The sequence below is a fragment of the Vitis riparia genome, chromosome 2, assembly GCF_004353265.1.
Source record: "Vitis riparia cultivar Riparia Gloire de Montpellier isolate 1030 chromosome 2, EGFV_Vit.rip_1.0, whole genome shotgun sequence".
Classification (NCBI taxonomy): Eukaryota; Viridiplantae; Streptophyta; class Magnoliopsida; order Vitales; family Vitaceae; genus Vitis; species Vitis riparia.
This window is the reverse complement of record NC_048432.1, coordinates 4,833,979-4,894,926: the sequence shown is the minus strand read 5'-3', so window position 1 is coordinate 4,894,926 and position 60,948 is coordinate 4,833,979. Positions and strand designations below refer to the sequence as shown.

General features: G+C 33.7%; 3 protein-coding genes across 3 annotated transcripts; all 3 read right to left on the bottom strand.

Moving 5' to 3' along the window:
- Positions 1–10,678: 10,678 nt before the first annotated feature.
- On the bottom strand, positions 10,679–13,958 carry LOC117929200 (isoflavone reductase homolog). The gene is made up of 6 exons (XM_034849477.1): positions 13,353–13,958; positions 13,156–13,251; positions 12,032–12,489; positions 11,325–11,565; positions 11,027–11,230; positions 10,679–10,941 (listed from the first exon to the last, which is right to left on the bottom strand). The coding sequence occupies exons 3-6, from the start codon at positions 12,359–12,361 to the stop codon at positions 10,706–10,708; spliced, it is 1,011 nt and encodes a 336-aa protein (XP_034705368.1). The 5' UTR covers positions 12,362–12,489; positions 13,156–13,251; positions 13,353–13,958; the 3' UTR covers positions 10,679–10,705.
- Positions 13,959–17,627: 3,669 nt separating this feature from the next.
- LOC117928322 (myb family transcription factor PHL11) lies at positions 17,628–21,177 on the bottom strand. Its single transcript, XM_034848226.1, has 6 exons — positions 20,673–21,177; positions 19,063–19,139; positions 18,908–18,959; positions 18,637–18,697; positions 18,446–18,515; positions 17,628–18,351 (listed from the first exon to the last, which is right to left on the bottom strand). Exons 1-6 carry the CDS (start codon positions 20,791–20,793, stop codon positions 17,947–17,949), a joined length of 786 nt encoding a protein of 261 aa, XP_034704117.1. The 5' UTR covers positions 20,794–21,177; the 3' UTR covers positions 17,628–17,946.
- A 1,703-nt stretch (positions 21,178–22,880) lies between these two features.
- Positions 22,881–47,967, bottom strand: LOC117906996 (P-loop guanosine triphosphatase YjiA-like). Its single transcript, XM_034820302.1, has 10 exons — positions 47,654–47,967; positions 46,534–46,599; positions 45,144–45,324; positions 34,430–34,626; positions 30,934–30,984; positions 28,355–28,446; positions 28,025–28,089; positions 25,531–25,622; positions 23,660–23,764; positions 22,881–23,529 (listed from the first exon to the last, which is right to left on the bottom strand). Exons 1-10 carry the CDS (start codon positions 47,912–47,914, stop codon positions 23,392–23,394), a joined length of 1,248 nt encoding a protein of 415 aa, XP_034676193.1. The 5' UTR covers positions 47,915–47,967; the 3' UTR covers positions 22,881–23,391.
- Positions 47,968–60,948: the final 12,981 nt, after the last annotated feature.

The window sequence follows — 60,948 nt, the reverse complement described above, 5'->3', positions numbered from 1 at the left end:
TACAATGCAAAGGTTCGGGTTCTGCGTAGTGATAATGGTGGAGAATATCAAAGTTCTGATCTTCAAAAGTATTTGGAAGGACATGGCATCATTCATCAGACTACTTGTTCCAATACACCCCAGCAAAATGGAGTCGCTGAACGAAAAAATCAGCACTTATTAGAGGTTGTTCGTGCTTCCTTGATAGCAGCAAAAACACTGATATCTTATTAGGGAGAAGCAATCACATCTACCGCATACTTGATCAATCGGGTACCTTCTAGCTCAATTAACTTCCAAACACCTCTTCAAGCTCTTACTAATGTTGTAGTTGCCCTAACCGTCCCAAATCTACCTCCTCGTGTTTTTGGTTGCGTGGCATTTATGCATCTACACAAACACCAACGCACCAAGTTAACTTCCCATGCATTGCAATGTGTGTTTGTTGGATATGCATTGCACAAAAAGGGATATCGATGTTACCATCCTCCAACTCAACGAATGTATATTACAATGGATGTGGTGTTTCATGAAGATTCGATGTATTTTTCATCTGAGTCTGAACTTCAAGGGGAGTACCATAAGGAAATTCAAACTCTCGATTATGATTATCATATCTCTGAGGAGGATGAATCTAGACAATCTGAACTAGTGAACCAAGAAGCGGGTGAGTTGAATATGAGTGGTCAACAATTTGGGTCTAAAGATGTCTTCACTGAAATACCAAACCAATCCTCGTCTGTTGAGGGTGTTCTTAATTTGGAACCTGATCCATTCATGAAACGGTTACCACACCGTCATAATAGAGGTATTCCTAAACCCACATATGAACCTGAATTGTCTACCAAAGTCAAATATCCCATGAGCAACTATGTATCTAACCATCATTTGTCTGAATCAAATAAGTCATTTGTAAATCAATTATCTACTGTAGCTATTCCTAACAGTGTGCAGGAAGCCTTAGCTGATCCAAGGTGGAAAGCAGCCATGAATGAAGAGACGAAATCATTGCAGAAGAATGAAACATGGGAACTCGTAGAATGTCCACCAGGAAATAAGCCAGTTGGGTGTCGTTGGATCTATACTGTGAAGTACAAGGCAGATGGTAGTATTGAACAATTTAAAGCAAGACTGGTAGCAAAATGGTACACTCAAACTTATGGAATTGACTACACAGAGACATTTACACCTGTAGCTAAGATCAACACAGTTCGAGTATTACTGTCTTTAGCTGCAAACCTAGATTGGCCATTACAACAGTTCGATGTGAAAAATGTCTTTCTGCATGGCGAGTTATCTGAAGAAGTATATATGGATCTTCCACCAGGATGCATGGTGTTAGAAAAGCAATGTTAGAAGGTGTGCAAATTGAAGAAGTCATTGTATGGGTTGAAGCAATCCCCGAGAGCATGGTTTGGAAGGTTCACAAAGTAAATGAGAGCTTTTGGCTATCGTCAAAGTAATTCAGATCACATTTTGTTCCTAAAAAAGCAACATGGTAAGATTACGGCACTCATCATATATGTGGATGACATGGTAGTTACAGGAAATGATCCTAAAGAAAGAAAAGCTCTGCAAAATTATCTATCTAGAGAATTCGAAATGAAATATCTAGGTCCTTTGAAATACTTTCTTGGGATTGAAGTTTCTCGATCAAGTGAAGGAATTTTTTTGTCTCAAAGAAAGTATGTCTTAGATCTTTTACAGGAGACTGGAATGTTGGGATGTCAACCTGTTAATACACCAATAGAAGAAGGTATGAAATTGTGTGTTGAGCCTAATCAAGTATCAACCGATAAGGGAAAATACCAGAGACTTGTGGGGAGATTAATGTACTTAGCTCATACAAGACCAGATCTTGCTTATGCATTGAGTGTAGGGAGTCAATACATGCATAATCCTGGAGAGCAACATGTGAATGCAGTCATGTGCATTTTGAGGTATTTGAAGAATGCTCATGGGAAGGGAATTTTGTTCGCTAAAAATGTTGATCATCAGAGTATAAAAGTATATATTGATGCTGATTGGGCTGGTGCAGTGGATGATAGGCGATCTACATCTAGTTACTTTACCTTTGTAGGTGGTAATCTTGTGACATGGAAAAGTAAGAAGCAGAATGTCGTCGCTCGTTCAAGTGCAGAAGCGGAATTTAGAGGTATGGATCTAGGACTTTGTGAGGCATTATGGTTAAGACTCCTCTTACAGGATTTAGGTTACCTATCTAGGCAACCAATCCGATTGTTTTGTGACAATAAAGCCGCATGTGACATTGCTCATAATCCAGTACAACATGATCATACAAAGCATGTCGAGGTGGATAGATTCTTCATTAAGGAAAAGTTGGATGATAAGATTGTGGAATTGCCTAAGATTCGATCAGAAGATCAATTGGCTGATATCCTCACCAAAGCTGTCTTAAGTCAAGTGTTCTCAAAATTTTTAGACAAGTTGGGCATGTGTGACATCTATGCACCAACTTGAGGGGGAGTGTTGAGATATTAGGAATGTTTTCCTTATATCATTCTTTCCTTATATCATTTAGTGTTGAGATATTAGGAAAGTTGAAATATTATGAATATTGAGATATTAGGAAAGTTGAGATATTAGGATATTAGTTGTTATTTCCTTATATCATTCTTTCCTTGTATCACTCTTTCCCATTCTTAGAATGGTGATTACCCTCTATATATATTATGTACATGAACGAATGAAAAAATGAATAAAAAAAACTACCATTTATCAATTTGAAGAGAGTTTGCATCTGAGTTTCTCCTAAGAAAATTTCGTAGCCCTAAATCTGCATTTTAGTTTCTCAAGAACCAAATCTGAGATTTTCCCTAACCCCAAATCTCAAAAACTTGTCATTTTAGAAGGTTATTTGAAATCTAAATCGGCCAAAACCTTCACGTCCAACAAACCGAACTAATACCCATCTTCCCATTTTCTCAGACTTATCTATTTGTCTCTTAACATCCTGAGTAGCCGAACTTGTTTGTCTCTTAACGTCTTGAGTAGTCGAACCTAATGCCCATCTTCCCAACACCTTAAAGTAAACTGAACAAGAGGCATCATCAAAGTTGGAATTTTGTTAAGGTTTTTGGAAACAAAACTGGAGTTTCCCTCTTGTGCGTGTTTTCCAATTAATCAATCACAGGTGAGTTTTCATTTATGGGTTTGTTTGGATGGTGCAAACATCTTAGGGGCTCAAGTGTTTTATTTTTGGGTTTCTTTTATTTTGGTTCATTTTTGATAGAATGAAATATATGATAAATTGGTATTTTGGTTAAAGATATGTTTGTACTTAGAGAAAAAAGTATTGGTTTTTTTTTTTTTTTTTTTTGGCTTTCCAGGAATTGTGTTGTCATCATATTTTTGGGGGAATTGGTTCATCTATATCATTGTCTCTGTTGCATATTATGTTTATGATCTTAGAGCTTACTATCATTGGTTGTATATCTTGTTTCCAAACTTCTTTTGTAGTTGTCTGAATCGTCCTTCTAAAGATGATAAATTTAGCATTTTTTCAATTATACTGATTAATTTGCTTATTTTCAACTCAAATTTCACAAAAAAGTAATAAAGTTTTGTGGTTTTAATTGGGCAGTATGCTTTATAATTGGGACTTCGATTGAACTGTGAAAAATGAATTGAAATAGATTTGGTTCGAAATGATTCCACTTCGGAAGACAAACAAATTTGTATTCCACATTATGGGAAACATTTTAAATATCTTTAAAGGTTCTTCCATATAATATGAAAAATGCTAGCATTTTTTAAAATTTTATTCCATTATTGCTGTCAGGTTTGGACTAAAAATTGACTAAGTAAAAAATGTGATTTTATAAACTTGTCAATTTTTTGTCTGATTCAAAAATAAAAGTTTGAAATGCCTAAAATTTTATACAAAATTAACTGAAATTCACATGAAATTGTACTTTGGTTTGATCTAAGACTTGTGGATTTAAAGTTCATGCTCCCAATTTCTCTTACTTAGTGGTCTGTAGTTGAGTGTGGTTTTACTTGGTTTCTACTTCAATTTTAGTTTAGCTTTTACTAGGTGGCCCGATTGCACTTTCTAATAGCTCAACTAAAACTAATCATAGGGGATTCCACTTTAGGTTATTTGATTTTGGGTTGGTTTTGATTCCCTTTTTCATATACACAACGAACAAAATTTCGAAGATGGGAAACAAAATGCTGGAAATGGAGAATTGATTTCAGAAACTAGAGAAACAAAAATTGAAGGTGTTGAAACAAATGAGGTAGAGCAGGCAGGATTTGAGGAAAGCACGGATGAAAATAAATTAGACTCAAATGACGATAAGAAAAAATCAGCACAAATTGAGTTAATATAGAATTGGAAAGTATGAATTTTGCTATGTAAGCATTTATATGCCATATGTAGTGAACGGATATGTTTCATCTTATTTTCCCCTGTATTTGATGAATGGTATGGAAGGCTCTGCCTATGCCATTTGTTTGAAGATAGTAGGACATGTTTGATGAATTATTGTCCACATATGCAAACGAACAGTAAGAGTAGTAACTTTTTTTCATTCTATTCGAAAGTAAGATATGCTTACTTGAGTAAGATCCCATTGCTTCTCTTCTAAGTACTTTGATTTATATAGGAATGAGGTCTCTATGTTATGCAGAACATGTCATCCACATGAATGCACAAGATAAATTAGAAGTATGGAAATTTCTTTTGCTTGTGTTCAGCCTAACAAAATAACAATCAGCTCTTACGAGAACAATATTGATAATTGGAGTCTAGTCATGGTAGTAGTTGAATGTGGTATTGGATATTTTCCAACAGTTTGCAATGTGAAGACCACCAAAGGGGCTAAACCTAATACAAACTCTATCAATATCATAGTAGAAAGACCACACACTTGTGTTTCCCTGCATTGTATTCTATCAACGAGTTTGAAAATTTATATATGCCTATTTGATTCGGACTCTTATCAATGTTCCCCATTAGTGGCTTGTATAGTTGTTTTGTCGATAAGTTCAAATAGAGTTAATATATGCTCTATAATTGTGACACCTGATTGTGCACCATTATGAATATCATATATCCAAATACGTTTTGATAACATTAACATCATTACTTGTTTTGACATATAATTTAAAGCACCAAGAAGATGAAAGTAGACAAGTTACATAAAGGTTTGTGATCAGAAAAATCCTCAACACCCAAATAACAAATAGAGGCATTAGTAACATTCTAATCCAGGACACCATCACTAGATCCACATTTCATCCATTGCCGTAGAAGAGCCAGTAAAGCAAGGCCTGGTGTATACCTATTAAAACTGCAATTAACATTGGTTTAGGAAAGTTCCAAATATAAGAAGGATACAAATATGAAGAAAGGAAACCCAACAAATGTGGAGTTCAAATAAAATTTACATACTTGGAAAAAGGTTCAAAGTCTTGTATACCACAACTATTTGTTGTCATATAAAACTTATGCCATCATTATAGTACCAAATAATTATATACACATCTATACAGTACTAGAGAGATGTGGATGAAAATCTGCATACAAGGACTACAGGGCATCAACATTGGTTAGTCTTGAATGTTGGCCATATATAGTGCATTGAAGGCAAGTACATGATGAAAGGAAAATGTGAAATAAGTCTAACAAGTTACATAGATCAAGAGTTCATTTCGTTGTTCTCATGTTCGTTGGGCTAAGAAAAAAAAAATGTTGCCCTAATTTCTCATAACATGGAAAACAAAAAGTAATGTGCACAATCATGGAAAGCCTTATCATTGACACATGTATGACAACAATTGAATACCGATACTGACCAAAATCACAATGAAATGTCATAGTACATAGGGTACATTAAGGTAGTACCTAAAGGATATTAAGATAGTACCTAGGGTACGTTAAGGTAGTACCTAAGGTACATTAAAGTAGTACCTTCACACTATTATGATTAAATAAGGTACAAAGTGACTAAGCAATTCAAACAAAGTAATGTCATGATCTAATCTATAATGCAATGAAAGAAATGTGTCTTTAATAAAAAAAGTGCAACATTTCTCTAACGTGCATTAAGGGCAATAACCAAATGGACCTTACTACCTAAGAAGTAGTAAGATAGCACCTACGATGCATTAAGGTTGTACCTAAAGTGCATGACGATAGTAAGTGAAGTGCATTAGGGTAATACCTAAGGAGAACATTCTAAAAAATATTATTTTGTAATAATGTCATGGACAATTCAGAACATTGTGCACTGAGGGCAAAAGTTGGACATATATCGATTCATCTTCAAATTAGGATGGAATTAAATGTCAAGCATTAGTCCTGTGGTTGAGGAAGGTGCTACCTAGGATTGATAAACAACCCAAGGTTCACGAACTCACTACCTAAGCTCCATTAAGATAATAACTAAGGTTCACAATGGTAGTCCCTAAGTTTCAGTAAGGTAGTACTGCTAAGGTTCATTAAGGTAGTCCCTAAGTTGTAGTAAGGAAGTACTCCTAAGGTTCACTAAGGTAGTACTTTATGCACATTAAGATAGTACCTTATGCACATTAAGGTAGTACCTTAGCCATATTAAGGTAGTACCTTAGCCACATTAAGGTAGTCAATTAGGTGCAATAAGGTATTACCTAAGGTGAACGGGAGGCCTAACCTATTATAACATAACAATGCCATGCTCAATTAAAGAAACTGTCATTTTCAGCCAAATGACTTAATTCTGTATCAAACTAGGATGAAATTGAATGACAAAGATACATCCTATGATTGACCATGGTAGTACCTGGGATTCACAAAGTAACCATAGAGTGTTTACGAAGCTAGTATCCAAGTTGTGCTCAGGTGCATTGTTAAGGTTCCTAAATGTGGAGACAATGTGGTACATTTAGGTAGTACCTAAGGGATATTAAGGTAGTACCTAAGGGACATTAAAGTTGTACCTAGGGTATGTTAAGGTAGTACCTAATGTACATTCAGGTAGTACCTTCACACTATTATGATTACATAAGGTACCAGTTGACTAACCAATTATAATAATGCCATGCTCCAATCTAGCATGCAGTTTTTATGAAATGTGTCTTTAGTATAAACCAAAGTACAATTTCATGTGAAGTGGAAGCCAAGTAAAGGCAGACTGAACTACAGGCCACTAAGCAAGAGCAATTAGGAGCATGGTCTTTAAATCCATATCTCTCATATCAAACACAAGTACAATTTCATGTGAAATTCAGTTAATTTTGTATAAATTTTTAGGCATTTCAAACTTTTATTTTTCAATCAAACACAAAATTGGCAATGTTATAAGATCACGTGTTGTACTTAGTAAATTTTTAAGAAAAACCTTACAGCAATAATTAAATAAAATTATAAATAAGTCAATTCATTTTCATATTATATGGAAGAACATTGAAAGATATTTAAATTTTTTTTCCCAATATGGGATACAAATTTGTTTGTCTTCTAAAGTGGAATCCTTTCTAACCAAACATTTTTCAATTCATTTTTCATAGTTCAATTCATAATAAAAGAAAATATAAGTTCTATTAAATACCACAACTTACTTGACTACTTACAAACGAAAAACTACATGTCATTCTATGAAATACCTGAATTTTACATTTTGAGGTCTGTTAAGTAGTCACAATCCACACACCTGCACTGAGGTAGTACCTACGATTCACTATGGTAGTACCTAAGTTTGATTAAGGTAGTACCGAAGCATGCTTAAGGTAGTACCTAAAGTCCAGTAACAATAATAGCAAAGGTCAACATACTGACCATACGCCTAACAAACCTTTAGTGGTTTAGTAATGGACTAATAATATAGATTCAAATTTTAGGTATAACCTTTGACCAGCTAAACTTTGTTGAACAAAAAGAAGTTTACCAAATAATTGATACTCCAAACTTCCAAAATTCTTAAAATACGAGGAAATTATAGAATGAACACTTTCCTGTGCATGTCTCATTTGAGCAAAAATAACTAAATGGAAGTTATTTCAAACATGACGTAGTCTAGAGTGCCAAAATTCTCTACACCACAATAAAGTTGCATAGCAAGTTTCAACTTATTTTTCCCAAATCCAGTGCCACTAAGGAAAAAGCAACCAATTTATAGAATGAACAACTTTTTAATTATCATGTTATTATGAAAGTAAATAGTCATCAATCTAGCTGTCAAAGGTAGGATTTGTACAATCAATCACTCTCACATTCCAAATCAAATTTACTATAGGAAAGAACCTATTATAGATTTAATGGTCCTTCAAATAATAGATTGGAAAAGTTAGAAAAACAATTCAAAGTAAAGATTCAAATTGTTTGTTCAAAACACAACTTCATTAAAAGGATGTAATTTGTAGCCATAACATTCTAAAAAGTTAGGTTATATACATTCAATAAACGTTACTTCAGACAAAATTACCTTGATGGAAATAACAGAAACATTAAAATTAGAAGATTACTTTTGGGACCCATTTCAATATTTACCATTCCCTATTGCCATAATGAACAAGTTAGTTCTCATAAACATCTATAAACCTCAGCGATTGACAAAAGTAACAGCAAGATACAACAAACCATTAAGCACAAAGCTAAACTTCAAATTCCAGTAAAACAACATGCATAAAAACAAGCTTATATGGATACAAGCAAATAAACCAAACTCAAATGATTCTCAACAAAACCGTTCAACTTCTAGTTCACAACACAACTCCTCACAATACTAACAACTAGAAGCAAAACCAAATTTATATCATTTTAACTGCATGCTTAACCCTTCCTCTATACCCAAGATGTACAACATTATTCAAAGTTATGTTTGTTTTATGAGAAAAGATAAAGGACCTCATAAAACTGTTTTAATTTAAAAAATCTGTTCACCTCAAAACATTTATAAAGCTACCATTACATAAACCTAAAAACACAAATCCAGAAAGTAGTTAAACAACATTTATTCAGAAAGTAGTTATAAACCTACCATTACATAAACCAAAAAAGGCAAATCTACTCAAACTACCTTTTCATTGCTACTCAAATCTACTCTCATATATACCATTAAAATTGAAAGAAAATTTCCATCGACTCACAGTAATACAGATGAACCAATTTCCCCAAAAATATCATGACAACACAATTCCTGGAAAGCAAAAAAATAAATAAATAAATAATTTTTTTTTTCAAAATACAAACATATCTTTAACCCAAAAAAAATTATCATATATTTCATTCTACCAAAAATGAAGCAAAATACAAGAAACCCCAAAATAAAACACTTGAAACACTAAGATGTTTGCACCATCCAAACAAACCTATAAATGAAAACTCACCTATGATTGATTAATCGGAAAACACTCACAAAAGGGATAACTCCAGTTCCGTTTCGAGAAACCTTAACAAAATTCCAACTTTGATGATGCAATAAGAAGATATGTCTCCTGTTCAGTTTACTTCAAGGTATTGGGAAGATGGGCATCAACTTTGGCTACTCAGGACGTTAAGAGACAAACAAGTTCGATTAATCAAGATGTTAAGAGACAAACAGAGAAGTCTGAAAATCCGGGAAGATGGATATCAGTTCGGTTTGTTGGACGTGAAGGTTTTGGCCGATTCAGATTTCAAATGACCTTCTAAAATGACAAGTTTTTGAGATTCCAACTTAGAAAAAAATCTCAGATTTGGTTGCTGACAAACTAAAATGCAGATTTAGGGCTACGAGAGTTTTTGAGAAGAAAGTTAGATGTCGATTCTACTTTCGACTCAAAGTTTTTTTTTTTTTTTTTTTGGCTAAAATGAGAGAGAGAGAAGGGGACAACCAAATGTTCAGATTTGGGATAGGCAAATTAGGGATGGAGAATTATGAGATTTGGGAATTTTTTCCAAATCAAACAAAGAATTGGTTTTTTTTTTTTTTTTTCCAGTTCTTTGTCAGGTCAGGTGGTTTTTTATGCAATTGACAAGTTTCACAAATTTTTTTTTTTTATTTAAGTATGACGTGGAGGCTATTTGGCTGCTGATGCAGAAGACATCGGGGGTAATTTGGGCAGATAAAATTGACTCAGCATAGAGTGCACAATTCTCATATTATTTTGCCCATTAATGATTGCTTTCCATATTTCATAAACTTAGGGTTTGAATATCATATATTTTATAAATAAGGGCCTAAAACACAAGTTTCCCTTATATGTAACCCATAAAACCCTTCCATGTTGACCAAGATTCTCTCAACTAGCATTGGAAGACTATTTTAAGCCGAGGGCGGCCGTCTACCTAACACATTTACAATCAGATCACGTGAGATCTCCCTTTGTGCAACATCGCCCTCACCAGCTATTCGAAGGGTGCATCAGCTGAATTTGAATTCAATGAAGCATCTCTCGTCAAATTCAATGAAATGGGAATTAATTTCATTTACATTTCATATTAATCCCATTATTTTCATTCCTTCTCTTCATTCGGCCAATCCCTCCTCCATGTAATAGGAATGTTACTTTTTTAAAAATATATCTATAGTATATAAATTTTTATTTTTGCTGTATTTTGTATTTCATTTGATTTTAGTTTATTATAAAATAAGGTTTTTATTTATTATTTTTTAAGTTTTTTTTATTATTTAGATTTATAAGAAGTAGGTAACTTAATTTATTTCATTGCTTAGAAAAATATGAGGTTATTCTTCACTCATGAAATTACTCATAGGGGTGACAATATAGTCATAAACTTTTATGACTGAAAAGAAATCTTAAATTTTATTACATCATCATATGATAAGCTTGGTAGACATGTACACTTCTTACACACATAAAGCTTCAGGTATTCATCCATTCGCTTGTAATTGACCTCCGGATAGAGCGTTGCAGCTTCTTCTCCCTCTTCTCCAATCTCAAAGTTCGTCAAACAACCCTCGTAGTAAATGTGACAGAAATGTGCTACCCCAACTTGTAATGCAAAGTCCTTACCTACACCATATAAAGAATATGAATAAATGCACGCAGATGAATGAATGTAAAGTAAAGTTGGATGACAATATTTCTCATTTATTACCTTCCATAGAAGCTAGAAAGTCTTCTTTGGAGATGCTGAACTTGTCCAGTTTCTTCCCCGTGAGCTTTTCCCATATCTCAACTAATTGCCTCTGGGAGAGAATGTTTTCTGGCGGCCTAATGTAAACTGTCTTGTTCAATGTACGAGGATCATCTATTGTTTTGATTGTGTATGTTGCAATATCATATTCATCCACAAAAACCGCTGCGTAATAGCCCGTAAAACATGCACACATATACTCCATCATAATGCAAAGAGTTAATTTGTATCACAAAATTTTATAATTAATTGTAAGTACCTTTGACATTGCCATCTCCATATAGACAAACCTTTTCCTTTGGAGGGGTGAGAACACCCAACTGACCTAGGCTCGGAACAAAGTAACCTGCAAAGCAGTTGGAAGACACGTAAGTGTGGGGGATGTTGGCTTCTTCTATGGCCTTCCTCACAATCATCTTCTCATCAAATGTTACTCTTCCTGGTTCAAGTGCATCTGCCATCCTTGATGGGTCCATTCCAAACTCTGAAGGCAAGAATCGCTGCCAAAATTTTATACACAATTATTATCAATCTTAGATTTTGATGTTGATAGAATAAATACAGGCAGGCCCATCAAAAGGGTGAGGAAATTACTAGGAGTGGTTGCCTTCAGAAAAAATTAATTTGCAAAAAATTAAGCCGTAAAAAACATTAAAAGTACCCAAAAAAAAAAACTAATTTATTTATGAGGGATATGATCTTCGGGAAGCAATGAAAGAAAAGAAAAACACAGATTCAAATTCGTATATGATTTTCAAAGGAATATTTTTAATACTTTTGCAGTGCTTCCATTAACCTGTATTTAATTGAAATCAAATAAACTATTTCATCTTAACCATTACTATGCTTTCTAATCTGATCAAAAAGGATTATTATACCTTTGTACTACAGATATGGTTGATGCGCTCATCAAATACTATATGCAAAAAGGAACTACATGACTTAAAACAATATGTATATATATACCTTAATGTTTCCAGCTTCTTTGATGGCCTCAACAAGTTTGAGCTGAAACAAAATGTTGTGAGACCTGGAATGAGACCCAGATATGGTGCAGATCACCACATTTACTTTCTTCACTGCTTCCACCAGACTCTTATGATCTGCAAAGGAGCCCTCCACAAGCGTGGCCCCTTTGGCCTTGAAGGACAGCAGCATCTGCAGTTTCTCGATGTCCAGACCGATTTCGGGGCTTTGAAGGACGAAGGTGGGATGGCCTTGGGCTAAGCTTGCCTTCACCATCCTCCTTCCAATGTAGCCTGTTCCACCCACTACAAGAACCTTGCTCTTTTCCATCTTCTCTTCTCTACTCTTATTCTGCCTTCCACTCTCACAACTCACAACCAATGGTTTTTCCTTTTTACTTGGGTTAGAACATAGACCCCACCATCAATCAAGGCCAAGATTTATTTATTTGACCGTATCTATCATATGGATTAAGAATAAGATTAAAATAAAGCTGACAGAAAGAGTCATAAAAGTGAAGTGATAAGCTAGAGATTTCAGAATAACAAACTATATTTATTAAAAATAATAATAATAATTTGCCATGCCATAGAAACTGCCATCTCCTCCCCCATTCTGTGATCTGATGAGAAAAGTGAAAACAGGAGAGAGATTTGATTGTGAGAAAGAAATCACATTGACATCTGAGCCTAGAGGGGTGTCCCTTCTGTGGAGGTGACAATTATTACTTGTTATTGAACTGCTGCCTTGCATGGTAGCTAGCAAAGAGCATAGCACCCACAAGTGTATTTCTAAACAGTGTATAGTTACCTGACTGCCCCTAAAAAAAATTGAATATGATTTTAAAATATGAAGAAAACATCAAAATCTGATATATATATATATATATATATATATATATATATATATATAAATTGATGATTCTCTGAATATGTATTAAAAAAAAGGTAAAAGCTGGCCGTGGCAAAGTGTGACTATAGGTGGTGCAACCAAAGACCATCTATAGCATTTCCCCTGCTATAGGTGCAAAGAAATGAATATAATTATCTAAGGATTGTATAATCCATGCAATTTCTTTCTCATACCAATTACTCATAGATGGTCACATTTTCCAGAGTACTTACAACTTGGTCCATTTGCAAGTTAGATTCCTCGAGAGTTTGGTTTGAAGCAACCGATATTGTTTGTTTCCACTTATTGAAATAATCCCATATGCAAGCCTGCTGATATTTTAAACCGAAAAAAGAATTAAAACTAAAAGAATATAAAGATAAGGAAACTAAAAGAAAACCCATACTCAAAGCCAAATCACACAACACACCTTTTCCTGCTCTATCACTGTATGTCTACACACCCTCTCATAAAGCTCTGCCTGAATTGCCATGAATTGTGCCTCTGTTTGGCACATCTATCCTCCCTTTTAAACTAACACCCATTATTTTGAAATAAAATCAAAACTTATTTTGAAAAATCAGAAAAAAAAAAAAATTCTTATTTGTCTACGAAGCAAACGCTTATATGTATACATATATTTCAAACTTCACTGTGCCCCTACAAAAAATAAAACATGATAATCTCCACAACGGAATCACACATGCAACAGTCAACAAAGGAAATAGAGCCCAAAAAATATAGAACAGAGGATGAAGATAAATCCCTATGGCAGCAGGCAAAGCACGGATCACCACATGGAATACCAATTCCCAAACCCTAAAAGATAATGGCTACCTAAAGAAAGATTGAATTCTCTCAGAGATGTCTGTTCCTCTTTCAAATCCTTTGTATTTTGGCTCACCTTTCTTACCAAATAAAACTGGTTCTACATGGAATCAAATGAAGTCAATAGCATTCCATAAGAATGAGCATCCAAGAATTCTATTCTAGTAGAATGAACCACATTGAATTGAAAGTTGGATCTACATAATCAGAATTTCAATTTTTCATCCACGGATGAACGAATACCATTAAGCTTTATATACACAAACAAAAGCTACATTGAAAAATGATTCAGATCTAACAACAACAAAGAAAAGAAGTAGTACCTAGAAATTTTAGTGACTCGCACCTCCAGAACCCATGAAAAAATGCTCACAACAACTCGATCAAATCCCACAAAACCTTAAGGCTTAGTTTCAGACTTGAAACATAGACAATAAGCGAGAAAATCGGAGTCGAAATCAGAAAAATGAGGAAAGCCGAATCGGACTTGAAATCGACAAAGAAAGGTTTTGCAGAGGAGATCACAGTGGGTTTGGCTCTCAACGTGGTGGAGAACAAGTGTACGCCAGCCCTTTATACGGAACATGTTGCAGCCGTCAAGCGTCTAAATGACCATTCAATGCAGGTAGCCGTTATATGCATATAAAAATTATCATTATTTGAAGTGTGGATTTTTTCAAGCAAATTTTCTACCACCTACCAATATATTTAGATGCGGTTAAAATATGTTATGTTTGGTTATAGATTTTATTCACCCCTACTAACACTATGTCACCCTATCCTATGTTTCTTGTAGTTTAATCATTTAAACAAATTGGTTACAAAAAATAATCAAATAAATATTTTTAAAGAGATTTTTATTTTAAAAAAAAATTAAAATCACATCCATAGTCTTAATTTTTCTAATTCTACGACAATTTTGCTTTTTTGAATCATTCATGGATGTTTTGTACAATTTTTTTCTTTTTCTATTATTTTAAAATATTATAAAACACCATTTATCCCCATACGTAAATAATTTGTACAAAGACTCTTTATCCCATCCATGGATAAGACAATTTATATAAAATAATAAAAAAAAAAAAACCAGACACATTTACCAAAGAGTCAATGACAAAGGCTATCTACCTATTTGAGAGAGAAAATGGAGCAACAAAGTTATTCTGTGACGACAAATTTGACAAGACATATTGCAATGTTGTGAGATTGAAGTATCGTAAATCAGATGAGCAAATAGCTTCTATTTTACTAAAGTTTTACCTTCGGAGGTGTTTATGCATTCAAGGAACCTTTCACGAGCAGAAGAAAATCACATTGGAGGGGAGATTATTACGTAATGTGTTATTGCTATGTTATTTTGTAAGAGTCTAGTTCACTTCCTACATCTAAGAAAACGTTTTTGAATCCCAATATAATCTTGCCAAAGGAAGCTTAAGTGCTCTTGCACCAATGTTTGAGCCTCATTTATGCAAAAAAATAAAAATATTATTTTTTAAATTTGTGTGGAAATTATTTGTGTATGAAGGGTGTAACGTTCCAATGAAGCAAGTAGAGAAAACAAAGAAATATAGTAAGAAGATGAAGTTCTTAGTGAAGTACTATGTTTTTTCTTTTAATATCATTTTTCTATTCAATTCAAACTTTATCCCCCTATTTGGATTGTGTTTAGGAATGACAATTTCACAGGTCAATCGGGTCACTCGCCCCCCTATTGAGACAAGTATGGGATAAATTAATCGGGTATAGGATAGTTTTGTGAAACCTGAATCGGGTTCGGGGTAGGTATGGGTTTGTAGTTACCCGTCCCACCCCGCCCGAAAATTATAATTACCAACATACATAGAGACTTTGGGTTTGAATCTGATTCTGATCTAATCCGATTTAGTGGGTAAGAAGAGAAATGGGGTTTGGGGAAGATGAAGAGTCAGTTGCTCAACCTACGTCCTCTATGCCGGCTCTTTCCTTTACTACAACCACTACCAGCACCAAGGCTTCGCCATTGTCGCCGACGCCATCCTCAGAATCGGAGCAGGCTCTAGGTGAGGCAGGGAGCTATCATGACGTCGTACCCCCCGCCGAGGAGGAAGGGTTCATACATATCGCTGTTCTGGAGCATCTTCAATATGGGGGGCGTCATCGGCAGGCTCATCCCCTTCGTTCTAAACTACAATTGGAGCTAGGCTGCGTCCGTGAACGACGATACTTACATTAGGTTCATGTGCTTCATGTCCACCGGCACCGTCCTCACGCTGGCGATCCTACACCCAAGCCGCATGGTTCGGGATAATGGTAGACACTATACCAACATAAAGTACTCCGATGTGTTGACTACCAAACCCTGCCCCGCCCCGAGAGGTATAGGGATGGGATCCCATTAACCCGCCCCGCCTTGGGTATGAGACGGGGATGGGAAATAGATTTATATAATTGGGATGGGAATGGGGTAGGGGTGGCCCCGCCCAAACCCGCCCTGTTGCCAATCCTAATTGTGTTGTGCTTGCGGAGACGTCAATACATGTAAACATATTAAAGGAAGAAGACAAAAATAAAACAAAGCACACAAAAGTTATATGAGGTTTTCACGTAGTTTAACCAATCATATCTACTTCCACAAATGAGAAGGAACATTTTATTATATGATAGAGAATATTATTAAGGACAAAAAATAAATACAACTATTGGGAACCTCTATATCTTCACCTTGAATCATAAACTCTTTTATTCCACTAGATATTTCTTATTTTCACATTTACACCCTAGTAAACCCTCTTGCTCGACTAGGTGTCTCTCGCTCTTCCTCATATCTCTATCTCTATCTCATCTCTTTCTCTCTCATAATTTTTTCTCCTCATGACTTAGAATATTTATAGAGATATCCTCACTAGCTTCTTTATTCTATAAGAAATCTAATTACAATCACATATAAAATTAGAAAATATTCCTTTTACAAAAAAGGAATAAATGTGAGACGCTTTCTAACTATTGAAACAACAACCAACAAATACATTTGGGTCGGTTTTTCTTGATGAGTATCATTGTTGTTTCTGCTTTTGTTATGTTGTTATTTTACCTTATTAGTTACTTTATTTATCTATTATAAATGGACGCACCACAATTAAACAAAACAAACTAATCCCAAGTCAAATATAAGCTCAAATATTAAATTCACAAGCAAACAAAACCAGTAAATAACTCTGATTTATCACAACAAAAGTAAAGAAGCCCAACAAAGGCCCATACCCTAAACATCCCTAAAGCAAACCCATACAAAAATCTAGGCCAAATACTCCCCAAGACTACAAGCGGCCCTAATCTCTCTATCTATGCTCACAATTCCCATATCCTCTTCCATTGCATGCTTTCAGACATGGGGTGGGGGAGAACAAGAGTGAGGTAAAATTTGCAAAAGTTTTGGATGGTGGTGACTGGTGAGAGTCAGCATTGATATGGAGGCGCTGCAACCTGATTGGCTTCTCCATCTATGGTAGCAGCAGAGGGGAAGGGCTTGCAGCATCAAGGGTGTAGCTGACTTTGGTGGTCATTTGGCTGCTGGTAATTGGTGATTAGGGAGGTGGTTAGCAGCAAAAAAAAGGCTATGAACCATCGGGGGAGAGGTGAGAAATGTTGATTGGCTGCAGCAAGCTCCGGCAGAGGCAGTTTTGAGGCTGCAGCAGAGCTTTGATTCATGGTGGACGGATATAGCAGCGGAGAACCCTTCACATGATAACCTCGAACACTTGGAAATCTGAGTTGAGCATGAGAGCCCAACTTGAGAGCATGGAAGAATGATAACTACAAAGATATCAAAGATACCACCAACAGAAGGTAGTCTGGTTAAACTAAGTTTCATAGAAACTGGTAACAAGTCATGAAGAAATGAGAAAATGAGATGATCAGGAAAGGATCAAGTATTGGCTTTGCATAAAGATCAAGCATGAACGTTGAGTATGATGACGCTATTGTTAAGGAAGAATTACAAAGAAAATTCTCCTCTTAGATTGTTAAAATTTCTATACCTTCTAATCTTACATTGACCTGAAACAGTGCAGCATCCAAGCAAGCTCTCTCTTATTACCTTGGGAAGGTAAAATGGCGAACCCGAAACAACAACATTCAAGATTACATTGGGAATAATAACTCCATGCAAACATGCATGTAAATCATCAAAGTAAAAGTGAGAGGTTTTATTTTCAATTTCACCTTCTGTATGCAATCATCTTGGCTTCAAAATCAGCTCCATTTGCACCAGCAAATTCATAGTTACCCTTGGTATTCAAATCAAAATGTCTAAAACCTTCTCCCTCCCTGAACTTGACATCCTTCTTTACTAATTCCTCTGCCTCTCGGTAAGCTGTGAAAACCGAACCATTGGTCCTATTACTTGGTATGCTCTTCTCTATTATGTTTACCTTCATGTCTTCTTCATTTGTGTTCTCCGTAAGACTTGACAGAGCCGTATTAAAGTTGGTTAATTGGGCTCTCATGGCTTCTAGACTACCTGGGCAGTTCATATTTATTGAGAGGCTTTGTTGTGCTTTGTCCATCACTGCCTGCAAGTATTTTCCTTGAGCCTCTATTCTCATTTGTAACTTCTTCTGTACCTATGATAATAAAAGAAACCGCAGAGTTTGCAGATCGATTAGCATACTTGACAATTGGGGAATTATTGGCAGCCTAAGTTGGAGATGTATATACCTCAATCTGCTCTAGTAATTGTTTTTGTACTTCAACTTGACACCTTAGTGCCTCTGCAATTAGGATCCCTCTGTTTCCATTACCAATCATCAGCAAAGAAATACTACAAACACACTGAGAACAAACAGTAGGAGAAACTCAAACTCGAGACCTCTAGTTAACCATATCTCAAACACCATGGTGAGACATACCCTTGTTCGTTGTTTCTGCTTGATGATTTAGCACTTGTTCCTGAGGCATGAGTCCTGTAATCTACAAATGAAACTCCATGATGAAGGGGATAAACAGAGTTTTGGAGGCCGGAAATACGAAAGTAGCATATTATTCAGCTAGAACTAAAATATAAAAATGATTGAAAGGGAATGCCAATGAGCATAGTTCTTTCATAAGGCTATCATTTATGCCAAAACTTCTTGAAATCATTGCTTTCTGGTAATTTTTGCATCAAGGTTAAGGACTCACCACTGTTCTCTGTGATGCTTTGCTTCCGGGATTGCTGTCCAAGTCTATACTTCTGCAGATCAGTAAGCTTAACAGTAAGATTAGTTGTTGAGGAGTAAAAGGAGAAAAAGAATAAGAATGATAGGGTATAGCACTCAAATCAGAAAGAGTTAGACCTGTAAATGGCTCTTCAAATGGTACAGTGTCAAGCCCTTCAAGCCCATCAGCCTCAACACCGACTTGGGTGTTGCTTCTGGAGATGTAGAACCCCAAAGATTGAGTTGATTGCAAGAGAACAACCATATTACTTATGAAGAACAGATATTGTCACATAATGCCTAGGGAAAGAGTCACCCTTTTCATTACTTTAAAAATTCTGATACCTCAATTCTAAATAATAAATAAATCTAAGAGAAGTTTACAAAAATAATAGTAATTGAAAAAAAATTATTAGTTATAATAAAAAATAATAATTAATTTTATAACTTAAATATGTCAACTAAATAATAATTTTCTTGAAATTTTGTATTCATATAGGCCTAAATGGGTTTTTAAGGCATCCTTTGGAAATATTTTTTATTTTTTTAAATAAAAACTTCTATATAAAAAAGCATATTTTTTTTATGGAAAAAGTATAGATCCCTTTAAAAATTACTTTGAGAAATTTTAAAATAGTAAAATTATTTTAATACCTCACTTTGTAAAATCATTACATTTTCAATGTAAGTTTTTATCGGTTTTGTATTTTATATAAATTTATTATTGTTTTTTATTTTTAAAAATAAAAAATAGAAAATACATCTAAGTACTCCAAACATGATTTTAATTTTTTTTTTTTTCAAATTTAAAATTTTTAAAAATAAAAATTGAAAAATAAGTGAAAAACCAAATACACCCTAACAACTTATACTTATATATGAATGGATTTATATTAAAACCCAACTATATCGAGTCTATTATGAAGGATTAAGAGAGTATTTAATAAATTAATTTAATAGGATAATATAAATTAATAAATTAATTTAAATAATTAAAAAAATTAAATATATTTGATAAAATTAACTTAATATCATAATTTAAAAATCAAAATAATTTTAAATATTAAATCAAAATAAATAATTTATTCTAAGTTACAAATTTCTTTCTATCTATTTGTTTATATCTAGTAAAAGTTTCTTTTATATCGATGACCATACATTTAAAAAGAAATTCACAATAAATATTTTATATATCAATAATATTTTCAATATAAATATTTAATACATAAATATATTATTTAAAATTAATAAAAATTAAAAAGGATAAATATATTAATTTGAAAATTATTGATAAAATTTAATTAAATTTTATCAAACAATCTTAACAATAAAAATAAAAATCAAATAATAAATTTTAAATAAATTAACTTAATAAAACTCTTTAAGTGTAAACCTTCCTTTAATTCCAACTGAAATATATTCAAAGAAAAAGTTGAATGTAAAATAATAATTAAATTCAACTTGCATACAAAGTGATAGATTTCTAAAATAAAAAGAAACTAAAAGTAGATGTGGGATTATGTACCAAGTTTTTCAAAAGGAAAAAGTATTTAAACTCTTAGGATCATGTGTCACTTTTTCTCAAAAACTAATTTACATAAATTAATTACAAAAATTAACTTTTTTATTATGAAAAAATTAAAAATTAAAGTAATTTATCTTGTAATCATTTTTTTAATAAATAAACAAAAATTCCTGGAAGATGAAAGAATTTAGTTTAGAAACTAAAGAGTAGAAGAAGGAATTACTGTGTGGACCGCCGAGCTTGGTAACAGCGTCGACAAAGCGGTCGTGGAGATCGGGCGTCCAGCGCAAGCGCGGCCTCGGGTCTCGCGTCATTACCACTCCGTTCTCGTATCCTCTCTCCATCGCAGCATCTATCACTCACTCTTCCTTCTTCCTCCTTCCTCCTTCCTCCTTCCTCCTTCCTCCTTCTTCCAATTCCAACACTGTGATTTTAGAGGCGGACAGAAGAGCAGCAGCTTGGTTTGGCTTCCACAACAGAAAACAAATGGAGGACACACCAAAATATTTTATACACAAGGCCTTCCCCACACACTTGTAGAGGAAAGATCGGCGACGAATCTGAGGAAACATGTCATATGAAAGAAATAAATATATATGTGGAGAGAGAAATGGCTACTCCTCTTCACGTGTATCTCCTCTTTAGATCCCCGCCGTTCGATTCATTGTGTTCTGTTCTTTATTTCTTCATCATCAGACCGCGTTGGATCAAAATATGAGAGGACTTTATAAGACGATCTTTTTCTTTTCTTGGTATATAAAATAATGTAGGCAAGGAAGAAGTGACCGGTGATTTATAAAGGTGGAAAATAGGATAATAATACGTGGGAGGGGAGGTGGATGCCAGAAGGAAAATATTCGAAAATGAGAATATTCTCAAGGTCACGTGCCACGTCTAGGAGGATGACGATAGCAATGCCAAGACAGTATTGGCGGTGGGGAGTGGGCGGGCAGGCTGGGTGGACACGTTTCGAAATGTCCGCAAGAGACGGCCCGTGCAGGTGACCGAAGAATATTCCGTCTTGATGAACCCGTGAAACGTGGGCCTGCCTCTCTTCACCCTCTCTCCTTCCCCCTCTCGTTTTTATTTTTATTTAATTCTAAATAAAACAATGTTAAGTATTACACTATTTATTTTTATAGTATTTTATTTTTATAAAATATTAAAATATAAAAAAAAATTAATATATTTTTTTTTTATATTTAGAAAAAATCAAATATTTTAATTTTTTCTATTCAATAAAAAATTTATAATAAATCATAAAAAAATATAAATAAATGACCTGAAACCTGAAAGCAAATTGCTTTCAATAAAAAGTTAGATCTAACCAAGACTCCATGCATGCAAATCATCCCCAATGTATTAAATAATTGAATGATCTAACCAAAATCTAGTTTTGCAACATTTTGTCAAACTTGATTGTTAGATCTTGTTCCAACTATGAAAAGAACCAAGTTGAGGGTGCCTAATTATTTGGTCTTGTGGTTATGCTTGAAATAATATATCTGTGTATAGACATGGGCATGGGCATCTGTTGTTGGGAGTGGGCTATGTGCATCTCTTGTTGTTCCCAAACCTAGGAACCTTCGATGTAGTACCCCAGAATGTGGGTACGAGAATAAAGGTGATTTCATAGTCAAGGATAATTGACAACTTCCATGTGTTAGTTCAAGGGTCTAAAACAATTAAGCAAATTCACCTAGCCCAAAACCGAACAAACAAAAAGCAAGAACTACTTATGGAATGCTTGACTAAGGCATCACAAAGCACTACTCTTAAAGTAGACTTGCCCTCGTCACGTGTTAATCTCGGTGTAATAGGAATCAACATTCTACCTTCAGGATTCAACAACCTAGAAACCTTCCCTTAGGCCAAGGAGCAATACAAAAAACAATATATTTTGATTGATGGAAAAAAAAAATTGGATTATTTTTTTAGTACATATAATATATAATAAATGATGAGATATATTATTCACTCTCTCTTTTATATTTCTTTTATATAAGATATATTTTAATGGTTATTTTTTTCATTAATTTTAAAATTTTTTATATTACTTATTTTGTAAAATAAAAAATTTTAATTAAAATATTAAGCTTGTAGTTAACAAAATTATAAAATATATTATAAAATTATATAAATTTTAAGTATTTTAATCAAACATGACTATTATTAATAAATAAATATTTACCAAATTTTAAATTATTAAGCAATTTCTAAATATTAATAAAGGCATGACAAGTTTCATATTTTTTAATAAATATTGAAATGCAAAATAACATCAAACATTGACAATAATGTATTTTTCACTTATTTTATAAATTAAATATAAGCATGACATAATATATCTTAATACATATGATACCTGGGTCATATACATTAAATATAATATCTAATGATATCATATCCCGTTAAAAATGATATCCTAAAATCCTAAAATATACATATCTTATTTAATGGAATATAATATCATAAGTTATACATATCTTTTTATATCCTATTCCATCGTTCAAAATGTAACCTAACTAATTAGAATTGCTTCCAAACCAAAGCAATACAGGCTAGAATCGCTTCACAAAAATCACCAACAAATGGACCTTTCCTTGAGTTCTTCTCCAACAAAATTAATAGCCTCAAGTCACAAATATATGAGACAGTACAACAATGATAATCAGGTTTACAAAAGATATGCAATTTTCTGCCTAATCTCAGAAATTTCTTATTCCACTATGGAAGTTGAGAGATAAAGACCAACTACCAATAGCTAAAACCCTGGAAATTTCTACCTAATGCTTTGGTGATGCAAACCCCATCATTCTGACAAAAATCTTGGGGGGTTGGTGATCCTTGGAGGCCTATGTTGCTGTTGTGTTTCCCTTCAGTCATCCCCCATTCATCTGCTGTTTAAGCTTTTGGACAATCTGACATGACCGGCTTCTCAGTCACACTAGACAACCTCTGAAACCTTTTCTTAGAGCAGTTTCATCCAAGTTCCTTCCTATAAATACAAGTTTGCTCACCCTTTTCTCATCAGGTTCCCATGTTTTGCCTGGGCAGCCATCTAATGTAGAATGCACCCCCTGAAAGATATGGCACGGGGAAAAAGAAAACAAGGAAAAGCAAAATCACAAGAAAAGGGATTAAAATCTCATCTTTAAGTGTGAGTAATGACTCAGATCGTGAAAATTCAGGTTAAGAAATGATAAGAACCTGAAAAACATAACGTTCATCAGAACCATTCACACACAGGACCCCCTTCATCCTGTACAAGTCTTCCCCTTTTTCTTCAATAAGCCTTTCCAGCCAATCATCTACCTGGTTCACATGCCACCAAAGAGAAAATATATACTTTTTCTTAGGATTCTCCTATGGTTGATTTGTGAACGAAACATAGTGTGCATGTATGCATCTTTTTGAGTCTGACATAGGAAAAGAAGTGCTGTTTGTATTATTGGCATTATTGCTTAGCTATTTGATTACTCTATATGTGCATTTTTAGCTACTGAGCAACGCGCTCAAAGAAGCAAAACCCCAGGCCTTTAAACAAACTCAACTAACTTTCCTAAAGGGACTTTGGGGTTGAAAGTTTAGAACACCACCAAATCACCACTCACCTATTAGACATTGTCTATTTGGAATTTGCACAGCATTGATCAGTGTTGGAACCAACCAGAGCTCCAAACTACAAGATGTGATCCCAACCTAAGCGTGCCAATCAGGTCAAAACTAGCCTATTCAATGATTTTACGATGATTTGACAGTTGTGAACATATGGATATAAATTATAATAACAAACTTCAATCAAGTGACTGGATATACAAGGATCCAAACTACTTGATCTGATTATTACCAAAAGAAAAAGAGAGAAAAAAAAAAACCTCCACTATAATACAAAACTGATTGATTAAATATAATGATTGCAAGCATATTAATAGAAATTTATAAAGTGAACTACAATCTAACAATAGATGATAGGTGTGGTTGTCAAAAACATATCAGCAATGTAACATCCTACAGGCTTCCTCTGCTATGGCACTACATTTAAGTCCTAAACATCAAAAACCAGAGGCCTCCATTTTGTCTAAAAGCTTCAAAGCTCCACTAAATTCCGAGAGTATCAGATTTTCAGCAATTGTTGAATTTTCTTCTGTAAATCCCTCTAGTAATCTTCATCACAAAAATCTATAATCTCAATTTTCCAGTTGATACCTACAACATAAACCTTAAATACTGATAGTGGCTGGAATTAGGAATCTTAGAGCTGACATAGAGGCCAAATGCTTTGTTAACTTGCAGATATCAGGGCTCTTAGAGCTTATACAACTCAACTTAGGAAAGTTAATTCGAAAATTAAATCCAATTCCGTACAGCTATTCTCCAAACAGCTCCCCTGCATGCCACATACAAGAAGGCCACCTGGTCTCTTCCTCACATCACAATTATCCCTCTCCATGGGATGTGATTTTGATATCAAGCTCAGCTATCTGGTTTATCCTTGAATACCTCCACTTTATCTATGATGTTTCCAGATCAATTCCCTATCTTTAAGATTCTATTCATGTAATCAATCCCAACAGACACAAAAAGCAGAAGAATATGTCAAGACGAACCATGCAAAAGTAAACTATGCCCTCTTCTGATGAACCTATGTCCTACCATTTGCCATCCTAAAAGCATAGAAATTAGAATTAGTCTCCTTCCTCCACCCACTTCACCCTACCTTTTTCCCTTTGATTTACACCTTTTCAAATCTTTAAGGGCTTAGTCAACATCACTTGATCCAATCCTGCAAGGGCCTATATTCTCAATATTCCTAAACCTGGAGACTTCAATGCTCTCATTTGCCTTTCACCTACAGCACACTTCCTCTTTAATAAACATGTGCCTTTCCAATGGTCCATCCAGGAAGGCATGGGGAAGCAGGATATAGCGCACACAATCCCAAGTCATTGGGAAATGAGGTAAATGCTTCTCTCAGCACCTTGATGATATTTTAGAAAACTTTTTGTTGAAATTGCCTAATTCATCAAATGACCTTCAAATAGAAGACATCCACAAAACATCATGGAAAAATTTATTACCTCATCAAGGTCAAGGGTTCCTTCAGAAACTATACTGACACTGGAGACAGCAGAATCATGCACATGATCGTGATGATGTCCTTTATGGTGTCCTGTCACAATCAAAATGAAACACCAAAAAAATGAGTTTGAAATCACTCTAGAATCAATTTTGTGTTAGAAATACTGGTGAAATCCCATCAAAATGATCAGCTATTTTCCAAATAAACTAAAATGATAGTCCATTACATAACATTTTAATAGAACAGGCGCTAGCAAAGGAAAAAGAACTTTTTAGATGTGCCATTTGAATGCTAAAGCACTCTTTCTACCAAAAGCAAAACCATTTCCTGCAGATGACTTATCTTAGCACAACTTTATACTGTTCCATTGAGAGCTAATTGTGAAATTCTAATGGCACATCAGATAGAACATCAGGAAACAACCTCCTACTGAGTTATGTTCACCATCATAAAACAAGTAGATATTGAGATCCAATAATAAGAATGTTGAAATACATAAATAAGGGTTAAATTAGTCCAAATCAATTATCATTCAACTCAAAATCAAAGCATTAAGCAGGTAGGAAATATACAATAAAAAAACATCTGACAACAAATATACATTAAAATAGAGCTGCTTCAAATAATCCAAATCATGTGTCATTCAACTCTTTTTAGCATATACGAACTAAAAGAACTTATTGGTCTTAACGGTGGATTCCAAGCATAGAGCAAATAAGAAGTGTACAACAAAACATCTGATAAAGACATATATTAAAATAGAAATGTCTTCTAATCTGATATTGTAGTGGAGCTTGAGAGAGAGAGAGAGAGAAAGAGAGAGAGAGAGAGAGAGAGGATAGAGAAGAGAGAGATTGATATGAAAAAGGGAAAAGGTTCCCCATCTATGAATTTTATCACTTCAGATAATACATAGCTGCATGACATTCTGATGACACTTAAACTAAAATCAGAATCTTACAATGTGTTTTATAGGGAATAAGAACCTAATGGTAAAAAACATTGCTACTAGTTTTTCAACAAACAACAAAACTGCGTCCAAAGAATCCTGTTTTAGTCTAAACCAAAAATGGAATGGTTTATTATCAGAAGCAGTTGTTGCTAAAGTAGGGCTAAACACTAGTAAAGGTCTTAATCACTCTTTAGCAGTAGATTATCTACTTTTACTGGAAGGCTTTTCCCCACTATTGCTAAAAGTCCCAACATTTGCCAAATGCAACTTTAGTTTAGATAACTCTACTCAGTAGGAAGATTGAAAGCAAATTAGGTTAACTTTAATTACAAATACCATTCCTGTGGTCTAAAAAATTACGTACCCCTCTCCCAAGTTTTGGTGTTGATCATATGACCTTCCTCTCCATAGAATAGTCATTAAAGTTATGGATGACAATTGATGACATCAGCATGTAAAAAGTTTATAAGGTACCTAAACTACCCTTCTCCAAAAAAATCTCGATTCACTTCTCTTCTTTGCTCCCAAATAAACCCCAATCCTAAACCCACAGTCTCCCCTAACCCCAACATCTTTTTTCCTAACCCCAAAATCCACCCTCTCCACCTCCAAATCTTCTACTTCATGATTTTCTTTTTTTCAGTCATTTCTTGGTTGCTATGCACAGCCATGAGTCTCTTTCCCCCCTCTCTTTATTTTTTATTTATTTTATTTATTTATATATTATTATTATTATTATTTTAGGGAGACCATAACAATGTGCAGCAGCAGTGCAGCCTTCTTGTTTTTCTCAAAAAGCTTGGTAGGGGGCTAGCAGTGCCAATTACTGCAAAGATTTTTTATTTTTTTTCTTCAGAAAGGAAAGGGAAAAAGTGAATGGAGGAAGAAGACAAGGGCCTTTCTATATATGGTGCTTGGTGATTTAGGGTTTTTTATTATTATTATTATTATTATTTTTGGAAAACCATAACAATGTGCAGCAGCAGTGTAGCCTTCTTTTTTTCTCAAAAAGCTTGGTAAGGGGCCTTTTTTATTCTTTTTCTTCAGAAAGGAAAGGGAAAAAGTGAATGGAGGAAGAAGACAAGGGCCTATCTATATATGAAGCTTGGTGATTTAGGGTTTAAGGGAGAAGGCGGCTCAAAAGGAAGCCTTTTGACCTTCAAGGTAATGGCATTCCTATCTTTTTGCATTTCAGCTTGTATCTTCAGGAACAATAACTGACAGCACAGCCTAGAGTCACTTTACCTCGAAGGGTTAGTGTTCCTGATAGACACTTCGATGTAGGTGTCCTGAATTAAATTTTTAAGTCTCCTAATCAAAACTTGAAAAAGTACTTCCCAATTTGTTTAAACTATTAAGAATCCTCTGAAACATGGGATGACAGTCATACAAACATATGCTCAAATGCAACTAATTGAAACATAATTTCCCCAGAGTCATACTTTTGTTTCCCTATCTTTTTCCTGGCAACAAACTTCTATTGTTGATGGCAAACAGATCATGATAAGGCATGAATCAGAGAAAGAAGAAAAGACACTACCTTTCCCGGTTTCATGTTGATGGGTTGCACAATGGGAGCTATCTACCTGAACCTCGGAATCAATTCTGCAAAACCAATGCATATGCAATGCAAATATGAGCTTTCATTACAATGCCGAAATATAGATATGCATCACAATTTTGTCTCTTCTATCCAGAAAAAATAGGAAAGGTAAAGATTGGAAGGAAAAAAAAATATTAATTAAAAATAAAGATGACAAAGAATTTGACATGGAAAAGATTTTTTGGCTCTAACAGAATTCCTTTGTCTTTTAAGGACAAAAACTGATACATTACAGAAGATACACAGCTGAATAAATAGCACAATGACCTCTCAAGATCATATCCTCCCACTCCCAAAACAAAGTCCATGTCAACACATCCAAATTTAGCTAACTTTATCTGAGCCATCCCATTGATATGCTGTAAAAATAAACAAATAAATAAAAATAAACATAAAAATAAAAACCAAATTTCAAAACAAAAAATTTCATAAAAAAATATATAAAAAATGCAAAAATCACATGTTAAAAACCAAAACACATGCAAGTAACATATGTTATTAATGAATCAACTCAACATTTTGATAGATAATAAGAGATGTAAATATATTGCATGAGAAAATAGTACACCAAAGTAAACAAGACATATACAACAGGCACCAAATGGCTAAGCCTCATAAAATCAATTAAAGACATCAATCCTTCTTTTATGTACATGCAAACCCAAGCTAGAAGTTACTTATGAACGAATATTTCAACTGTTGATCAGACTGCTTCTCATTTTCAAAAACTCTTCAATTTTGTTCCTACCAAATTGTCTAAAAAATGCAAAGAGGATCGACACTCCATGCCTTTTTCTCTTTCCTTCCTACAAAGAACTCGTGCTAGCTTAAAAGAGTTGCTTTTACCATGGAATGGACCACCCAAACTAAGCCAAGGAAATAGAATAGCAACTGCCATAGAACCTTTGATTTGGTACAATGAAGAGAATATGATCAATAGATTCCCCTTTGATTTTACAGAAAAAAAAAAAAAAAACACTATTCTCCAATGGCCATTCTCTTCTTTGAAGCTGGTATATTGTCAATACTTTAACCCAACTAGCTTCCCAAGAAAAAAAAGCTCAATTTAGATGGCACCCATGAATTCCAAATAATGTCCTTTGGAAAAGAAATTCACTGCCAAGTTCCAAAACAAAATAGAGGGATTTGACTTAAAAAAAACTCCATTCTTTGAATCCTTCCAAACACCTATCATCTTCTACTCTCCTTACCAACTATATTTGTATCTTGAGGAAAAAAGAACCAACAATACATAGCTCCCAATTGTTTAAGTGTCTAGAGAACCACAAATTCCAAAGACCCCTTTCACCTATCAATTTTCCAACTAAAGAACCCAACCCAATTTCACAAGAAGTTTAAATCATAGATGCTAACACTAACTCATTAACCTGATCTTGCAATAATAGATTTACTGCAAAATTGATTTTTTTGGACTATTACCCCATTTGCGATGCTAAACTAAATCCTTTCATTTGGTATGAAAGTTAGATATATATTGTGGATTCATAATAGTTTAAGCTTTTAGAAAAATTAATAATTTAACATGATATCAAAGCTACAGTTAACTAAATGTCTTGAGTTCAAGTCTCTCCTACCGTTTGTTGCCCTATATATTTATCTGTAATCCATGATCCTTGTTTTGTCTCTCCACATGCAGGTATGGAGCCACATGTTAAGGAAGGTGTTAGCCTAATATACATTGGAGCCTCATATCCTAATAGCTTAAAGCTTTTAGGAAAGTTGGTCAAGTATAATGATAATATTAATTATGATTATGTCCCTCATTAATAAGTAAGGAAAAGACTTCTCTCAAGAAATAACAAATACTAATTATGTGCGTTATATTTTAAGACAACCAGGATATTTTTGGATGCATTCTTCTTCCTAGTTCAAATCTTAAATTTTAGAATGGCTATTTAAATAAATACATGCAATTATTTTAAAACCTGATAGGGGTGAGCCACACAACCACTTGGAAAGCCAATTGATCTGGCTTCCCACACAGAAAAACCCAAGCTATTTCTAAAGGATATATACATGCATGTATATGTATGTGTGCGTGTGTGTATATGAATATACACACACCAATCGTTTAGGGTACCCATTTCTTGTTTGCAGGTATGTTGTTAATCAAGTTATAGATTAAAGTCCAATAATTGCATGCCAATACTTAGCCACATGGTCTTGGTTTTGAACATACGATTTCCAACATGATGTCCCTGGTTAAGATGTATTGCTCGACAGTGGAGAAAGTAATAGATGTTTCACCAAAAAAATGCTGGAGGGAGGGAAAGAAAAACAAAGCATGTGCAGAGAATTTTGGGTTATTTCTTTGCAATGGCTCATGAAGTATGGTAGCATTGCAGTGTCCTAGAATATTCACAAACTAAGGTTTTCAAACCTGTAATTCAACACTGGTTTTCCAGTAAACAAAGCAAAGCTTTAACTCAACAGATCCAGGATTGCATTTAGTTCTCTAATTTATTTTCTTCTCATCAATTCATATACAATTATGCCTTGTTGAGATTGTAAATTGATTATGAAATATCATTTCACCTTTAAAAATGCTCATGGTTTTTAGAAAAGAGTAACAACTTTAAAAAGTAATTGTGAATTTTGGTAAAATTATTTGAGCATCACATTTTTAGTTATTGTCAATTACAACTAAAGTGCTTCCTTTTGTGGTTTAATGAATGGTCCTTAAACCGCTGATTACAAGTTCAACTTTTCATAGCACAGAACAAAAAATAATGAATAAAAAAAAATTAAACAGAAATCATAATACCCATTAGACAACTTAGTTTCACTTTAAAAGGGAAAAATCTCTTCTTGTACAACACTCTTACCTTAATTCTCTGGGTCAATCTCTCCAAGTCAGCCTCAGTCACCAAATCAATCTGTCAAGATGAATCAAACAGTGATAAATATTAAATATAGGAATATAGAATCTCCTTAAAATCCCAAAGCAAACAACTGGAGCATACATAAGTTCGACAATTCACATGATAGAAAATGAACTGAAAATAATGCCAAGGCACTATAAATGCAGCAGCGATTGGTTCTAAGACATGTCCTCTGTCAAGGTCTAAAATGAATGTGTTTGGGCCCAAAGGAAGCCTCTATTCTAGATGCTTGAGTAATGGTTTGTTAGTTTATCATAATGGTCTCACTTTTCACTCAGAAATGGGAGAAGGGTTAAATTCTGAAAAGACTAGTGGTGCGAGGATCAAACTTTGGAAGAAGCCTTTCCAAATTTATTTTTCTTTGCTTCTAACAAAGAGAGATGGATGGCAAAGGCATGGGAGGTGAATGGGGAAGGGGGTGGTCGGAGCCCCCGTTTTTCAAGGCAGTTTAATGATTAGGAGTTGGATGAAGTGGAGAGTTTCTTTCAGAAATTGCAATAATTGGTAATTAAAGGAGAACTGGACGAAAAACTAAGGTGGAATGAATCCAAGTGCAGCAAGTTTTCAAACAGATCTCTCTATTCTTCCTTACCTAGGGGATATAGAGAGCATTATCCATCTAATATTGTGTGGAGTTCTTAGGCACCAATGAAGGCCGGTTTTTTGGCTTAGGAAGGATCATGGAGTAGAATCCTTACTCTTGACCAACTCAAAAGGAGGGGTTGGACTCTCCCAAGTAGATGTTACTTGTGCAAAGGTGCGGAGGAAACAACAGACCGCTTGCTTCTATATTGTTCCAAAACAAGAATGGTTTGACGCTTGGTTTTTTCTCTCTTTGGAGTGGAGTGGGTTACACATTCTTCAGTCAAAACCAAAGGGCTTTGGAGTGGAGTGGGTCACACTTTCTCTTTTTGGGTTGGCATGGCTCTTTCGTGGGGAAAAAAAGGAAAAAAGCATGGAGGGCCACTAATTTTATGTTTGTCGTGGACTCTTTGGAACAAGAGAAACAAAAGGGCTTTTCATGATGTTAAGCACTCCAACCAAGCAATTAAATTTGCCTTTTCATATACTTTTGGGAATTAGGCTAAGGTGTATATAGAGGATCACATAATGTCTATGTTAGATTTTGTAGATTGGTCGAGTTTAAAGTAAGGAGAGGTCTTCTTGTTTCTTTCCTTTGTCCCGTTGGGCCTTTTTTGTATATTTCATATGTATTGTGCTATGTCTCATTTTAGGAGCTTTTACTACATGTTTCCCTGTTTGCCTATCAAAAAAAGTTTATTGTAACTTCATTGAATTTATGTCTACCATGTGTAGCTTAGCAACTCTAAAGATTAGGATAGTTTGGCATCCAAATTAGTAGTAATATGGTTCTAGGTTTGTTTCGTATCTGGGTTTGGTAGAGTCCTAGTTGCAATTTAGAAAGTTTTCTTTGCTGGGGATTTTAATTACTCAGAAATATTTATTCCCATCAAACTATATTATAATAGTTCCTAGTTTTGAGCTATTAGAAATCTTTTATCAGGTTGCAAGCTAGCCTATCATGTGCTCAGAAACTTTCTATTTTAGAGAATTTGAGTCCTATTCAGTTTCTATTGCAGGGGGTCATGTTCTTGGAAGGTCTTCACTTGCCTCAATGTTATCAAGAGTCCATAAATGCATCCCTTCAGACCAAAAAAGACATTAGAGTTGATTAATCAAAGTTTTAAGGTTCAAGTTGATAACTCATGATGTCCTAGGTTCTTTCTTCTCTGTCTTCTTCTCATCCTACTTCTCTCCAATTCTTTTTGTTCCATTTTCTTTTTTTCTCTTTTTCTTATAATAAACAAGGAGATAGAGAAATTGTGTTAAAAAAGGATGATGTATCCTTCCAGCCAGAAACACCTCCATGATACTGGAAAATAAAACTAGAAACTTCCCTAGACCTTAGGGCCCTAGACAACACTATTTAAGGTTTAAGCTCAATCTTGCATCAGTTTGGTATCAATGCAAGGCTCTGACTTTCAATAAACCTCTTTATTTTCTTTCAGGAATCCTACCAATGCAGTCACAAAGAAAGAGCATTGATGCACTTTCTTAAAGTTTATGAAGCTAGTGAATTAGATGTTAGATGGTTTAAAAGTAAGGAAGTCCGTGATGGCCACAAGTGGCAACCACCTGTAAAAGTTTACAGGAGGCATAAAGGATTGGACTCTAAGGCCAAAAGTATGATCTGGCATACATTGGATGATTTTTTTTTTTTTTGATAAATCTGGCATACATTGGATGATAACAGCCTCAGTTGGGATTTTATATAATTCAACATGGATTTCAGCCCAAGTTTTTTTTTGAGTACAGTCAAAGGGCCACAAGTGTTCTTATCTCCAAAATCATTAATATTTTTTTAAATTTACAAGAGTCTTTTAATTTTTGTTTATTAGTTCAAGTTGTTGATTTCCCAGTTTTATTTTATTTTATTTTATTTTTTATAAATAGTTTTATTATTCCTGTGATTATCTCCAAAGAGTCTTAGGGGTCTTAGGATTGAAGTGTATAAAGCTGATCAGTCTATCTTCTAAAAGGATGAATGAATGACAACACACTGATCAAAAAAAAAAATGAATGAATGACAACACAAAACCTTCTAGCCTTCAATGTTTTCTTATTTCTGTGATGCAAACTAAACCTAGTTGTGAAGCCTAGGATTTTTGGGAATGCTTCCTAGAGTCCCATCATATTTCTTTTACTTCTGCTGTTCTGCATCAGTAAGAACCATTAGCACTACATTGAAAAAGATAAAGAGTAATTAAGGAGACAATATTGGCTTTTGTACAAAGGCAAAAACACCCCCTAAGGGCAGCTCAACTGGTAGGTGCTCCCTCTCCTGTATGCGGTCTTAGTTTCAAGTTCCGGGCATATCCAATACACAGTTCTGGGGTAGGGATCATGTATCTATGGTTCTCACCAGTTCTACATCATTTAATAATGATAATAATAACAATAATAATAATAAGAAGAAGAAGAAGTCCTGGGCGAAAAACCCATTGGAATAGCAACTAATCATGATTTGGAATCCGCTAGGCCAAACTTCAGTTCCAATGCTTCATTCCACCCATAACATTCTTCCCTCAAGTTTGCATAGGATCAGCTGTATTTCTCCACTTCCACAATTGCATCAATTAGATCTTAGTTCAATGCATTTATCCATCATCACTCAATCCCTTAGAGCAATCCTTACTAACCCTAAAACCCCAATTTTTGAACTACCTGCAATTACTGACCTTTGAAGCTTGCGTTAAAACCTAAAAATTGACTTCCACCTACCAAAATCCTCAAGATACAACTTTTCTTAGACTTTGGTGAAGCATTATTTGGCCTACTAACAGAAATTTTTTATCGTGTTATTAAATGATTAAGTGTCATCCTGCATCACATTTTAAAGGAAATAAATAAATCATACCTTATTTAAAATGATACGGTCCGCATAAGCAACTTGTTCCACTGCTTCATTCACCACAAATCTGGGTTTTACTTCATCTAAATGTTGCATGGCATGCTTAGCATCAACCAAAGTAACAACTCCATCAAGTTTCACATAATGTGAAACTAACTCATCAGTACAAAATGTTTCAATAACAGGAGCCGGTTTAGCAAGGCCTGAAAAAGCAACATCCATCAATAAATTAAATAATGAAACTAACAATGCCTGCACCCTAGGCAGCACATCATAGATACAAGATATGACATGGTCCAAACATGATGAGACAAAAGTGAAAACATGGCCATTGTTACTAAGATTTGAGGAAAAATAACAAATTTTCTGGGTTGTTATTAAGTGAATGGCAGGAACCCTCATTTGTCCATCAAAACTACAACTAATATCACTAAAAATACAGAAACATACAACAGTATTTGAGAATGAATAAGAAATTTGCAGGGTACTAAAAAATGTTACTGGGAAGTGAATGGCTAGTCCTTGAAAATACAAGAAGGATTGCGGAATGGCAGTTTTGGGAGGGTGTTAGTGAACAACATGCAGTTAGGAACTATTTTGAGCAATAGGAAAAGGCATCACCTTCCTTAGAACTTGTTGATTTTCTAAGAAAATATCATTGAATATGGAAGGTGGTGCTTTTGCTTATTTTCCAAACCAGTTCCTATATTCATACCACTTTAGTTCGCATCAAAGCCAAAAACCTAGATTTAGGCAAGAGTTGAACATAACATACTTTGTGGTGAAAGAGGACATCATGAATAGCAAACAGAAATAGCTGAATGAAAATTCCTAAAGGCAAATGTGAGACCTTTGGCATACCAAAAGATAGTCTTGAGGAGGAAAGGATTAAAGAGATAGTGCCATAATTTGAAAATTTTCACTAATTTCAGCAATGAAGTTGTCAAAGAATAACACTAACCAAGCATTTGTTGAATGTTGTAAGAATGATTGTTTTAATAGTTGGTAGACCACAAATACCTTTTGCTTTGGAATCCTTGCAAATGTTTGATGAACACCTTGACAGGAGGTTAAAGCGTGGTTAAGCTGCCTTTATGATGAAAGAGAGAGTTTCATAGTTTGGAATTTTCCACAAATTTAGCAATGAAGTTACCAAGAATCAAACACTTATCAAGAATTTAATGGATGCCCTAAGGATAACTGCTCAGCAGTTGGAAGATAACACATACTTGTTGATTCGGTATCATTCCAAAGCCAAATACTCTGCTTTCCCATTTATTGCTTTTTGACCTCCTGGTGCACTAGAACATTTTCATTTTGAGTGTCTCATCTTCTCCAAGGAAGTGAAACTCAAATGCAAAGGGAACATGGTCCAACTACATTTTTCATTTTCATTACTTCCATGGCCATGCCCAGCATCCATGCTATTTAAATGGTTCATCAAGAGAGATGCTTCTATGGGTGCCATAATCTGCTGTTTGAAAAAATGATTCATCAAAATAATATCACCAGCACCCATGCTATTGACATGGTTCAGCAGTAGTGATGTTCCCATGCATGCCATAATATTGCATGAAGAAATGATTCATTGAAATAATGGCACCATTAATATTGACACATCTGAGATTATCAAATTATTTGGGAATCCCTCTCTTCAATCCTCCCTTTTTTTATATTTCTATTGACACATTTGGGATTGCCAAATGATTCATCAAAATTTTTGGGGGATTAATGCATCCTGGTTGCATGAAGAAGTGTTGTTGTTGTAGTACCAGAAATCCACATCCAATTCTGACTATTTTCTTGTTGAGCAGTTTCCTTTCTCTTTTTTGTTCATTGTTTTTCATGTTTCTATTTTTTAGATACCTTAGATATTCTTCATGTTTATCTTTGGCAATAAAGTCAATTATGGGGGAAAAAACTATTTCTCATTATTTATAAAACCAGGAAAAAAAATCTAGTTTGGCTGGTTGAAAGCAACAAATAATTTTACAGCTAAGGCTTTGGAGATATTATTATTGATCAACAAAATTAAGATTATTTAAAGAATTATTTTTGAGGTTTTTGTATAATACCATTCTTTCATTACCCTATTGTTCTGGTCATTGTTATTAGTACCGTGCATTACACAATACTTATTATGCAATACATATCATCTCAAAGTGGAATCAATATGTATCGTATAATGTATTGGAAAATACACCGTATCGTTCAAGACACCAACTGTGGTGTTTTGATACATTTGATACTACGTTACAACAATACTAAGATAAGCCAAAAAACAATGACATTTAAGCTAAAAAAACAACACTGTTTCAAAAAAAGATCGTTTCAGCTTTCAAGAGAAGAATATTTTAGGTTTTTTTCTGGTTTCTACCTTTGGCACACGCATCACAACTCTTGGACTCTCAACATAAGGTGAAGACAAGGAAGAATAGAATGGAAAGAGAAAAGTGTTGGTGACATTACCGTGAGGTGAGTTCTCCGAGTGTTCCATCATTTGGTTCTTTTTCTTCCTTTTTTTTTTTCCTCTTTTTCCTTTCCCTTTCTTTGTCATCATAAAGTTCTCTTTTCGTCCTCATCTTTGGTTCATTTTTTTCTCTCTGATTTTCTCTCATTTTGCTATGAGAGAGACTTTGTTTTACATATAAAAAAAATAAATCAATAAAAAAAAAATTTTTAAATTAATTAAAAATAAAAAAAGGCTTATAGCCATGTTAGGCCAAACTATAGCCTATAGGAGTACGGACCTCATAACTGAAAGCATAGACCTCACAATTGTAGCTATCAACCTTAGTACTATAGTTGCTTCTATCTTTCTATAAAAAAATATTTTTATCTGCTTTTAGGCTTTAAAAAAATTATTTTTAATTTGGGAAACTCATATATTAAAGATGATGGGTCATGGGAAGTGTGTAAGTGCAGCCTTAGTACTGCAACAACTTCATTCAACTTTTAAAAAAATTATTTTTAATTTGGAAGACTCATATATTGAAAATGATAGGTCATGGGAAAGTGCAGCCTAAGCCTTAATGCTACAACAGCTTCTTTCAAGTTTTAAAAAAATCTATTTTTATTAGACTCGTAGCAATATGAGTTTTGAAGAGGTTGAGCCATGAGAAACTGTGTTAGTACTGCTATTTTGTATACTTATATTAAGAGATGGTTACATTATAGTGCTATGACTGCTATCAGCCTTAAAAATAGTTGTTTTATTATGTAATCTCGTGATTTGGAAGCAGTGGGTCTAGTAGCATAAGTTGACAATAATAATGTTGTAAACCTCTTAAATAATTTTTTAAGAGGTTAAAAAAATTCTTTTGTTGTCAACTTTTGCTATCAAATCATGAGATTACATAATAAAATAACTATTTTTAAGGTCGATAGCAGTCATAGCACTATATTGTAGTCTTCTCTTAATATAAGTATACAGAATAGTAGCACTAACACGGTTTCCCATAGCTCAACCTCTTCAAAAACCCATATTGCTATGAGTCTAATAAAAATAGATTTTTTTAAAATTGAAAGAAGTTGCTACAACACTAAGGCTAAGGCCACACTGACACGCTTCCCATGACCTATTATATTTTTATATATATAGATAAAAAAGATGTATATATAGAAAAGAGGAAGCACCAAAAGCAGTGCCCTCAGGGTATACAAGGAGTATACAAAAGAAGTCAAAAGGCTCAAACTGAAGGGGAAGGGATAGAAACAAAAAACATCACCTGCCTTTACTCAAAGCCTAACCAATCAATGAAGCTTACAAGAGAAGAAGGGCTCAAAACTATAGACACCCTATCCCAAGACCAAAGATTACATACAAAAGAATTTTTCAATCTTTGGAGCGAAAGCTCCTCATTACCAAACACTGTCATATTCCTTTCCTTCCAGACTGTCCAAAATATACATAAGAGGGTCATTTGCCAAGCCTTTTTACGAGCTTTCCCCACAAAAGCCCCATCCACCCAAGAAGAGTTTCCTTCACTGAACAAGAAAGAATCCAAGCCACACCAAAGAGGGAGAAGAAAAGATTCCATAGAACCTGAATCTTTGCACAATGAAGAAGGTGATTGACCGCCTCTACTTCAGAGAGGTATAGAAAACACCTATTTGCCAACGAGTGTCCCCTCCTTTAAAGTTGGTCCAAAGTTAAGGCTTTCCCCCCAGAAGCCTCCCAAGCAAAGAAAGCTACCTTAGGAGGCACACTTGCCCTCCAAACACTACCACTAGGGAACAAAAGAGAATCACTGGGCTCCAAGATAGAATAAAGAGACTTGACCGTATAGGTGTCACACCTTGAAGCTATCCAAATTGCTCTATCTTCCACCTCCCTTTGCACCCTAAAAGCTTGGATCTTTTGCAAAATATCCACCAACTCTAGCTCCCAATCATTAAATGCCCTTGAGAAAAGAGGGGTCCAACCACCCCCATCACTATCAAGGTTCCAAACATCCAACACCCAAACTTCCTTAGACAAAGAAATGGAAAATAAGGAAGGGAATGACTCACAAAGTGGTTCATCTCCACACCACTTGTCCATCCAGGATCTCACTCTCTGCCCATTACCCACTTGGTAGGCCAACCTACCACTCAAATAAATCCACTTCTTCCTAATTGCTTTCCACAATCCCACACCATACCTCTCTCTCACTGCACAAGAGCGCCACCCCCCATCCTCTTCACCATACTTATGACTGATGACTTGCCTCCAAATGGCCTCTATTTCATTAGCAAAACCGCCAATTCCACTTGCTTAAGAGAGCTATATTCATCAAAGCTAGATTTCTCACACCCAAACCACCTTTCTTTTTTACCAAGCAAACCATGTTCCACCTAACAAGATGCGATTTTTGCACAAGAGCTCCACCACCCCAAAGAAAATCCCTCTAAATCTTCTCCAATCTCAACCTCACTTTTCTTGGCATGCAAAAAAGGGACATGAAATAGATAGGCATGCTAAATAAAATGCTTCGGATTAGAGTGAGTCTCCCTCCTTTTGAGATATACTGTCTCTTCCACATTGCTAGCCTTTTTCGAAATCTCTCCGCAATGTCATCCCACACCGCCACTGATTTGAAGGGGCCCCCCAAAGGCATACCCAAATAGCAGGAAGGGAGACCACCCACTTTACATCCTGACCCCAAGGCCAAGTCCTTTATATTATGCATCCTGCTCACCGGTATTAACTTGCTTTTCTTTAGATTGATTCTCAAACCTAAGCAAGCCTCAAACCACATGAGAAGCCAACTTAGATAAGTCATTTGGTCTTGAGACGGCTCACAAAACACCAATGTATCATCAACACATAACAAGTGCGAGATTAGAATCCCCTCACCACTCTTACCTCTCACCCTCCAACCAAATAAGTAGCTCCCACTAATAGCCCTCCTCAATAGACAACTAAACACCTCCATGGCTATCACGAACAAATAAGGGGAGAGGGGATCTCCTTGTCTCAATCCCCTCAAACTTTGGAAAAAACCGGAAAAAGATCCATTTATTAGAACAAAAAAATTCACAATAGAGATGCACCATTTTGTCCAATTTATCCATTTCTCCCCAAAGCCCATCTTTCTAAGCATTGTAAACAAAAACTTCCAATTGACATCATCATACGCCTTCTCTATATCCAACTTGCACAACACATCACCTTCATTGCTTTTCAACCTTGAGTCCACGGCCTCATTTGCAATCAATACTGTGTTTAAAATCTGTTTACCCTCCACAAAGGCATTTTAGGACTCTAAAATCACTTTGCCCATAACATTTTTAAGTCTATTAGCCAACACCTTGGCCAACAACTTATAAAGGCTGCCCATAAGGCTAATCGACCTAAAATCTTTCAGGTCTTCTACAACTCCCTTCTTAGGGACTAAAACCAGAAAAGTAGCATTCAAAAACTTTATAAATCTGCCCCCTCATGAAAGTCTCTAAAAAAACCCATAACCTCTACCTTCCCAACATCCCAACAAAAAAGCCAAAATGTCATGGTGAAGCCGTCTGGACCTAGGACTTTGTCCTTGCCTAGATTTGAGAGAGTTGCAAACACCTCTTCTTCCAAAAAAGGAATCTCCAACCTCTCAACCTCACTACTATCTAGCCCCATAAAAGTAAACCCATCAATACAAGGACGTCACCCCCCTTCTTTGAATAGAGGTTATGAAACGCCCCAACCACACTATCCTTTAAATCAATCTCCTTGATATGCCAACAGCCATTCACTTTCAACGTGGACAACCAGTTTCTTCTACTGTGAGCATTCGCCATCCTGTGGAAGAATCTGGTGTTATCGTCCCCCTCCTTCAAGCTATTATCTTCAATACATGGGTCTTCCAGATTAAAAATAATTTTTCAAAAAGTTGAATGAAGCTACTGCAACACTAAGGCTGCACTTACACATTTCCCATGACCCATCATCTTCAATATAAGAGTCTCCCAAATTAAAAATAATTTTTTTAAACTTTGAAAGCAAAAAAAAAAAAAGAAAATACTTTTTTTAAAGAAAGACAGTAGCAACTGCAATACTAAGGCTGACAGCTACAACTATGAGGTCTATGCTTTCAGTTGTGAGGTTCATACTCCTATAGGCTATAGTTTGACCTAACAAAGACTAACACAGCTACCCAAAACACCATTCTCTCTAAAGCAATTGATATTTCCGTGAAAGAACCAGAAGCCCTCCTTTTTTATGTAAATCAAGGTCTCTCTCATAGCAAAAATGAGAGAAAATCAAAGGGAAAAAAAAAAAAAGAACCAAAGATAAGAACGGAAAGAGAACTAGATGATGACAAAGAAAGTGAAAGGAAAAACAGAAAGAGAAAAAAAAAAAAAAAACCAAATGATAGAGCACTCAGAGAACTCACCTCACGGTAATGTCATTGATGCTTTTCTCTTTCCATTCTATTCTTCCCTAGCCTTCTCCTTACGTCAAGAGTCCAAGAGTCGTGATGCATGTGTCAAAAGTAGAAACTAGAAAAAAACCTAAAATATTCTTCTCTTGAAACTTACAATGATTTTGTTTTGAAACGGTGTCATTTTTTAGATTAAACGGCGTTGTTTTTTGGCTTGTCTTAGTATCGTTGTAACGTAATATCGAATGTATCGGAACACCACAACTCATGTCTCGAACAATATGGTGTATTTTCCAATACACTATATGGTACGTATCAATTCCACTTCGAGACAGTATGTATCACATGATAAGTATCATGTATCGTACAGTACTAATAACAATGGTTGGGACTGACAAGATTTCGATACCTTAGTGGTATTGATTTGGACATTTGACACTAGGATGACACTGTTGAGTTTCTGGGAAACTATGGTATCTATGTATCAAATTCACATTTTGATACTATGCGACAAAAGGATATTGGTATCATTTGGCATTGAGGTCTGCCAAAAGATAATTCGATAAAAGAGCAAACCTACTGGAAGCATGCGTCTTTGCCTACAAATAGCTTACCATATGTAGATTTTAGGGATTAGAGAGCAGGTATTAGAGATTATATTCTACATTTTAGACAAAGTTAGGAATTAGAGATAGTTTCATCTGTAGTCTTCTCTGCTGATAAATTTTCTTTCATTTTCTTAGCTGCCAAACATGATCTGCAATGTCAAAGATCTTGTCATGGACAGCTAATTACCTGTTGATATTTGGCGGAGCATTAGCATGCAGTAATGGACAGCATTAGCATTTCTCTGTGAGTTCTTCACTGCACTCTTTTAGATCTCTATTTTCATCATCTTATGTTTGAATTCTTCTGATTTAACATTGTAAAACTCACATATTTGATGCTTGAGAATACAATAGATGCTCTGCAATGCATTGATCTATTGTCTTTCACTAGATCTAACATGTCCAATTTTAGGAATGGAATAGAAATGAATCTGAGTATAAAGGATTCAAAATCTCAGTTTCTAAAAGGTGATTTCAATTGATAAATAGGAAATCGAAACTAATTTCAATTGATAAACAGGAAATCAAAACTAATTTCAATTGATAAACAGAAAATCCAATCCTAGGTGGATAAGATCTGTTTGTGAATTGATCTTTCCAGATATCAATTACTTAGATTCCTGTAAACATCTATTTGGTTCACTGCTCAATTGAAGAACTGAAAAAATCTTGTTTTTATACTATCAAATTTTGCATTGATTATCTTTTCACAAAATGATCGTATTTGAAATATGATTGATGGTTATCAAAAAATTGTTTCCTTATAGTAAATCCTTGTGGAAATGACCTAACCACTAAAGCTAGCTAAAAAATCCTTTTTAATTTCCTAAAGAGAGATTGTTTTGGTTTTGGAGTTTTTAGCATCGAGGACACTCTGGTTAAATTTGAAGAACCAAACTGACTTTTGGAAGATAAAACTAATCAGTAAAAAACCACAATCCAGTGGTGCAAACATCAAGACTACAGCATTAAAGGTTTTATTGATTCTAGGAAATAATGACATTGAGTAATGAAAAAACATGGTCTCCTTTGAACAGAATCCACAATAGAAAATATAGAAAGAAAAAAAAAGAATAATTTTCTTGATGATTAATAACAATTTCCAAACCCTAGACATGGTGAACTATTTATAGTTCCAAACATACTAAACTATGCTTATTCTTAGTAGATATACGAATATGTATGCTATACATGCATATTCTTCAAAATGTCCAAAAAGAAAAGTAAGAACCCCCTACAAATAAAACCCAGAAATGCAAAGAATGCCCAATAATGAATCCTAGAAAACACCTCTAAAGAGGGTAATCTTTAGTTTCACACCTAGAATCTAAGAGCTCAAAGGTGTGACTGTCATTTCAAAATTTGAGCCAAAAACTGAACATGAAATGACCCAAAATGATGCAGTTACCTATAAGACTATCCACATAAAGCATACACTAGAGCAAATAAAGCAATTCTAGAATAGCATCCAACATATGATAAGTCTCTAAATACCATATACCGAGCCAGATAAACACTTAATCCACAACTCAACCACCTAAGAACAACTAGTGACATACTACAGATGCAAGAGCTCGGTCATTATCTTACTCAGGCTTATTCTCAATAGAGCCTATTTTTCTTAGCCTTGTTAGATCCTATGGGCATGAATCCTATCACTGCAGCTAAATTTCTATAAAAATCTAAAGTCTCATCTAAGGCCAAAATCTCTACTTGGTTAGTGGCTCACAAGAGGGTCAACACCAATGACATGCTACAATTGAGCAGAACTTACAAAACCCTTAACCCCATTTGTATATTTTATGCATGAGGAGTGGAGAAATAGTTGACCATCTTTTTTTACATTGCATGCAGACTTTGGGCCTTTGGCATAAGCCATCCAAATTAGCTAACTTGGATTGGGTTCCTCCTAGGAGCATTTTGATATGATGTCCATCTCATATAGAGGTTTGAGGAGCTCCATCAAAGGCAAAATCATGTAGTAGATCACTGGTATCACACTGATATAGATTGTGTAGAGGGAAAGAAATGCTAGGATTTACGAGGACAAGTGGAGGACTTCAGAGACTATGGAATCTAAATTCATTTGTATTCATCCTTTTGGGCCTCTTGTTCCATGGCATTTAAGGGCATTCCTCCCAATGATGTTAAGCTTGACTAGCATTTAGTGCGTAAGCCATAAGGATTAGTTTAGCAAGGAGAGAAGATTTATTTCGATTTCTATTCAAAGGAGCTATTTTTAATACTCAAGAGGCATGAGAGATCTTATGTTGCATATTCACATATTGTTCTATATGGATGTATAGGTCTTTCTTCCATTTTTTTATCAATTTTTTGTAAATCCAAGGAGGATCACTCAACCTTCTCATGCACATGCTTTACCCAATTTTAATATACTTTGCTTTTTATTTATAAAAATAAAAATAAAAAAAGGAACTAAAATAAATCCAAATATTTTCTTCATAAACTATGTCAAATAACTAGGCAATCAATCTAAGACTGCGCCAAGAGCCCATTCCTAAACCATCACTCCATGAATCTTGTCACTACTTTGAAAGGAGAGGAAGAGAGGTGAGCTTCTTAAAGTTCAGTAAAAAGTAATGATGTGACAGAGTAGATCAACTCTCAAAGCACAAAGGATAAAAGTTGAAATATCATCAATATCTTGTTTAAAATACAAAAGATCATCAATTGGAAAAAAGGAAGTATGAAACTTAGGTTCATCTTAGCTAAAACAGCAAAGGGTTTAAACTATTATCAACCTTCACCACTAATATCATGTTCTTCAATTAAATGTTTTATCATTTAGAAAAGTACATATTTAGATGAAATGAACTTCTATTCTATGCTCGGAGTATAAGTTTTGAACAACTTTTGCACTAGAAATTTATTAACCATGAAAGAAAAATCCTGACATTATTAAAGTATGTGAGACTAAAAATAAGTATTAATAAATATTTGCTAATGTTTAGAAGCAAATGCAAAAGATAGAAAAAATAATAACATTAATAAAAATAACAATACAGAATATTCCTTCAACACTGTTTTCATCATATCTCAATTGAATTGCATGAATTGAGATTTCTAAACCATATGATTAAGTTGGAAGTTACTGTAATTAGGAGTGAGTGGGATTAAACCTATGGACTGAATTGATAGCTCTGTTAAATAGATAAATAATATAGACACCAAACAAACAAAACCCATCTTAGGTCAAGAGTTGACAACTTTTATGGATCAGATATTAAAATACCATACCCGTGGTTTCTATAACAATATGATCAAATTTGTCTCGCTTTTTCTTAACCAATTCCAAGAGCATTTTCACTAGATCTCCTCGTACGGTACAGCATAGACACCCATTATTAACCATGACAATGTCTTCAGCCACTGAGGAATGACTAGCAACCAATGAACCATCAATATCCACCTCGCCAAACTGCAATAACAACAGAGTCAGTAAGATGCATGAGTTTTTACTGCACTGTCACACCAAGGACCGGTAATAGTCGACTTCTGATTGATTAAAAGTTGGTTAATCTTCAAAGGTACATATGCATTTGAAATAGTTAGAGCTTAAAGAATAACTATGGTATGTTAGCTAGGTGAAAGTTTAAGACAAAATCATGATAAACAAAGTTTATTAAGCAGAAATTAAGCAGTGTTCACACATCCTAAAGGGCATTCAAACATCCTCCAGGATTTTCAAAATGTCCCATAGAGGGCATTCAAACGCCCCTCCCAAGAGCCAAACACCCCCCTCCAGAACCTCCATTTTGGCTTTTTTGGTACTTCCTTCCCTGTTTATAAAGGCCTTTTGGTAAATCTAAGTTTAGAATATCTCTCCAAAATTATATCATAGGTATTTTCACGTTGTATTCGGTGTTCTTGTGTGGGATTAATAAATTTTTATTCCTTATTGAATCTATTGAGATTGATTGAAATTAAAATCCAAGTAAAAATTAAAATTTTGATTAACTTGCTTGGACTATGTAGTCAACACCCACAACCACACAAACCTCACATATCATTATCATCACATTTCACACCAAAAGGTGGGCTAGCTGCTTACATGACATCATCTCATAGATTGAAAAGATTACCATAATTGGATATTTTAGGATTGACTTATGTTGAATGGGCAAATCCTCTAGTTCAAAAATTCTTGATCTCCATATGAGAACCTTCAAGGCCTACCAGTCCATCATCATTTTGTCAACCCCTCTTCACCTTTCAGTTTGCTCCACTCTTCCATTGAAACTAGCTAGTATCTACCTCACATCCATGTGATCAACCTCTACAAATAACCTTGTGTATACACTTGCAAACACCAAGAACTCATTCTTTCAAGGTTATCATAATAAATAATGGCAAACACATGGCACAAGTATGAACCAATAAGACAAAGATCTAAAAAATGTTGAATTATTGTCTATTAGAAGTACTGGGAGAGAATGTGAAGTAAATTTCAACTAATGGTCAAAAATGCCCACAAACTAAAATGTCCTAAACCACCATGTTTATATACTTTTAACTGAAAGAGAAACAAAAGCAGCTGAAATTGCCTTATCAAAGGAAAAGATGTCATGCAAAAAACAAGTATAAAAACAGAAAGTAATTCTTTGTCTTAAGAAATAAAATTCAGTACCTCGTTCTCTATGACAGCAATCCGCTTTCCATGTTGTGAAGTTAAAATATGATTCAAGAGAGTGGTCTGTCATTATTAAATATTACCAAAGAAATGAATAAGTACAATCTGAGATAACACGACAACAGCAATAAAGTTTAACAATCAAACTTATATATCCGGTTTTTTTACTTTTTATAATTAGATTACTAAGAAAATTTTCCAGAAAAAAAATATCTCTCAATAGATTCTTAAGGTGAAACTTCAGGGAAACTTATAGTTTGGGGGAAAATTATTTCCATGCAGTAGAAATGTTTCTTATTGCTTGTTTCTCTGAGAGAAAAAATTTTAGGTTTCAAAATACAAAATCCATCAATAAAGTGAAAATCTCAAATAAAAGAGGAAACTTTCAGACAACTCTCTCATGGGAACAAATTGGGGATAACTTTGTTTGGAGACATTGTCCATGGAAACAAACAGAGCCAATAGTACCAAAAAGAAAAACCACCTGAGATGATAAAAATAACAATAATAAAACTTGAGAATGAACTCATCCAAAGTTTTTCATTACTTCTTAGGGAAAGAGATCCCAGAAATACTCTAAACAATAATGTTTCCTTAATCGATACTGAGAACGAAATTTTGGAAAACGTATCTGTTTGTACAAGAACGTAATTTCTTTCTTACTATTCGTTTTCCTCAAGAGAATCTTTTAGGTTTCGTAATAGAAATTTCATCAATTAAGATGACTCCTCAAAATTCAAACGAAAAGAAATTCTAGAAAAATCTTCTACGGAATCAGATTGGAAAAATTTTGTCTTGAAACATTTTCCTTAGAAAAAACGAGGGCCAATGAGTACTAAAAACAAAACAAAACAAAACCCAAGACAAAGAAAATTTCCAGAAGAAGTCTCTAGTTGAAATAAATTGTTGAAAATGCCCAGAAATACTTCCACAGGAACAAAAAGAACCCATTGATTAGCACCAAAACAAAACAACAACAACAAAAAAAAAAGGCACGACATTGAGAATTTTCAGAAGCATTCCTTGCCAAAAATAAATTGAGGAAAGGTATATCTGGAAACATTTTCGAAAGAAACAAACAGACCCACTTGGTACCAAAGATACAAACAAAGCCCACCTTTCCAGAGCCGAGAAAACCAGTGATTACAGTGGCAGGAACTCTATTGTCGAGATTGAGAGAGCTGATATCGTAATTTGGGGCACAAACCATACCCCTGGAGTTTCTATAAAGAAACTTAGTAGAATCAAATGGGCTAGAACCAAGGACATGAGCGTTTCTGAGGAGCTGAACGAGAGATGAAGAAGAGTGCTGGAAGTGATGGTGGAGAGTTTTGCACAGGCTTTTGGTTGTTGTTCTTGATAACAACCTGGTGGCCATTTTCAAGTAGCAACGAACCTTAAACCTTAGACCTTAAACCCTAGCAAAAGGGTTTCTCACCTCTCGGAGCCTTTTTATAATTATTATTATTCTACCTTTTTTTTTCCCCCAAACCCACATCCAAATCTACAATGAATATGACTCGGACCCCCACTCATACAACGGGTTTGGATCTCAAGAAAGGTCACATTCCATTGAAATGGAGAAATTTATTTTCACATGTAAAAGTAACCTCCACTTTTTAAAAGCATATAATAACATTTTTTGTTAACAAATATTTAGTATGACATACACTTTGAGATGAATTGTTAATAGGTTCTCAAAATTCCCTCGTATATGCTAAATAACCGTGTGGCATTTGCATGGTTTTAAAAACCAGATTAAATCGATCAGTCCTGATAACCATCAAGAAACACAACAACATAAATGCACCAATTAAGCTCCAAGATAATTAGACAGTTAAGAAGTCTCAAACTGAAAAGTTGTTAGTAGAAGAAACTATTACCATAAGTTGTTAGGAATTGTTAGCAACTTTATCTGTCTATAAACCTAAGGTTATGTTTGGTTCCCGAAAAATATTAAGGAAAGAAAAAAAATGCAAAGGAAAATGATTTTTTTATGTTTGGTTGTCCTATGAAAAATATAAAAGAAAATCAAATATAATTAAAACTAATTAAAAACTTATATATTTTAAAATTATTTAATCTTTATATTAATGAGTTAAAATAAATAAAACGAGTTTGAAGTAAAAAATAAAAATAACTTATCAACTTTTAATCCATTTTTTATTTTTCTTCACTTTTTCTTTCTTTCTATTTTTCCTTTGTATTTTCTTTCCCTTGCATTTTCCTTCAAATTTTCTGAGAACCAAACATAGCCTAAAGATCAATGACAAAAAGTAATGTGTGGATTTTCTCTTTCAAATTGGTCCATCAAGATTTCTCTCATGGTATCAGAGCAAAGGTTCTGCTTTCAATTTTCGTCTGCATCAAGAAATTAAAGATAAATTATTCCTCTTTTCTTTCTCAGTCTTTCCTACAAAATATGGCAGCTTCCATTCATTCTTCCAACCAGCAAATTGGTGTAACACCTATAGCCTCTACAACAATAAATGTTCTTCATCAGGTATTAAATCATTCCCTACCAATCAAATTAGATAGGACTAATTACATACTCGAGCGAACACAAATGGAGAATATTGTGTTTGCAAATGGTTTCGAAGATCATGTTGAAGGTCTGAAACCTTGTCCACCGAAGGAGACAAGTTCCGGGGACATCAATCTAGAATTCATACAGTGGAGAAGGTATGATAGGATGATACTCAGTTGGCTCTATTTCTCACTCACACAAGAAATAATGGGCTAGATAATTGGCCACCAAACTTCTCATGCGGCATGGTCCTCCTTAGAGAAAATGCACACATTACTTTCTGTTCTTGATCTTTTAGGTTTATATACAAATAAAGTTGCTAATAGTTCCTAACAGCTTATGGTAATAGTTTTTTTTACTAACAACTTTTTAGTTTGAGATTTCTCAACCGTCTAACCATCTTGGAGTTTAACTGGTGCATATATGTTGTTGTGTTTCTTGATGATTATCTATATATAAACCTAAAAGATCAATAACAAAAAGTAATGTGTTGATTTTCTCTTTCAAACTACTCCTTAAGATTTCTCTCAGGTCTGACCGTTGGTCAGTCTTGGTTTTAGTTTGGTTCGATGAGTTGAATTGATTAAGGGTTGAATCGACATCGGACCAGGTGAACCGACGATCGAACCGGTGAATCAAATGAACCAATTGGTTCTCTTCAAACCAAACCCTTTTTAATTACCCCTTCCCCCCTCATCAAAACGTTGACGAAACCTTGCCCCTCTCCCTACTCTAGCTTTTGACTGAACCACTCTCCCTACAGCAAATCCATTTTTTTTGTGGTTGTTAGCTATGAGTTTATTAAATATTACTAATAAATTTTTATGGTTCAAATCCATTTTTTTGTAATTGTTAGTTGTTAGCTATGGCTCAAATCCATTCATTAGTTTAACGCTCTAAGTTTTTAGTTTTGAACTTTAACATTTAATATATTTATATTTTATGTTTAATATTTAATGTTTTAATTTTTTGTTGATTTATAATTTTTCTGATTAAAATTTATTATCCCTCATTTATTTATTGCATATTGAAATTTCAATTTATTGAAATTTTTGTTGATTCATTTATTGCAATTAAAATTTGAATCATTTCCATATTTTATTTATTTATTTATTATTATTATATATAATATTTATGACATCTCTGGTTCGACCACTGTTCGACTATTGATCCGACCAATAAACCGTGAATTAGTAACTTTTCTGATTCAATGACCAGTTTGGTTAAGAAAATATTGGACATTTGTTATCCCTTGTGTCATGTGGACAAAAAAAACAAATCAAAACTCCTCTTAATTTCTCCGGTTTCTCCCATTCAAACCCACAAGACCCTATCTTAGTTCCTCGTATCCCGTTATCTCATGCTCTTCCATATTTTTTTCTCCCACATAAATCCTAACCTCAATATTCAAGAGCTTTCAACTCATTCTACCTCCTAAACTGTCATATGAACAATAAACCTAACAATGATTTGGCACACTCAATCTATTTCCATTTTTTTTAAAGTTCAAATCTATAATTAAGAGGTAACTTCTTTGTGCCATTTTTATTTTCTTGATTGTCAATTTGTTTTTAGTAGTTTGTTTGGATCTCGTGAGTGATAGGGATGGACTTTAAAGATTCTCACCTAATGACATACTTTTATACCCCTTATTACATTTATGCATGGATATTCTGAAGGATGTTTTGAGTCTTTCACCCTAGAGTGCTTTTTCTTTCTTTCTTTAGGGACCTTCACCCAAGGATTGTTCATCTTTATTACTTTTTACAAGGTCACTTATTGTGCCTTAAATTTGAATTTACAGTGTCTTCAATACTTCTACATGTTGCTCAAGTTGCATATGCAGGTGAGTTTCCAAGTATAACAATATATATCATGACAAAGAATGTATATCAATCATGAGCCACAAATCTTAACATTTCAATCAATATCCTTTTAATTTAGTCATTACATATGATTAGAATTTTTCTTAATTGTAAATACTTTAGCATATTAACTACTTTTACAACTATCATCAGCCACAAATCTCAATATTTCAATCAATATCCTTTTTATTTAGTCATTACATATGATTAAAATTTTTCTTGACAATAAATACTTCAACATATTAACTACTTTTACAACTCATACGTAATTCAAAAATTATCATTTACATAACTAGTTTTGGTTCAAAGAATCATAAACCAAAAAAAAAAAAAAGAGTTTTTAAAATAGCAACTTCTTTACCCATTCAACAACTTGACTAGTACTTTAAATTCTAGCTCTTCTCTTGATTTTCCTTCAATTGAAATTTTAAGTTTTTGAGAAAATAGAGGAAATTTTAGTGTTTCCCCTTACACGCTTAAGGCTACTCATTAAATAGACATGTCTCTAAGCTAGTAGTTAACTCATCTCAAGTTGCTACCAAGTGTCACACAATTAGTCGTCCTAAGTATCACCAAATTACCTTCTCCTCACACTTGTTCCATCATTTTTTAAATTAGTCTTGAGATGACAAATGACTTCTACACTGGCCATTAAAATGTAGAAAGGTTGTTCTCACCAACAAAATCAAGTAAGTAGTTGTTGTTAGCTTAAGTGCTATTGTAACTAGCAACTCTCTTATAGAGGATTTCCACTATTATGGTCCACCAACAAATTATTCTATAGTTGGTTAATTAACATGTTAATTGCTTAGCTAATAAGCTTCCTTAAATAACCAATTGAACCAATAATTGAGTCATTAATCCTCATTAAAAGGCTAAGTAATCAAGCTAATAATCTCATTTTATATAAATGCAAGTCATTACATTGTATCCTCATTAAAATAAATTTTGTCCTTAAGTCCATTCTCATCAGCAAAAGACATCCCTTATTGCCTAATGAGAAGAGTTATCATTGTCATGAGATTTTTGAGGTAGCAAGGTGGTTTGACAAGATGAGAAAGATTGCCTCCCCTTATAATAAGAACATTGGGAAAAACCCCTCATCCACCTCTAGCCATGAAGAACAATAGCTTCTTTAGAGGGTTAAAAAAGGAGAAGGGTAGTGAAGGAGGATGGGTTAAAGTTGAACATGGTATTTCTACACTTTCATTGTTGCTTCCCACTAGCCATGAAGAACTTTCCACAAGATCTATGGACTACATGATGGCTACTATCATTGGTTTATAAGACTTTTACAACAATTGATAGGAGAGTTATACTACATTTGAGCAAAGAATCTTTGAAGAGTCATGACGTGTGCATGCCAACCATGACATCCTTTTGTAAGTAGTGAAGTCTAGTAAACTATGACATAATAAGTTTAACATGTCAATATCAAGATTAAGCTTAAGAGTACACAAAATGATAATGTGGTCTTTAATATCAGGTAGCCTCATGGACTTATGGACATGAAGATTGCTATTGAAGGGAACAAGGAGACACTGAAGAAGACATAAGAGGAGGAAGGAGGACATCTAGATGTACACTAATTTGGAGTCATTTTTTTTTTACTTTTATGACTATAGTTGGATGCAAATGATCTCTTTTGTTATTTATTTTCTTTTAGGATTGGTCATTTTTATTTTTTTTTAGGACATGTTTAACTTATATTTAGTGTGTTTTATTTTGTTTAGGATAATTTATTTTTCCTAAAACTCTATGATACTCTCATGATTATCTCTACATTTTTCTATCTATTGAGTTTAGGTTTTAAATAATCTACTAATATGCACTATTTTCTCTTGTCTTTGTTTTAATTACTTTTTTTTCTCTTTTTTTCTTTTATCCTTGTATGATTCTTCCATTATTTATTTTCTTTCTTTTTTTCCTTCTCATGTATATGATTAAATAGTTCAACACTATGAATACCTTAATATCCTTTAATTCAAAGTATGAGGTCCAAAATCTTAAGTACAAGAACACTTGTGCAATGGAGGCAACTTTACACCTGTGTAGTGGGGAAGGTTCTTTAAGTATTAAAATTTTGGGAAAAGCTTGAAGATTGGGTCCTTGAAGTGTTCAATTCTTGTCTTGAGGCCAATGGTAAACTTGTTTTGAATGAAATTACCTTGTAAGGACCTTTCTTGTAAAATAAGCACTATTAGTGTCTATAAGTAGTGTATATTCTCTATAGTACACATATACTTGGCTTTTGTTTTATTTTGCCACTATAGTTTGCTAGTGGCTACTAATAGATTGGTTAGAAAGTGTGATTTAAGCCACATAATGTATGACAATTGAAAAAAAATATATTTAAGTATAATCTAACCTTAAACATACACAACAAATAGTTGGTTTTGAGCTACCCCAAGCCAACCTCCATTTTTAGTTGGGAAATTTATATAACCATACACCAAGGGGCAAAAATTTGCTTTTTAGAAACTTTGCTTTTTTACTTTTGAAGGTTAGTGGATTTTGGGGAAAATAAATGTTTTTTCATACACTGTAATAGTAATGTTAAGACTTTTCCAAAAATACCCTCTTGTACTTTGACAGCTCTCCTAGTTGGATCACCCACTAGGAAAAGTCATGTAAGCAAGGTCCAAGTTAGCTACCCACTAAAGCTGATGACATGACTCATGTACATGTCACCATCCAACTAGACACTCCATATGGATTGATTTTTTAAAAAATATTTACCCCTAAATGTCTTTTTCTCTCTTCAACCAAACCCTAACACCAAAAACCCATGTTCTTTTTTTTTTTCGTTCACAGGCACAACCCATCACAAGGCGAAACAATCCATAAAAAATCTAGTAGCTTCTCAATTCACCATAACCCATCAACCCCAAAGGAACCTCCAAACATGATCCTTTATTTTGTTTCTCCTCCATCACCATAAGGAAGATGACATCATCATTTTCCCACCAAACATCAATTTGAAAACAAAAGTCCAAGTGTGAACCCCCTAACAAAGCCTAGGTTGATAAATAACCCCTTTCCTTCTTCTCATTTTAGCATCGACAAGTCATTTCTTCCTTTCTTATAATTCCTATTTTACTTTTACGTTGAAGAAGGAGAAAGAAAACAATTGAGAGAAAGAGGAAACGAAGTATATAAATATTGTAGTTGCATTTAACTTTTAAAGCAAGGGTTTTTTCAGGTGATATATGTATTTTATTAAATTTTGTAATAACTATTTATTTTGATTTGTCATTTTGATTCTTTGAGATTTGAATACTATCATAGTTATGTGATTGGTGGAAATTTATGATTTAAACTTGATTACATTAAATATTTGTACATGTTGAATGTTCATTTATATTGTATCTAATTTTATATTTTAATTTATATAGGGTTTATTTGAAATGAAATATGGTTTAAAATTTGATAAATGATGGGAAAATGAGATGGTGGTAAGCTATATTGATTTTGTTTTATTTTCTGGATAGTTGTGTTTGTGTTGTATATGGTTGTTGGGAAGAATATGAAAAAGAGAAGAAAAATATGACTATTAAATGAGAAGGGAATATAATTTTTAAGAATGTTCGAACAATTTTTTTTGTTTAATGTTGTTTATATGAGATTCGAGATGTTTTGTTGTTTAGTGTTGTTTATATGGGATTCCAAAATGAGTAGGTTGAGTGATTTTTTATAGTTGTTAATTGGTGAATTTAATGCATGGGAAAAGAATTCATGTTTAGTCATGAGTAGATGAGTATAAATTTTAAAAATGATTAGGAGTAAAGTTTGAATAAATTTCTTCATAAAAGTTTTGAATTTGTAATGAATGAGAGTTGAATTGAAGAAGAAAATAAAACAAATATAGTAAAGCAGACATGGATTTATGTGGGAATTAGGGAAAATAATAGTGGAGCCTTAGGTGCAAATCTAATGGTCATAGCCACAAATATGAAATTTGTTTTGTTTATATGTGCGTAGTGGTCAAGGTAGGGGTCTACCCTTGGATGAAGGGGTTGATAGTAATTCATGTAATGACATTTGGATGAAATAATTGTTTTCGTAAGAGGTTGTAGTAAGTGAATTAGAGGTTGACCCATTTGTTTGGAGGTAAGCCCTTAGTTGTAAACATTGTTGTGGTCTAATCTAGGTAGTAGGCAAAGTAAATGAAAACTTATTGTTTCAAGGGCTAACTCGAAGACAAGGGCATTAGCACAATTTGGCTTGAAGAGTTACAAAAACAATGGTTGGCCCATGAATTGAGAGGTTCACTTCCCAACTTATATAACACAGCAAATTACTACCAAATAAAATAGAATAATTGCATTGCTTAATGTTAAGTATATGTTATGCATGTCCATATTTACAACATTAATTGTAGACCATGAAATGATGGTCATAGGTGTGATAATAAGTTTTGTTATAAGTAATTTGGTTTAGGTAGTGTTATTAAGAAATTAGTTAATTGTTTTAGCTTAACTAAAGGTTCATGTTTCTAAACAGGGGCTGCACATGATCGAGTACCATTTAAATGGATCCAAGTAATACAATTTATTGTTATCTACACATTGGGAGGGAGCTAGTAAAGGGTGAACATGGCAGTGTGGAATATATGGGTGGGAGACAAGAGGGTATAAGTTTAAAACTATTAATGACATATAATGATTTTGTTTCAAGGATTTGTAGGAAAATAAGCATTGATATAGTGGGACCAACATTTTCGTACAGTCTCCCGTTTGATCTATATGCACTTCAACCATTGAAAAATGATGAAGACTTGACAAATATGTTTCAATTTAGTGATCGATTTGCAAGTGTATATATATGTTTAGCATCAACAGTTGAAGACAATGAAACAGTTGAGAATGGAGGACAAATGTAAGTTATATCAAAAGAATATCGAATCTTAAATGATTTCATGTATTTATTTATTTTTTAATATTTATGTTTATTCATTAGATGATAAATTGATAAATAAACATATTTATAATGTAGATTGAACGAAACAATGGTAGGGTCTAACTCACTGGTCCAATATTCAGGAAGAGATGTTGATATTAGAATGCAATCTCGAGGATTTCATCAAAGATGTGCTGAATCACATGTTGGTCCACTAGAGTCAAGTTGTTTTGAGAGTACAATATTTGGTAGTGGACATACCTTCTCAACTACAAATGACTTTCAGGATGCAATATATATCATGTCAGTAGGAGACCGTTTTAGATATAAGTTCAAGAGAACTTGTCATAAGCATATGATTGTAATATGTGTTGTTGAAGGATGCCCTTGGAAAGTAACTGCTTGTGCTGTTGAGAGAACAAAAATAGTTTAGGTGCATACATTTAGAAATGAACATAACCACTCTCTAGAAGATATGTCAGTTTCCGAACCAGCAGTCATTGTAATCGAGCCATAGCTATGATTAATGATGTTATTCGTTCAAATCTAGATTACTTGCCCCATCAAATATGTAAAGATTTTCATCGACAATACAAAATGCAATTGAATTATTGCCAGGCATAGAACTTGAAAGAAAAGGCTAAAGAATGAATTCATGGTGTGCCCCAATGTTCATATAAGTTGTTGCCTTGGTTGTGGACAAGGTTTATTGAAACAAATCCAGGGACGATTGCTAGATATAAATGTTCAGATGATGGTCATTTCATGCAATTGTTTGTTGTCTTTTCAGTGTCAATACATGAGTTTAAAATGGGGTGTCGGCCTATTATATCAATAGATTCATCCTACATGAGTGGGCCATACAAGGGTACTTTATTTTTAACTTCTTCGTATGATGTTGACGATGGCATGTTTCCACTTGCTTATGGATTATTTAACTCCAAGAATTACGAGGATTGACTTTGGTTCTTAGAGAAATTGAAGATGGTCATAGGTGAAAGAGAGGTTATAATAATATCTTATAGGCACCAATGGATTATTTGTAGTGTTTTAGAGGTATTTGACAGTGAAAACCATGCACATTGCTATCGTCACATTAAAGAAAACTTCAGTAGCTTTCTAACAAAGCGGATCACTAAAGGGAGGAAATGGAAGGAAAATGCTTTGCAAATGCTTGATTCTATCACTTATGCTAGGTGAGATTGTGATTATGAGGTTCCAATGGATACTTTAAGGACATTTAATCATGATTTGGCAAAGTGGGTTGAAGAAAATAACCCTCAACATTGGGCAATCTCTAAATTTAAGAAGATGCGTTGGGATAAGATGACAAGTAATCTGGTTGAGTTTTTCAATTATTGGTGAAGACATGAATGACACCATAACATTTGTGTTTTCTTCATTGAGCATATGGATAAGTTAGGATCTCTTTTAGTTGAGCACAAAAATGGACTTGTAAAATGGAATGGGTGCATTGGTCCTAAAACAGAAGAAAATATTGCATTGAATGTTGCAAAAGGTGAAAATTATAGAGCTTTGACCCAAAATGCAACATTTAAAAAAAAATTCCATAAACTAAACCAATTTTGAAAATAATGCCCAATCTAGTGCGCCTAGGCCATGTAGATTGCCGCATCATAAAACCGTAGTCACCAACTACGGTTTTGAATCCTTTACCTTTTTCGTCCCTTTCCCAATTAGGTTTTTTCCTTTCCCATTTAGCTTTCTTCCATTCCCAGTTAGCTTTCTTTCCTTTAGGGTTTCGTCCTTCTCGTTGCATCCTTGGCTCAAATTCAAAATTTGGAAGTCATTGGTCAGGTAAGATTTATGAGTTTTTCAGGTTATCTTAAATTTTAATTTTTTTTTTGTTTTTGTAAATCTGTTTGGTTTTCACGTTGTTGTTGTTGTAGATGTGTTTGGTTTCTATTTGGTAAATATGTGTTTGATTTTATTTTGATTATGAGCTTAGTAAAAAGAAAATGGTTTTTTTGGTAAAGAAAACGGATATGGAATGGGGGGCCAGTATGGATTTTTTTTTTGTTAAAGATACCAAAAATGGAGGGGACCATTGTAAAAAAACTCCAAAAAAGCGGTGATTTTTGTTATAGGAATAGAAAACAATAGGAGTACTCTACTTTTCAAGGGCTAGATTTATCTTAAGCTAGGAGATTGAAGGTGTGGGGTCAATTTCTACATCATTCTCCAAATTCTGGGAATGTTTGGTTGTCGAGAAAATAGAGGAAAGTAAAAAAAATAGTCCAAAGATGACAAATCCTAAAAAAAAAAAAACAAACAAATAAATAAAATAAAATTCTTTTAGTTTTTTTTTTTTGATAGTCATCATTATAGCATATAAAATTGTTGTTTCTGTTCCTTGTTTGCTTGTTGGAGTACGGTACATCATAAAGATATATTACCCCTTGTTGGAGTTGTTACAAGAGAAAAAAATGGACTATAAAAGATGAAGTGCATATAGATGGAAAACTAAACTATAAAGGGTAAAGAACTCCATTTGGTTGCTGAGAAAAACAGAGGAGATGAAGAAATATACATTAGTTTTCAGTTTTCCTTTTTTTATCCTCCTCCTCTTATAAACCTTCTATAAACTGAGGAATAGAAGAAACCCCCAAAGAAGAAGAAAACTATATTATCTTCAACCTTGTGCTTATCCACAGCTAGCAGAGCCAGAAAATGGTTGACATGTTGGGAGATGCTTGTAGGCTGGTGAAATATGAGGGACATTAACTTTTTTTAACTGGGATTTTAAGAGACCACTTCCCTGTGCTACAACCATTTCTATTATTCCTTTAATAGCAATAATTGCCTTTTCGTAGTTATTTTTAGGATGACATAAGTTTAATTTCCAATCAAATGATGAAGTTCATCAATAGAATGGTTTAGTTCTATGCATTTTTTTTTAAGACTGAAAGTTATGAGTAGATTTAATGCCATTACTTTAAGTGTTCAACTCTGAATATAGAACATGAGATCATACCCACTTAACATTGGGTTTATAAGAAATTCGCCAAATATTTAATATTGATAGGATGAGATAGTTTCATTATAAGATCTATTAGAAGGTAGTTAAAGATACATTGAGTTTAATTGTGAATAATTGATCAAAGCAATTAAGATTCATAATTTGAGATTTTAATGGATTTAAATTTAAAGTTAAATTAAATGTCAATTTAGATGAAATTTTAAGGTCTTCAAACTAACTTGATAAATTATAGATCTTATTGACTTTTTAATGTCGAAATTGATTTCTACTGAATTCGAAATCCAAGTATTTTTTTCATTAATATATTTTGTTCTAATTTTGATCAATTTCATTTTTTCATTAATCAAATATCGACTTTTATGTTGGCATCAATTTTATTAAAATTAAAACATTTATCTATGATTATATTTGTATCATAGATAATTATTTAAATAAAAAACCATGAATAATGAGTTTTCCCGTCCCCCATTCAATTACTCAAGCTGCAATATTGCACAACTAGAGCTTGCATTTAGCAATAGGAAAGCTGAACTTACATGTTGTAAACTTCATAGAATTGTTGATTAGATTTGCAAATATTTGAACAACTGTAGTAGAGTCTCCTTGAACTAACTTTGGCATATCATCTACAAAATAAGTATAGAAACCAATAACAAATAAAAAACAGATATTAGAAGACAAATGATCATTTTATTGAACTGGTTACCTCACTTGTTTCAGATTTATTATTAGAGTTGTGGTGGAGGGCTTCATACAATGAATATTATTGTCATACTTGAGAGATCTAGAACAATCTCCATATTGTGGTTAATACACTGCATAGAGAACATATCGACGAGTTTTTCAAGTTCTCATCCCAAGTCAAATTCAGCATCTTCTAAAATAGTTTTGGTCTAATCACTTTTTGGTATTTATTGGGCATATTTGTTAGTTCCAAACTATTTTTAAAAATTTACTCATTAATTGATCTAATACATTATTTGAAGTTCATTTGTTTAGTTTAAAAATTTATAAAAAAATATAATGAAGTGTAGAGAAGAAACAATATTCATTTGAACTAGTTTTAGTTTGTAATTTTTAGTGGTAATTGGATTATTTCTTGAATTCTAAATTATATGTTAAAAATTAATAAATGTGTTTACAAACATGATGGTCCACTATTGTACAGATTGCATTGCTCCTTTGTTTCTGAAATTTAAAATGTAGGTTGGTTCACTTTCCTACTTGCCAACTATGTTAAGTGTAAAATTAATTGGTCCATTTTCAAGGACAAGCAACTTTTAGGAGGAATATATTCATTGTTTATTTTTCTGTGGTTTGTAGGGTAATTGGTTTTTCTTTCTTGTCTAGTGAAATTGTGTTTACCAAAAAATGGTGATGACCTAAATAAAAAAGTCGTAATCTCTTTAAGAATATTTAAAAGATTTCAAATATATAATAATAATAATAATAATAATAATAATAATAATAATCTTGTCACCATCAAAAGCCAATTTCACATTAAGATAAAGTTTCTCAATTTGTGTATAAGCTCTTTAAGGATATAAACAATCACCCACTAAAAAAAATGAGAGAAAATATTTTTAGTACATGTACAAGTTTTTATTTGGAAAACATCATCCTAATTGAAATGCTTGAGGAAGAAAATAATAATAATAACAATAATAATAATAATAATTTGATATTTTTATTAAGTCTTTACTCGATATTTTTATCAATCATGATAAAGAATAAGATATGAAAACAAAAATATAGGATACCGAAACACAAGAATAATGATAAGAATTCATAAATCAAGAATAATCAAATAATAATAATATTTTATTCCCTTAATTTATAAAATAATATTTATTTTCCTTAAGTTTAGGATATGTATTATTTTTTTCCTTCATATAATTCACAATACATACTTATATAAATTTCTAAAAAAATAAAATACAATAAAATCCAACATAGGACAAACTATCAAACTTTTCAAAATTGTTTAGGAAAGTTCCTCTCAATCATTTTCTTTATGCTTCATCAAAATGTAGTCTCCCTCCACGTCATCTTCCTGATTTTGAATTTTTTTTTTGGAATTTCTAATCATTTGGTCATTATTCCAAATTGTTCTCCAGAGA

Excerpts from the sequence above, each read along its gene's own strand:
- LOC117906996 (XM_034820302.1), bottom strand. The coding sequence starts at position 47,914 with ATGGCCACCAGGTTGTTATCAAGAACAACAACCAAAAGCCTGTGCAAA. Across the intron at positions 28,447-30,933 it reads GATTGACCCAGAGAATTAAG|CATATCAATGGGATGGCTCA; the intron begins GTAAGAGTGTTG and ends TTATTTTTACAG. Across the intron at positions 25,623-28,024 it reads TCAACATGAAACCGGGAAAG|GACACCATAAAGGACATCAT; the intron begins GTAGTGTCTTTT and ends TGATTGTGACAG.
- LOC117929200 (XM_034849477.1), bottom strand. The coding sequence starts at position 12,361 with ATGGAAAAGAGCAAGGTTCTTGTAGTGGGTGGAACAGGCTACATTGGA. Across the intron at positions 11,566-12,031 it reads AAGAAGCTGGAAACATTAAG|CGATTCTTGCCTTCAGAGTT; the intron begins GTATATATATAC and ends AAATTTTGGCAG. Across the intron at positions 11,231-11,324 it reads TGGAGATGGCAATGTCAAAG|CGGTTTTTGTGGATGAATAT; the intron begins GTACTTACAATT and ends GCTATTACGCAG.
- LOC117928322 (XM_034848226.1), bottom strand. The coding sequence starts at position 20,793 with ATGGAGAGAGGATACGAGAACGGAGTGGTAATGACGCGAGACCCGAGG. Across the intron at positions 19,140-20,672 it reads CAAGCTCGGCGGTCCACACA|AAGCAACACCCAAGTCGGTG; the intron begins GTAATTCCTTCT and ends CTACATCTCCAG. Across the intron at positions 18,516-18,636 it reads AGCAGAAACAACGAACAAGG|AGGGATCCTAATTGCAGAGG; the intron begins GTATGTCTCACC and ends TAATGGAAACAG.